General features: G+C 44.9%; 1 protein-coding gene across 2 annotated transcripts; it reads right to left on the bottom strand.

Moving 5' to 3' along the window:
* Nucleotides 1–14,476: 14,476 nt before the first annotated feature.
* On the bottom strand, nucleotides 14,477–49,367 carry RPIA (ribose 5-phosphate isomerase A). Of its 2 annotated transcripts, XM_052648872.1 has the most exons (9): nucleotides 49,093–49,367; nucleotides 40,325–40,385; nucleotides 37,985–38,040; nucleotides 25,309–25,368; nucleotides 22,815–22,879; nucleotides 21,511–21,579; nucleotides 20,701–20,842; nucleotides 18,847–18,946; nucleotides 14,477–15,404 (listed from the first exon to the last, which is right to left on the bottom strand). In XM_052648872.1, exons 1-9 carry the CDS (start codon nucleotides 49,363–49,365, stop codon nucleotides 15,310–15,312), a joined length of 921 nt encoding a protein of 306 aa, XP_052504832.1. In that variant the 5' UTR covers nucleotides 49,366–49,367; the 3' UTR covers nucleotides 14,477–15,309. The 2 variants fall into 2 exon arrangements, with proteins under 2 accessions (XP_052504832.1, XP_052504833.1); XM_052648873.1 differs by lacking the exon at nucleotides 21,511–21,579.
* Between the last annotated feature and the right edge of the window lie 22,722 nt (nucleotides 49,368–72,089).

Genomic DNA, 72,089 nt, shown 5'->3' on the forward strand with positions numbered 1-72,089 from the left:
TCTCAATAAAAAATAAGAATGCATTAAATAAAACCCAAGAAATTGTACTTGAAGGAAAGAAGCTGATTTAAGCCATCAGCCCAAAGGGCCCAGCTCTCAGCTCTGCAAAGTACCTCCAGAATTTCCCATATGGAAGGGTATTTGAGGGAGAATGGATACATGTATATGTATGGCTGAGTCCCTTCACTGTTCATGTGAAACTAACACAACATTGTTAACTGACTATACCCCAATACAAAATAAAAAGTTAAGGAAAAAAAATTCCAGATCCACACTTACAAGTGTTGGCAGCCTTGGTTCATGCTTATTCAGAGACTTAACTTTTCATGCTTAAAATAGTCTACTTTGATGAAACTATGCTTATTTTCTCCAATTAAAATTGCATCTACCTATAAGGGAAAATAATTTGAAAAATAATATATATACATATATATATATACACACTTGCTGTACATCTGAAACTAACATACTGTAAATCAACTTGAAACTTAATTTTAGTTGAACATTTAGTTTTCAATCTTTTCCTTACTTGTTTCCCAAATCAGAAAAGCATAAAGTTGTAAAGCATTCTATTATACTCAGTGAGGGAAAGAAAACCACACAAATGAAAGCACACTCTCTCAGCTGGGGAGTAAGTTGGAAAAGTAAGTAAATTGGAAAAGACCAACTACCTGGAATGATATGAAATTATGTTTCCACCTCCCTGGGCTTCCTCTGGAGTCTCCAAACCCACCCACCCACCCCTACACACACACACACACACACACACACACACACACACACACACACACACAGTCTGGGTGAGACCCAGGGCCCAGCCCTTACCCCAGAGTTTCTGCACGGGCAGCAGGTTGGCAGCACTCACTGTGGGAGGCCTGGTGGCAGCCCAGGGTGGCACCTGCAGCCCCATGTACCAGAGATCTGCTACATTTTACAGTGTCCACTATTCAGAGTTTGACTCTTTCTCCCCCAGTCAAGCTTCCCCACTCCCTAGAGCAATCTCCTGTGACCCCTAGGGACTTGTATGTAGCTGTCCAGGGAAGACGGTCTGCCTGAAGAGGTCATGGAGGAGTTTTGGTGAGGTGCAAATTCCAGCTCAGCCCAGCCTAGCCTGCACTTCCAGCCATGGGAAAGCTCTGTGCATCCAGGGGAACAGATGGAGGTAAGGGTTAGATGAACAGAGATACCTTTCTTGTCTTGACTGCAAAAAAAAAAAAAAAAAAGTCCCCTGCCACTCACTAATGCAGCTCAAACTACTTCTGACCCTTGGCTGGTTAGTTTGCCCAAGTTGGTCTACTAGCATCAGTCACTTTGGGTGAGATGGTTTGAAGAACCAGCAGAAACTGCACAATACAGAGATTTGCACACAGCAATTTGAGATAAGGATTCAAGGAAAGGCTGAGATAGATTCAAACAGCATTTACTATTACATGGCATCTAGGACCGAGAACTCTGACCACTGGCACATCCGGGAAAGTCTCTGTAGGCCCGGCATTATCAGTACAGTGGGGCTCAAGCTTCAGTGGACACACGTGTCAAACACCCCAAAGGAAAAATCAAAGACCCTCCAGTTCCAGTGGTGCATGCCTTGTCTTTCTCTTGAATCCTGGCAATAACTTGTCTAAAATAGAAGGGAGGGGCAGTTCTGAGATGGGGAACGCCAAAGACAAACCTGCTGGAGCCAGGGATAGTCAACAGGGCAAGCTCGCCCCTTGGGTCCCACTCAGCAAGGGCCACCGCGAATCCCAGTCGGCCAGCCAGCAGGCAGAGCAAGCCTGGTGTGCGTGGCTGGAGAGCCCCCTGGTGGCTGTCGTGAAGAGACAACACCCAGCTCTTGGCAACCCCATGGACTGTAGCCTCCTCTGTCCTGGGGATTTTCCAGGCAAGAATACTGGAGTGGGTTGCCATTTCCTTCTCCAGGGGCTCTACCCGACCCAGGGATGGCAGGCAGATTCTTTACCACTGAGCCACCTGGGAAGCCCCAGGGCTTGGAGGATGACTCCCTAAAGCCTGGAGATGAACGAAAGAGACTCCGTTTCTAAAACTCCATTGTCTGACTGCGTCACATCCATCCTTATATATGTATTACCTTTGTAAAATATTTGACATATCCCCTGCACATACTCACCGTTTTTTTAAGTTTAGTAATAGTGTTTGGATTCTTCAGAAAATACAGAAAAACACTGGAATTCCCTGGCGGTCCAGTGATTAGGACCACTATCAAGGGCTTGGGGTTCAATCTCTGGTTGGGGAATTAATCCTGTAAGCCACACAGCATGGCCAAAAAAAATAAATACAGAAAAACACATGAAAATAAAAGTCACATATGATCCCATCAGCAAAGTAACTGTTACTTTCAACACTATTTAATATGCATAATTTTCAATTGGTCGAGATCATGCTCCACCTACTTGCAGATGCATTTCTGCCCTTGGCGCCATTGGTTAGTCGGCTGATGGGAGGCTCTGGCTAAAGGTGAGGGTGGGAAGAAGGCTTAAACCAAAGCGTTAGTTCCCCTCTGCTTTGGGGAGGAATTTTCCAACAGTGGCTACATCTCCCTGTGGTCCTAGCTTCCACCAAGTGCCCAGTTTCTGGGTTCTGATGACGTCACCTTTTCCTGCCCTGGGAGTGCAGTGGCTAGTGGCTGTCACTCATCTCTGGGTCGATTCAACACAAGGATTGTTTCTCTGCCCTTCCACTTCCTGTGAATCATTTCCCATAATAAATTCCGTTTGCTTGAAATGCCTAGAGTGGCAAGAAAATGCCCTTGACTTTCCTGACTAGGACTGACATATGTCACTCACACCTATACTTTTTGGTTAATTTGTCACTCAATATTATTCTATAAAGGTTTTTCAGTGTCTTTTGTTCTTTGAAAATCTTTATTTGCTGCATAATGTCTCATGACATGACACCTTACTGGATTTGTGTTGTTCAAATTTGTAATGTTTGCTAGATTGTAACACTGGTATGAACATCATTATAAATAAATTTTTATCTACATTTCTTTTTTTCTCTAAACATTCAGAACTGGATTTTTGCGGGGGAAGAGCGTTGGGTTTTGGGTTTTTTGGTTGCATCACGTGACCTCTTAGTTGTGGAATGCAGGATCTTTGTTACATCACGTGGGGACCTTTTGTTGTGGTATGAGGATTCTCTAGTTATGGCAAGCGGGCTCAGTAGTCGTGGCATGCAAGTCTAGTTGCCCCTCAGCATGGGGGGTCTTAGTTCCCTGACCAGGGATCAAACTAGAGTCCCCTGCAGTCCAAGGTGGACTCTTAACCACTGGACCACCAGAGAGGTGCCCCCTATCTACATTTCTAAGTACTTGATCAGATTCGATTCCTGGATGTAACTGAAAAAGATTGATTCAATTGAAGATTCTTGGTAAGTATTGCCTCCAAATCCCCAGAAAGATTAGACCAATTTACAGTCCTACCAGAGGTCTAAATAGAGCTTGTCTCACCTTGCCCTCTACAACACTGATTAGATTATTTGCTAATTTTATAGACCAAAAAAGGCATCTGCTAGCTATTGTTTTAATTTAGATGTGTTTTGTTTTCATTGTTAGTGAAATAGAACTTTTTCTGGTGTTCATTAGCCACATGCATTTACTCTTTTGTAAATTATCTACTTTACCATTTACTGTACAGTCCGTAATGATTCTCTTATTGACTGAGGTATCAGTCAAGGTTCTTAGATGCAAACAACAGAAATTGGTTCTGGCTAAATTAGGCAGAAATGGGATTTATTTCAAGGATACAATACATCTCCAAAATGGATCGCAAGGCTGGAAAATTAGGTTTAGAAAATAGTACTTCCCCAGTGGTCCAGTGGTTAAGACTTCACCTTCCAACACTGGGGGTGCAGGTTTGATCCCTGGTCAGGGAGCAAAGATCCCACATTTCTCATGGCCAAAATACCAAAACATGTAACAGAAAAAGTATTTTAACAAAATTTAACAAAGACTAAAAAATGTCCATGTTGAAAATAGAACCAAGGATACCTGCTAACAGTGGAAATATGGCCAAGATCTAATCCTAAACTGATCTAAATAAGGTGCTGTATTGTGGTTGCTACCCTTAATGTTGTTCCTGGCCTTGCCGCCACCACCACTGAATGCTGAACGCTACCATCAGCATGAACATGGTGTGTATTTCTCCACCTCTGTGAATTTGGTCTGGCATTTTCATTTGCTTTGAGTAATATGAGTGAAAAAGATATTGTACAATGTCTGAGAAAGCCTTCTAGCTTTCACAGAAATGCCCTTCTTAGAATCCAGCCGCCTTGCTCTTAGGAAGCCCAAGATGGCCCACAGAGAGTGAGAGCCCCAGGCAAGCCCCAGACATATCAACCTCTGCCACGTTTGCCCAGTTGAATTCACACACTGTCATACGTGATGGTGACGAGTCCAGCAAGCTCTGCTCAACTTGCAGGACTGTGAGCCAATGAATGCTGGTAATGGTCTTAAATTGCTCCGTTATGAGGTGGTTTACTACACAGCAGTAGATAACTTGAGATGTTCCCTTAATGTTCACATCCTAGGCAGGAACAGCCCATTGATCAAGCCTAGGTCCATGCGCTGGGAGCCAGGGAGCAGGAAGAAAGGATGCTTCAGGTGTAGTAGAAAGACATGCCTCACAGCAAGTTCCCACAGTGAGGAATTCCCCAGAGAGAAATAGGGGGCTCAGATGCTGGAGAAGGAAAAAAAAAAATCTGTTAAACTCAATACCTGCCTTTTATCTGCCTCTGCATATCTGCCCTTTGTATATTGATCTCACTGGACAGACACTGATCATTGTGTCTCCTCCCACAAAATTCACTTTATAGCTCATCATGTGTGTGAGATTCCTAAACAATGGATTGTTCTAATGGAAACACTTTGAAAGTTAACTGGATTTAGGAAGTGCCAAAGTTCCTGCCCCCAGAGTATCTAGTGACACTCAGAAAAAGTACCCATATGAGAGAGTGTTTCCTAGCAGTAGAAGCATCTTTCACAACCCAGACTTGCTGTGTCCTGAAACTGAAAAGAAAACATTCTACTAACTTTAAAAAAAAAAAAAAAAAGGCTTCAAATAAACTGGGAAGCCTTTCTGAATCTTTTAATTTTTTTGGCAACACTGTTTGGAAGTGTTACCAACACCCTCCCCTCTTTATTTCTGAACCTTTTCTATAGACTTACAACTGATTTCTCTGGCCCACACTCTGCCTAATTCATCCCACCCTCCTCGCTGCAGCTAGTAGTGATGGATCATACCTCTCTACTGCCTAAAACACCCACTGTCAGGATTCAGACCAAAGTCCTTTGCTCTGATGAACATGGCCCTTCAGTAAGTGGTTCCTGCCTTTCCTTTTCTCAACTCCTTCTCAGAGTCACCATAACTTGTCACCCACTCGCAGCTCCTCAGGGTTACCTGTACCCACCAGTGCCTCACTAACCCTTGCCTTTGCACATTGTTTTCCCTTCATGAAACGCTTCTCTCCTCATCTCCTTCCCCACCCATCACTGCCTGCTGGTGGTCCTTTACTCCTTCAAGATTCAGCAGCTGGAGCAACCACCTTAGAAAGTCACTAAAATATAAACAGTAAAAAAGGAAACAAACAAACAAAACCCAGAAGAATTAGAACAGTATATTTTAAAATTTATTTAAATCAAAAAAAGGAAGTACAAACACACAAGCAGATAATGAAACAAAATATATCCACACAGAGACTTGTACATCAATAGCAGCATTACACATAAAACATGGAAAAAACCCAAATGTCCATCAACTGATGAATAAATAAAATATGGCATATTCATACCATAGTATGAACAAAAAAGAATAAATATTGAGAAATTTTTCCCAAAGAGAAACCCCTTGTCTGTTAGCAGTCACTCCCCATTTCCCCCTCGGTGCATCCCACCCTCAACCCCAAGTCCTAGGCAACCATGAATTCACTTTTTGTCTATAAATTCGCCTTTTCTAGAATTTCACATAAATGCAGTCATACAATAATGATAACTTGTATCTTTTATTTAGCATTATGTTTTCATTCTTATACAATGTATAAATATTGATTCTTTTTTATTAGAAAAGAATAAATAAAAATTTTTAATTAAAAAAAAACTTTTTTAAGTTACAGCTAAATGATCACCTACACTAAAGGGCTTTCCCTGACTTTCCCAGGCGGAATACACACATATACTCACATATCTCAATAATCCTGCATGGCACTTCATAGGGGTATCTAAAATTATTGTAACAATTTTCTCTTTCAGCAAATTCCAGAACAAAAGTTGGCAAGTTATTAAAAAAATTTTTTTATTATAGAAAATATCACACAAAAGCAGACAGCAGGGAATTCCCATTTACCTATGACTCAGTTCATGGTTTCCCCATCCAATGCCCACCCCTCAAATTATTTTCAGCAAGCTATTTTTGCACATTCCAACCATTCTTCATTTTTTAAGACCCAAGGAACTTATATTTTCTAGAAGTCCACAGCAGTCTAATAAAAATGTAAGATTGATTAGCATTTTATGTGCTAATAACTGCTCTAAGCACTTGGCATGAATTAGTTCATTTAACTTCAAAATTACCTGAAAAGGTAACATTTTTTGCAGCCATTTTACACTGAGGAAATCAAGGTTTATGGGTGAAATAAACTTATCCAAAAGTTAGCAACCAGAAGAATGGAATTCCAAACCAAGGTTACTAATCATACTTAATCTCTCTCAAAAAAAAGTATACCTCAGCTAAAATAGGGCTTCCCTGGTAGCTCAGAAAAGAATCTGCCTGCAATGCAGGAGACCCAGGTTCAGTCCCTGAATTGGGAAGATCCCCTGGAGAAGGGAATGACAACCCACTCCAGTATTCTTGCCTGGAGAATCCCATGGACAGAGAAGCCTGGCAGGTTACAGTCCATGGGATCGCAGAGAGTCAGACACGACTGAGTGACTAACACTTTCAACTAAAATAACCATTTAACTTAGAAGCTGAAAGAATGGTTCTCTTTCCTGCAGTTAAGGCCACTTATAAGGTCAGAGAGACCATCTGCTTGAGACACAGAAGGTCTCAGTTCAAATTAGGGCAGCTAAAGGGAACCCCCTCGGAGGCAGTCCATTTGACTCCATACTCTGTGAGTGTTAAGAAACATCTAGGGCCACAGTAGAACCCAGGCTCACTCCAGGAAATCAAAGCGGCCTTTAAAAAGCAGAACAGGGACTTCCCTGGTGATCCAGTGGTTAGGAATCCACCTTCCAACACCAGGGACATGGATTCTATCCCTGGTCTGGGAACTAAGATCCCACATGCTACAGGGCAACTAAGCCTGCACATGGCAACTAAGATCCAACACAGCCATAAATAAATATTATTTTAAAAGCCAGAACAAGGACAATACCAGAGTTCCCTTTCAATTCTAGAACTGTGTTCCCCAGTCCTGGGTCACTGATGAATGAATACGTGGAAGGTGCCTAGTCCAAAACAAGATGTACTGAAATACAATACACACTGTAATATAAAGACTTAGGGCTTCCCAGTTGGTGCTAGGGGTAAAGAACCCACCTGCCAACACAGGAGACGCAGGTTAGATCCCTAGGTTGGGAAGATCCCTTGGACGAGGGCATGGCAATCCATTCCAGTATCCTTGCCTGGAGAATCCTAAGGACCAGAGGAGCCTGGTGGGTTACAGTCCATGGGGTTGCAAAGAGTCAGACATGAATAAAGCAACTTAGCACACACATGAAGCCTTTAGTTCAGTTCAGGTTAGTTCAGTCACTCAGTTGTGTCCGACTCTTTGCAACCCCATGAATCGCAGCACGCCAGGCCTCCCTCTCCATCAACAACTCCCGGAGTTCACTCAGATTCACATCCATCGAGTCAGTGATGCCATCCAGCCATCTCATCCTCGGTTGTCCCCTTCTCCTCCTGCCCCCAATCCCTCCCAGCATCAAAGTCTTTTCTAATGGGTCAACTCTTCGCATGAGGTGGCCAAAGTACTGGAGTTTCAGCTTTAGCATCATTCCTTCCAAAGAAATCCCAGGGCTGATCTCCTTCAGAATGGACTGGTTGGATCTCCTTGCAGTCCAAGGGACTCTCAAGCCTTAGCACCCCAAAAATGTAAAATACTGATTGAATGTAGTCAGAATAGTAATATTTTAGAGTAATATTTTAGTTAACTATTAAAATTCATTTGTTCTGTTTTTTGTTTTTTAACCTTTTCAGCGCAGCTACTAGAATGTTTGAATTACGTATGTCGCTCACAGTTTTGTTGGGCGGTGCTATGCAGCCCTGGGTGCCAGCTCCCTGTGGGCTCTCACCTGTGGCTGCTCTCACAAGTTCACCAAGAAACCCAAGGCACACCACTGACACAGGAACAGAGGCCAAGTAGAGCTAAACTCAGATCAGAGTTCTGATCTGAACTGAAATCATCAGGGACTGGAGATGGGCCCAACACTCCACCAAGAACAGTTTCTGAAATAAAATGAGGATGAGTGCACCTCTGCCTGCAACTCAGGTTGGAATACCTTGAACCTGGGAACTCCCTCCAGTGTAGTTACGTAATCAGGGAGACATTTGGAGGGTCTCACGGCCGGTACGCTAAGGCAACAGAGATGCAGGCAGCCAGGGCTTCGTTTCCCAGAAGAAACTGCTTCTTCCACCTTGCTGCTAAAGAAGAGATGTTCTCAGTGAATGGAGTTCCAACACAATTTATTTTATTCATCAGCAGTCTGCCTAATGTGCATGCATGCTTAGTCACTTCAGTTGTGTCTGACTCTGTGCAACCCCAGAGACTATAGCCCGCCAGGCTTCTCTACCCATGGGATTTTCCAGGCAAAAACACTGGAGTGGGTTGCCATGCTCTCCTCCAGGGGATCCTCCCGACCCAGGGATTGAACTCGTGTCTTAGGTTTCCTGCATTGGCAGGTGGGTACTACTAGCATCACCTGCATGGTGCACAGAACACTGGGGTGGACCTTCCCTTCGCTTTGATTCCACCCCACCCCAAGACCCATATTAGTCATCACATTTCCTTCCCTCCTGGAGCTTCATTACAGATGTTTATCCACAGAGGTCCACTCAGGCACAACTGAATGCAAGGCTATATTAGGGTGTTTTGCTATCCTGTGCTAAAAACCTGGCTACTAAAAAAGCAAAGGCACTGAACCCCTCTCAAAAACATCATCTGATTACTGGGTTAGTGGAGAGTGAAGACTGATGCAATTCTACATCTGGCTGCATCAGCTGCTAAGTGAGGCAGGAAGTGAGCAAACTACACGGCACCAATGAAGCCTTTGAAGGCCGGAGTCACAGCATAGGGCATCTGTGGCCTGACCCTGCCACCCCAGTGCCCAGCATACAGAAAGCGCTCAGTGCCTGTTAACCAAGGGGAAAGAGAGAGTAGATCATAGAACACTCAGGCCTCCAGTTCCTGGGGTCAGCAGATTCCGAGAAAGAGAAATGACAGTCAGGAACTGGCCTGGCTCCATAGTACAACTTTGGTGTTGCTACGAGCTAGCCTGGCACCCACGGCGAGACTACTGAGCTCTCCTGTGGATCATAAACAATCTCACAGACCATCACCAGACAGGGGTACTCTGTGTTATTTTTGTTCAGTTGCTAAGCTGTATCCAACTCTTTGTGACCCCATGGAACTGCAGCATGCCAGGCTTCCCTGTCCTTCACTATTTTCCAGAATTTGCTCATACTCAGGTCGAGTCAATAATGCCATCCAACCACTTCATCCTCTGTTGCCCCCTTCTCCTCTTGCCCTCAGTCTTTCCCAGCATCAGGGTCTTTTCCAATGAGTTGACTCTTTGCATTAGGTGGCCAAAGTACTGGAGCTTCAGCTTCACCATCAGTCTTTCCAATGAATATTCAGGGTTCATTTGCTTCAGGAGTGACTGGCTTGATCTCCTTGAGGTCCAAGGGACTCTGAAGAGTCTTCTCCGGAACAATTTGAAAGCATCAGTTCTTCTGTACTCAGCCTTCTTTATGGTCCAGTTCTCACATCTGGTCCAGTACATGACTACTAGAAAAACCAATGGCTCAAGAGGTAAAGAATCCACCTGCAATGCAGGAAGTGCAGAAGACTCAGGTTTGATCTCTGGGTCAGGAAGATTCCCTGGTGAAGAAAATGGCAACCCACTCCAGTATTCTTGCCTGGGAAATCCCACGGACAGAGGAGCCTGGTGGGCTACAGTCCATGGGGTCACAAAGAGTCGGACACAACTGAGCATGCACATGCAACCCTAACCTTGACTGTATGAATCTCTGTAGACAAAGTGAGGTCTCTGCTGTTTAATGTGCTGTCGAGGTTTGTCACAGCCTTCCTTCCAAGGAGTGTCTTTTAATTTCATGGCTACTGGGTGACGGTGATACAAACACCAGATGACTCTGTGATCATTTTGTCTCCATAAAACGGACAAAACATGAATGTCATCCAAACCACAAATAGGACCAGACACCTCCCTTCCCTGGCTGTTGAGTGACTGCTGCTTCTTTACAATCCCAACCCTTACTTTCTCAGTGAAAATTAGGATGCTGGGTCACAGAATTCTCCTGCTTCTTGATGACATCCAACCCAGAACAAAGCCCTCCCCAAAGCCCCAGACACCTAAGTCCTCTAAAGTCCTAACAGCCTTGGGCTAAGACTCCTCATGGCATGTGACTTCCTTCATTCAACGAATCAGTAAAACCCATTTTGGGGCTTGCCAGGCAGCTCAGTGATAAAGAATCAGCTGGCCAATGCAGGAGACACAGGTTTGATCACTGGTCCAGGAAGATTCCACATGCTGCAGAACAACTAAGCCCGAGCACCACAATTACTAAGCCTATGCTTTAGAGCCCGGAGGCCGCAACTACCAAAGCCCTCTTGCCCCAGAGCTGGTGCTCCACATCAAGAGAAGTCACCGCAAAGAGAAGCCTGAGAACCACAACTGGAAAGCAATTCCGCTTCATCACAACTTGAGAAAAGCCTGAAGAGCAACAAAGACTCAGCACCACCAAAAAGAAAAATACATAAAACATAAAAAGCAAACAAAATCAACTTTGTTCAGTTGTGTTCTGAAGTCTTTGACTACAGGGAACTAACAGCCCTTAGCCATAAACATCCTTCCCAGGCTAGCAGTGCCAGTGGCTGCCACTGTGCCTATATCCTGGAAAGCGGAGAAAGGAAATAAGCACAGGAGGGGAGAAAATTGGTGGCAGCCTAAAGACTGACTCGTGCAGAGGGCCTTCCCACAGCCAACCCCAGATTGTGCAATCTTCTGTGCCTTTCTCCCACTAAAAGAAAGCTCATTAGAAAAGAGAAACTTTTTAATATTATAGGATTACCCATGAACCTACCCACATATACAATAAACCCATTCACTAACTTGAGTATTTGAAAAATTATAAATTACTTGCGATTCAAGTTACAAACAGTAGACACAGCATTAAGGAATGCAAACTCTTCAGAGTCCTACAACCAACTGGAATGATGAGCCAGAAAAGTCTGTCCTGTTTTCCAGTGTCTGAACATTGCTGAAAAAGTTACTTAAACTGAGCCTGTTTCCCACAAGCTCCACAACAGACACCACCAAACTCCTGTGAGATTACAGACAACGCCCGGCACACAACCTGTTCAAAGTAATGATTAGGGCTCGGTCACCAGTCACTTGGAAACGCTTCCCACCTCACAGCCCCTCTTCCCTACTGAACTGACAGTTCCTCTGTCACTCTGTCTCACCCAAAAGGCTGGAAGCATCTGGGGCCCAGGAGGTGTCTTACTTGTCTCTGCTCTCTACCCTCTACTGCTGCTGCTGCTGCTAAGTCACTTCAGTCGTGTCCAACTCTGTGCGACCCCACCGACAGCAGCCCACCAGGGTCCCCCGTCCCTGGGATTCTCCAGGCAAGAACTGGAGTGGGTTGCCATTTCCTTCTCCAATGCATGAAAGTGAAAAGGGAAAGTGAAGTCGCTCAGTCGTGTCCGACTCTTCGCGACCCCATGGACTGCAGCCTACCAAGCTCCTCCGTCCATGGGATTTTCCAGGCAAGAGTGCTGGAGTGGGGTGCCATTGCCTTCTCTGACCCTCTACTAGTCCCCACTAAGAAGTGGCACATGAAGGGGACTCAGCAAAGGCTTGATGACTGAAGAATATAAAACTTGAGCGCTGGGGCCTCCCTGGTGGCTCAGTGATAAGAGTTGGCCTGCCAATGCAGAGACAGAGGTTCAATCCCCAGTCAGGGAAGATCCTACATGCTGAAGAGCAACTAAGCTCATGAGTCGCAACTACTGAGCCTGTGCTCTACAGTCCAAGTTCCGCAACAAAGAGAAACCAAAGCGATGAGAAGCCCACACAGCAACAAAGACCCAAGACAACCAAAAATAAATAAAACTTAAAAAAAAAAAAAAAACTTCTCAGCTGAAATCAAAATTGAATAGGTTCAAATTCAAGTGATTTTTTTTTTCCGCTTTAATGCCTGCCAGATATGTGGCAGCTTAATTTGGATATAAACCTTTCCTGAACACCGGGTTTGCAGCTTCTCCTGTGCCCCTGGGACTGACCACAAACCTGCAAATGGGGTCCATCCAACAAGACCACATTTACTAATGACTTCACTGAAGAAACTTAAATCAAAATTTACTTCTAGAACAAACTGCTATGTGTACCTGAAACACAGCAGGTGTTTAAAGAAGGAAAACCTCACATTCAGTTAAGGGAACTGCACTTGGCTCACAGGTGTGAAGGCCTATGAAACCCACCGCGCATTTACTTGTACCGTGGAACATGCAGGTGTTTTTCAGAAATGTAGTTTAACATTGTTGTTTATCTTTATCCCTGAATTTAACTTCAGAGATTTTAAGGATCATATCAAGAAGCAGTTTTATCAAGTTTTCTCAACTAAGACCAAGTGTCCAGTTTGTGTAAAAACTATGTACCATCCAGACCAAAATAGTCTTGGAGAAAAATAAAGGACTCCTAAGATATGCAGATGACACCACCCTTATGGCAGAAAACGAAGAGGAACTAAAAAGCCTCTTGATGAAAGTGAAAGAGGAGAGTGAAAAAGTTGGCTTAAAGCTCAACATTCAGAAAACTAAGATCATGGCATCTGGTCCCATCACATCATGGTAAATAGATGGGGAAACAGTGGAAACAGTGTCAGACTTTATTTTTGGGAGCTCCAAAATCACTGCAGATGGTGACTGCAGCCATGAAATTAAAAGACGCTTATTCCTTGGAAGAAAAGTTATGACCAACCTAGACAGCATATTCAAAAGGACAGACATTACTTTGCCGACTAAGGTCCATCTAGTCAAGGCTATGGTTTTTCCAGTAGTCATGTATGGATGTGAGAGCTGGACTGTGAAGAAGGCTGAGCGCCGAAGAATTGATGCTTCTGAACTGTGGTGTTGGAGAAGACTCTTGAGAGTCCCTTGGACTGCAAGGAGATCCAACCAGTCCATTCTGAAGATCAGCCCTGGGATTTCTTTGGAAGGAATGATGCTAAAGCTGAAACTCCAGTACTTTGGCCACCTCATGCGAAGAGTTGACTCATTAGAAAAGACTCTGATGCTGGGAGGGACTGGGGGCAGGAGGAGAAGGGGACGACAGATGTTGAGATGGCTGGATGGCATCACTGACTCAATGGACGTGAGTCTGAGTGAACTCCGGGAGTTGGTGATGGACAGGGAGGCCTGGCGTGCTGCGATTCATGGGGTCCCAGAGTTGGACACGACTGAGACTGAACTGAACTGAACAGCAGGTTTCCTAACAGTGTGTGAGCCAACTATTTTTAAAGACCACCTTAAGAGCAAAAAAGAAGGAATTCAGCAAGGAAAAGAAAGCCTCTTCAAAGCTCAGTCCTGATTGTTTGAGCCTGAAACTAGATTTAGCAGGAATTCTGATGCCTCTAGGTTTGGTAGCTATAATCCAAGCTTCAAAACAGAGGGCAAGGCGAGTGACATGACCGTCTAAGGATTGTGCAAAGTCAGCACTGGGGGATTAGGGCTCTCAACACAAACACCTTTACAGCAGAATGGATTCATGAGTCCCATCTAGAATCATCACTGAGTTGATCACGGCCTTTCTGTTGCCATCTGTGAAGCTTTCTGGATGGTTCACTGCTCGTTGGGCCCACTGTGAAGATTACACACTGGGAAAACACAGGAAAGTCAGGTGACCCATTTTACTGCTTGTCAGCTTCCATGACTGAGGGTCTGACTAGCATAAAACTTGGGGATAATCTGTGACTTTTGTTCAGCTGTGTTAGTCTCCATTAATAAAGAAAATCGATGTCTTGTTTGACAAAAGTTCTATGAAATAAAGCTGTTACCAAGCTCTCTCAGAAATAAAGGAAATATTTATCTACTCTTTGGCTCAAGATTTGAGTGAATCCCACCCCTTATCAAAGATCCAATGTAAATTAAGTGAGCAAAACTGATTCCTATTTTACTGTAAATGGACACAAATTCTGGAACAAAGACAAAGAGCCAAAATGGCACCATACTGTTTTATTTCAACCTTCAAACAATATAAAGAGGTAACAACTTCTGATGCCAAACCATGCAAAATAACAATAAAGGAACGAAAAAACTATTAACAACAAAAAGACAGTCATTGAAAGGTGCTTCACAGCAGTGCTTTGGCAGTTCTGGCAAGTATTTCTGTCCAATGGCTTCAACACAAAGAGTCTGAATGAACCCATGACCTCAGCTGAAGAACTCCCACACCCTCCCCTGGTAGTTTACACATTCTGAGTCATCACACACCACACCCTATACCCGCCAGACTTATATTTTTATAGTTCACCTCTTAGAATACAGAACTACATATTGTGCGTAATTGCAACAAAAACTAAAAAACAAAACCATGTGGTAGAAAAGTAAACGAACTCCTATGTTTCCAGTAAGGCATCAGGGGGTCGCTGCTGGCTGTGCCCTTCATTTCACCAGTTTGAAGAAACGTTTGACTTATATTTCTCAGCAAACCCAATATTCAGAAGCTTAACCAGCAGTCTCAAGTTAAAAGTTTAAAAGACAGTCCTTTTTTTTTTTTGGTAAATGTTTCATATAAAACATGAAATCAAGTTCCACTTTATTAAAAAAAAAACAACTGAGCATTTTTAATAGTAAAAATATATATATGTTTATATCTCTCTTTTTAAAAAGACATTTAATAACAATACTTCAGAAGACTGGATTTAACCCTCAACCCCTCACCCTGCCAAGCTATCCACCTGGCACAGATACATTAAGGCAAAGGCTCAGAGAGGCGTGGCCACCTTGGCGGTGGGCTGGGGACGCGAGAGGAACACACTCCGCTCCTGCAGGGCCCGTTCAGAACGGCTTCTCCCTCATGTTCACCGAGCCGTCCTGCATCCCGAAGTAGACTCTCTCCGCCATGTTGATGAACAATCCCGTGTCCACCACACCTGTGGGATGAAGGGCAGAAGGAAGTGTTAAGTTTCAGCCTCTCAAGGCAAGAAGACAACCAGGATCACTGGGTGCGTAGGAGTGACCACCTTCAACAGCACTAGACAAATGATACATCTAAAGATGCTCCTATGGTTTTTCCAGTGGTCATGTGCGGATGTGAGAGTTGGACTGTGAAGAAAGCGGAGCGCCGAAGAATTGATGCTTTTGAACCGTGGTGTTGGAGAAGACTCTTGAGAGTCCCTTGGACTGCAAGGAGATCCAACCAGTCCATTCTGAAGATCAGCCCTGGGATTTCTTTGGAGGGAATGATGCTGAAGCTGAAACTCCAGTACTTTGGCCACCTCATGTGAAGAGTTGACTCATTGGAAAAGACTCTGATGCTGGGAGGGATTGAGGGCAGGAAGAGAAGGGGACGACAGAGGATGAGATGGCTGGATGGCATCACTGACTCAATGGACGTGAGTCTGAGTGAACTCCGGGAGTCGGTGATGGACAGGGAGGCCTGGCGTGCTGCGATTCATGGGGTCGCAAAGAGTCAGGCTTGACTGAGCGACTGGACTGAACTGAACTGAACTGAAAGATGCCCTGCCTCGGGGCCTTTGCTCACACTGTTGCCTTTATCTGGACCAGTCATCTTCTCAGAGAGCCCCTCCATCGTGACTCGAAGTGCTCCCATTCCCAGTGATGCTCAATCACACTATCAGCCTTAGAAGCTTTTCCCACAAAGGGCTGAAAGATAGCTTGCGATGCATATTCAAGATGAATAAACTCTCCAGACCAGTAAGACAACAGACAATCTAGTGGAAAAATGGGCAAAAGACTTAAGAGATACGTCACAAAAGAGATACTTCTCCAAACAGCCAAAAAACATAGAAAAACAGTGCTCAAACTAGTCAATAGAGAATGCAGAGACTTCCCCAGCAGCCCAATGGTTAAGACTCTGCTCCGCCAATGCAGGGGACGTGGGTTCTGTCCCTAGTCGGGGAACTAAGGTCCCAGACGCTGCAAGGTGTGGCAAAAAAATTGAAAAAAAAAAAAAAAAAAGGATAAAATAAAGGATTTTTTTAAAAAATGAGAATGCAAATCAAGATACCACTACACACTCAACAGGATGAGTATAATGAAATTTGACTGGAATGTAAAGACACTCCCACACACTGACTATAGGAGTAAATCTGAAGAAAACCATGCTGGAAACTTTCTCGGTCTATCTTCTGAAGCTGAACATATTCATACCTGATGATCCAGCAACTCTACTCCTCAGATATATATATATATGATCCTCACAAGATATGTAAGAGAATGTTCCCAACAGCTAAAAACTAGAAACACCCAAATGCCCATAAGAGTAGAATGGATATACAGACGTTTTTTCACACACAAAAATGACGGTATACTATTCAGTAATGCAAATTAACTACAACTGTTAGCAACCTTTACTGAAAATATTTCATATACACACACACTACAGTGAGATAATACTGTTCAACTACTGATGGACCCAGTGTGTAGCGAAGCACACTGGCATGCACTTCAGGCAGAAGGTAAACTAATGCCATCCATGGAAGGCAGTTCTGTGCTATCTGGCAAAATCAGATACACTTATTCTTTCAACTGGTAATCCCCTTCTGAGAAAGGATTGGAAACAAATATCTGCTCACATGGATCTGCCTAAATAAATTATGTGAGAGTCACAAGATGGAATGCATATTATTATTAAGAAACAAATGAGGAAGTTCTTTTGTGAACCATTATATAATAACCTTCAAAGTGGGGGAAAAACAGGAAAATAGGAAGACAGAGAAAAAACAGGAAGCAAAACATGTGCCAAGTATGCTGTCAATTGTGTAAACAAAGAGATCAGGGTGGGGGAGCTGACTTCTGTTTATGTAAGATCAACTCAAGAAGGACACACACAGACAAGGACACACAACTTTGGAAGCACCGGCTGTCTTCAGACGGGGAAAGTGGAGGGATGGAAGACAGAGACTTTTCACTATATACTCTTAAATTTTTGAAGTATGTAAATTCAAAAGGACAAAAAAATTTTCAAACAGAGCCCTGCACACATGAATGAAATCATCTCCCAGCACTGTGCCAACACGACAGGGGCCTCCCAAGGACGTGCCCAGTGGCCACCAAGACCCAGGCTTCTCAAAAACTCTACTGAGTCAAAAAGTTCCTTAGAGTTTTTCCATAACATTTCAAGGAAAAATCTGAACAAACTTTTGGGCCAACCCAATATAACATAAGGTGACAGCTTCCACCTGATTCAAGAGAAAGCCTGATTCAAGAGAAAACTGAGTTCAGAAGAGACTTCAACGATTTAAGAGTAGAGGTGCAGGGCAGCTGTCAAAGGTCTGATCTCAAGACCACTTCTCTTCAGGTTATCAGGATGCTGGGAGTGACTAACCCATTCCTATACCCATCCCCAGATTAGTGGAAAGGGGAGAGGTGGCTTGGTTTGAACAGGGGGAAAGAACCCCACTGGCTTTGGCCCTTCTCTGCTCCAGGTGTAGCAGTGGAACACCCAAGGGTGTGGCAGCCAGGGGACAGTTCTGCTGCCCTCTAGGTGTCCTCACACAAATAGACGTGCATGGGACACAGGCAGGGTGACAGAGATAGACAGGGAAACGTTCCCTTCCCTCCTCCCTTGACCCAGGTCCAGCATCATGTATTACAACAGACCAAAGAGGAAGAGAAAAAGAGAATGAGAGAGCAAACCACATGGATGACCCTGAGGCACTGTGCTAAATAATTCAGCATCTAGCTTCTCTGTTTACACTGTCTGTTCCTAATGAAGCTCGGAACTTCTCTAGGATGTAGCTTCTGCTGACTGAGGTGGAGACCAAAGGATGGGAGAAATCTGCTCACAAAGGACGTCTCAGTGCCTCAGTTAGCCTCGAAAGGTCTGAGCAGGTGCACCAGAGCCCCCTGGTGGGCACTGCAAGTACTCCTGCCCACAGGGCCCCCTGCGTTTGCATTATCGCTAGGGCTAATTCTTCCAGATTATCAACAGCGACCTGGAAGAACTCCCTGTAACACAGGGCACAGCACCTTCAGCACCTCGCAGGAATCTAACGAGCGTGGGCGAACTGAGTCATTCTTCTCCAGAGAACAGGCCAGAATCAAAGAGGTGACAGTCAAGCTCTTTGCAGAGAGAGTGCGTTTATTTCAAGGCAAGCCCCCTGACACACCATCGGCCCCATGCCTGCCCCAATTGAAACGGGTTGTGAAATGCCAACTAACAAAGCTGCTAAGTGAGCAGTAACTGTTTTCAGGAGGAAAAGGCAAAGGCAAAGTTAGAAATTCCAAACATGTTATAAAGCAAATTCTTCCCACACAAGTCTCAAAGCCAACGCCACTGTGCTTCCCATGGCCAGAGGCAGGGGACGGCTATGAAGAGCCTGGGTGTCTACACTCAAGAATATATGTTACCTGGGATCATTTTGATGGCTATGTTCACGTCACTCCATTTGTGGACCCGGTCAAACTTCCAGTCCAGGATAAAGTTCCCATTATCCGTCACCACAGGACCCTAGAAGATAATTGCCCACAATGACGAGATGATATAGACTCAGGCAGGCAGAGGGGGCAGGAGAGTGGAGGTGATAACCAAGGACAAGCATCTTAAGCAACCCACTCCAACCAGTACTCCCACCTCATGCTTTCTATTACTAGAAGGCAGTGCTATGAAGCAGTAATGAGCAGGAGTCCTGAAGCCACTGAGGCAGATATCTCACAGGGGCCATTTTCCTCTGTGAGCCTCAGATTCCTCTATGGCAAGAAAGGGATAATGAAACCTACCTCCTTCGGCAGCTCACGCATAAACCACATGGGTAAGCATTTACCACAGTGAGGGCACAGTGATGCTTAGCCATCATTAGAGTGAGAAACTACAGCAAGAGAACAGACAACCAATATGGCTCAATGCTCCCAGAGCTTTACACTGAGAACCATCAGTGATGCAACGTGAGACAACTTTCCCCCCAGATCAGGCAGACCCAACAAAAAGATGGAGCAGTGAGGGGTCCTGGGGTCACAGCGGCTGGGGGTACTTTCAGTTAATTAACCCAGTATCACACAGCAGCTTTGGGCACTAGAAAGCATCCAGGACCACAAATGTTGCCAGAACACAAAGACTGCTCTGCAAAATGGGGGAGTGGGAGCCCAGAAAGAACACACAAAAGCAAGATGCTGGGCTCTCATGTGGAGGAACCCCAGCTCTGAGAGAGAACCCTGACAACCTCTTCTTGAATCCTCAGCTACTCAGGGAGCCAGAGCTGGAGCTCGGTATAACAACTACAATTAAGACTGTGGTTTTTTAAAAAGTCACAAAACGCCAGGAAGAAAATACATTAAAATAAAAGTTCATCAGGGAAGAGTTACAGATAAGTTGCTTTCTCTCCTGTATGTTTCAAATTTTTATATATAGTTCTGTCTGCAACTATAGTGAATTTTTGAATTATTACTACTGCTTGTTTAAGTGTAAGAAAAAAAGTTCTGTTCAACCCACTTTAGAAGCTGAAGTGAAGTGTTTGGACTAAGTATCTGGAGTGTATTTCTGGGGAGGAGCTTACATCCCCCAAGGAACTCTACTTCATTTAACCACAGGATGAGAAAAGAGGAAAAAAGAAAATCATACCACAAAACCTGAATAACTCTCTGCCCCAGGAGGGACTCCCCAAACCCATTTTTAGCAGCTGTTAGAGAGATCCAGGTACAAAGATCAGATCACCCGAGGAGCATCAGATTCCAAGGGACAGAAAATGTGCCCATTTGTACAGGGAATATACAGTGTGTTAAGTATAGTCTTGTCTACATGAGTTTGAATATGGAAACTGATAAAGCCAGTGCTCTGAAAATAAGCCAATAGGCTGATTAAAAATAAACAGAGAGAACTTCCATGGTGGCACAGTGGATTAAGAATCTTCCTGCCAATGCAGGCGACAAGGGTTCTATCCCTGGCCTGCAAAGATTCCACATGCCGCATGGCAACCAAGCCCATGTGCCACAGCTACTGAGCCCGTGTGCTGCAACTACTGAAGCCCACACACTTAGAGCCTGTGCTTTGCAACAAGAGAAGCCACCACAATGAGAAGCCCGTGCGTCTCAGGTAGCCCTGACTCGCCAACACTAAAGAAAGCCCTTGAGCAGCAATGAAGACACAGTGCAGCCGATAAATAATCCACAGAAGCCACCTGCCCAGTCTGGGTATAGAGGACCTAACGGAAGCAGGAGGACAGGCCCTGAGAGCCTGGGACACCTCCCAGAAACCTTCCAGCCACTCACTGCCTTGTTGACGGCCATCCGAAGTTCAATCACGCCCCCAAACTTCTGGGTCACAGTTCGGCTCACTGGGACATAGGCCATAGGGATGACCTCAATGGGGATGCCCTTGTGCCACTGATCCCCGAGGTTCTTTGAATCTTTCCTGGAAAGAAAAGAGTCAGAAGTACAACAGATGTCAATAAGCTCAGCGGTACAGACATGCCAAATTCAGGCATGGAGTTACTAATGAGGTGAGAGGGCAGGGCCAAGTGTACAGGGCTTCAAACAGACTGGCTGTGCTCTACTGTTTTTAAAAAAAGTATGTGAAGTAAATATGACAAAAATGTTAAAACCTGGATATGACTGGCTTGTTAAACAGGTGTGAGGAACATAATCATTTATGCTCTTCCTACGGCTGTAATTTTTTTTTAATTAACATGCTCAGCACAAGTGCCTTCTAGTAGACTCTGAGAGCCTGGTCAAAGACTGTCCACAACACAAATCACATGTGGCACAGGGGAAGCAGGGGTGCCCAGGGGCAGGCTTGACCTGCTTCCTCTGAGACTCCTTGCACGGAGCAAATGGAGCGAATGAGTGATCAATAAGGACATGCTCTGTTAACGAGTGTGACATCTGTTTCCTCTTTCCAGCGGACACAAGAAATAGCAGTATCTTCCTTCAGCACCAAAGCAGAACATAATTGTCCAAGGCACTCTCCTGAGTCACAGGAAGGAGTGCCCCTCCCTCCAGCTCTTTTTCTCCTCCATAAAATGCGGGCTGGCATCTGAGGCACCTCCTCAGTGGACAGTTCAGAAACACTGAACATCGTACCTGAAATCGGCAATCACAATGAATCGACTAGCATTGCCAGCCACAATCTTCTCCTGGGTTAGGCAGCCTCTGGGGAATGGGGAAGAAGCAAAGGAACAAACATGGGGCTAAGTAAGACAAAATCTGAATTTGGGAACTAAAGTCAGATATAGGAAACCAAAATCCATTCAGTTTTGACACTTAGAAATTTAATTTTTAATTATTAAAGGAACAGCCCCCAAACTCTATCACATGGTGCAGATGGTGTCTCCTGCCCTCAGCCCCCCCAAAATTCATCTGGTGAAGGCCTAACCCCTAACGTGACTATATGTGAAAGATGAGGTCTCTAAGGAAGCAACTGTGGTTCAATGAGGTTACTGAAGTGGGGCTCTGCTCTGATTAGGATGGATATCCTTCTAAGATGATACCAGAAAGCTCTTACTCTCTCTCCCTCCACCATAGGAGGCTACACTGAAAAGGCAGCCATCTCCAAGCCCAGGGCTTCAGAACTGTGACTAACAAATTTTTCCCTTGAAGTCACCACGTCTAAGATTTTTGTTATGGCACCTGGGCTAAGACCTGCTGCTTCCAGTAAATGGACTGTGGAAGCAGGAGTCTGTGTCCGGGAGAAAGGGTTCCCAGTGGGGCCATAGGCATAACCCAACCAAGATGCATCTGCTAAGGAGCACAGTGCTTGGGGGAGGTCATGTGACTGTGGCATGAAGGGGAGGAGTAAGGACAAGCTTTGAACAACCTGCCCTTTCTGCCATCTGACAGCCAGTTAGGAAGCAGAGAGAGCACAGTGAGACTTTAAGCACATTTTGTGTCACTCCAGAGTCTGGTTGATTACAAGAATGAGGAGACAGGGACTTCACCTTCTTCAGCTCACCACTTCCTAACTCCCCAAAATTAACACTCAAGAAACACCCAATAAATGTTTTCCAAAGGAATGAATACACACATCACTCCCTGCTCAGAGCCCACAGACCTAGTAATCTAGTCCCAGTAATGTTTTTGCTTTAGGCTGTGCAATTTTTTTTTGTTTTGGCTGTACAATTTTTAAAGTTGGAATCAGCAGAAGGCAGCAGACAGAGAACCCATTAAGATGAATCACTTCATTGACCAGGCTCGGGTCCCTGTCCCCAGACTGCTACTAACAACCAGAAATGCCCAGCTGGCTCTACAGGCTTATGCCATCAACATCCAAGAAGAAAGACAAACTCGTGTGCATCCCAGAGGCACTGAGCTTATCCTGCATTCCACTTGGCTTTGCTAAGGATTAACTGGCAGATACTTGGCAAAAAAAAAAAGGCCCCACAACTCACCCACCACCCTTGATGAGGTTGAGGTCAGCGTCGACTTCATCAGCACCATCGATGGCAAGATCGATCTGTGTTGAAGAAAGATACAAAATCCACTGAGACCCTCCTGAGGGCAGGCTCTGTGCCAAGCATCAACCTGCAACAGCTCATCAGACCCCAGCTGCCCTATTAGTCAAGCAGTTATTATTCCTATTTAACCAGTTAGGAAACTAAGACTCTCAGTGGTTAAGTTATTCCACTAGGGTCATGAGGAAACACCCATGAGGGTCATGGGTGCAGCTCTCATCCATTACTTTATACTCTACTCTTTGATGGGATTCTCTTTGGACAAGCTGGAATTACTGAGCATGCAATCTCAGTGTGAGTAACTTCACCTCCAAGTATAGAAAGAGATATATAGTATATCTGTGGGATTAAAATTTCCTTGGAAGCAGGCAATAATGGAAAAAAGTCTGAGAAGCACTGATTTAGAAATGTCTGAACTAATATGGCAAAGACACAGGTATGGTGACACACATCTGATGTGATTTAAAATTGGAAAATTTCTGAGATCCCACCCCCATGATCCCACTAAAGCACCTGTCTGGGCTTGCCCACTGCCTTTAACGGGAAGTTCCACTGCCAGCCCAAAAGCAGTGAAGGAGGAGAATAGGTTCATTCATGTTTCAAAATCTGAAATCAAGGAAGAGAGATATATTGATACTTCTCATCACTCCTGGGACTCTGCATGGACCACATGGGAGCCTCAGGAATGGTTTTTCTAAAAACATCAGTATAAAGAAGGAAATGGCAACCACTCCAGTATTCTTGCCTGGAAAATCCCATAGACAGAGGAGCCTGGTGGGTTACAGTCCATGGGGCCACAGAGCTGGACAGGTCTGAGCGACTGAGCACACATAAAGCCTCAGGGTGCAAATTCAGTTCAAGCTGCAAGTCAGAAGTTGCCTGATACGGAGCCACCAAAACTTCAGTGGGGGAGCCTCACTTCTGCCTTTTCACAAGGATGAAGCGACAGCCCATGATGCTCCTCCTCACCCTGCACTGACCCCTGCTGCACCACAGCCAGCTCTCTGGGGACTGGAGGGAGGCAATCTTTTCTGCGTGGGTCCCATGTCCAGCTTCAGCCCAAAGTATTCTATCACTTGGTCCTAGACACCCCAGCCAGTCTGGGCGCTGTCCACATATGCCCACATGCTAGCCTGGAGCTGCTCCCAGGGTTCCCATCCTCGCTGGAATGCTCTCTCCTGCCCTTGCCACCTAGCCATCACAGCTCTGCTCAAATTTTCACCTCTTCCCACAAACTCCCTTTAAGCAGCAGCACTCTAGAGCTGGAAGCACCTGAATTCATCCTCAGGCTCTGCCACTTACAAGAAGCAAGGCCTCAGGCAAACACTTTGCCTTCTCCATGCCTTTCTCACATTTGTAAAATGGGATGGTAATGGGAGGGTAATAGTTCCCACCTTCCAGACTACAGGAGCTTAAATACAGGTGACCCTGAACAACAGGGTCAGGTTTGAACCGCGCAGGTCCACTTAGAGGCAGATTCTGTCCCCCACATATGCACTGCAGTACTATGTGATCCATGGTTGGCTAAATACACACATGCAGAACCACAAATACAGAAGGCCAACTATGGCACTCAAGCATCTGTGGATTCTGGTTTTCACAGTGGGTCCTGGAACCAAGCCCCTTGGACACTGAGGGATGACTGTGGTTTAATACAGACCAGCACTTAGTAGAATAACTGTACACAGTGAGGGCTCAAGAAATGCCAGCTGTGAGGATGCTCCACCCTCTCCTCAACATCAGCCTCTGGATTGCTCGTGCGTTCAATCGTCTTAATCAAAAAACTTCTGTTTTCAAAAGCCCGTGTTTTATCTGTTTTCAAAGGCCCATGCTTGCCTCAGACAATTGCTTCTTCTCTCCAATTAGCAGTAAACTCCAAGGGCCAGCCTGCTCATATTACATGCCTGTGTGAGGGCTGCAGGAAGTCCTGGGTCCCTGCTGCTGCCGCTGCTAAGTCACTTCAGTCGTGTCCAACTCTGTGTGACCCCAGAGACGACAGCCCACCAGGCTCCCCCATCCCTGGGATTCTCCAGGCAAGAACACTGGAGTGGGTTGCCATTTCCTTCTCCAATGCATGAAAGTGAAAAGCAAAAGGGAAGTCACTCAGTCATGTCCGACTCTTCGCAACCCGACGGACTGGAGCCTACCAGGCTCCTCCATTCACGGGATTTTCTAGGCAAGAGTACTGGAGTGGGGTGCCATCTCCTTCTCCATCTGGGCCCCTGAGCCCCCTCCATTAAACCACAGGGAACATCCTGGAAATTAACAACCTCCCCACTTGTGACCTCAGCCAGGATTAATATCTAAAGTCCCAGGAGAAGAGGTAGTATGGCTGACTGACTTTCCTCCTAGACTTGATCAGATATCCTGAGCGCATGAACAAGCAACAGTCATAAAAAAGGAGGCAGAAAAACCCGGCAGCCTCTCTTACCTCTGGGTGTCGGTCCAGGTCACTGAGAGTTAAGCCATACTGCAGGATGAGCTGACGGGCCTGTGGAGAACAGGAAAAAGTGCCTGTAATCATCATCTCTGAGCGAGCATGAGGAGCCTCAGAAGCCATTTGGATCTAAGGGTCAGACACTCAGTACCACCAAGGCCCCTCCCAAATCCAACCTGTACCACCAAGAGATAGGGATCCAGCCCCGAGAATGGCAAAAGTTGGTCCATTCCAGGAACTGGAAGAAGGCAAATAGCAACTACTGAACACTCTGCTCCAGCACTAGACAGAGTCCCTCCTCTGTGACCTGTTACTTAAGATGATTTCATGGCCTCCGAAAGCCTCTGGTAATACACTACAGTTGCTGTTTTACTCTCTGAGTTGTGTCTGACTCGGTGCAACTCCATGGACTGTAGCCCACCAGGTTCCTCTAACCATGAGATGGATTCTCCAGGCAAGAATACTGGAGTGGGTTACCATCCCCTTCTCTAGAGGATCTTCCTGACCCAGAGATCAAACCTGAGTCTCCTGCATTGGCAGGCAGTCTTTACTGCTGAGCCACCAGGGAAGCCCAGTACAGTACAGTAGGTAGCCCTCATCTGTGGTTTCAGTTACCTATGGGCAACCTCGATCCAAAAATCTTACATGTAACATTCCAGAAATCACAAGTTTTAAACTGCACACCATTCTGAGTATACCACGATGAGATCTCTGCTACCTACTCCATCTGGTCCAGGATGTGAATCATCCTTTTCTTCAGCACACCCCACCTGTTAGTCACTTAACAGCCATCTCAGCTATCAGCCTGATGTCACAGTGCTTGTGTTCAACAGACCCTTACTGCACTTCATACAGGCATTCCTCGGTTTACTGTGCTTCGCTTTATTGTGCTTTGTTACCAGCTGAAGGCCGTGGCCACCCTGCCTCCAGGGAGCCTAAGGCTGCAATTTCTCCGACAGCATTTGCTCACTTTGTGTGTCACATTTTGGAAGTTCTCACAGTATTTCAAACTTTTTCATCATCATTACATTTGTTATGGTAGCCTGTGACCAGTGAGCTCTCACGTTACTGCTGTTACTGCTTTGGCATTTTTTCAGCAATATTTTTTAACTAAGTTATGTCCATTGCTTTCTTAGACATAATGCTACTGCACACTTACTAGGATATACTGGAGTGTAGACATAACTTCTATATGCACTGGGAAATTCAAGTAGCTCACTCTGTATCATACTCTATTATGGTGGAATGGAACCAAACCTGGAATATCTCCAAGGTAAAGCTCAAAAGCACAATACTGATGCTGGCAATTCAGATACACCAAAGACAAGCCATAAAATGCTTTCTTTTTTTTTTTTTTTTCATAAAATGCTTTCTTAAGGGCAACAGTAAAAGTTGTTAACTTCGTAAGGAAAGGAAAAAAAATTATACGCTAAGGATGCTAAGATCTAAAACTGTAAGAACAAATCTGCCATCCTTGAAGCTGCAAAGAAGGAAAAAGAAATCTGTGCCAGTTTCACTGTTGCAGCCCAAACTGCAAAAGTTATGACTACAGTGCATAAATGCCTAGTTAATATGGAAAAGGAATTAAATTTTACAATAACGTATTTTGAGAGAGAAACCATGATCACATAACTTTTATCAGTGTCTTGTTACAATCGTCCTGTTTTATTATTAGTTGTTGTTCTCTTTTAGCATGCCTAATTTACCAACTGAATGTCATCACAGGTATCTACGTATATGAAAAAATATAGTATACATCACATTCAGCTGTATCCGCTGTTTCAGGCAGCCACTGGGGGTATAGGAATGTATTCTCCATGAATGAGGGGGCAGGGGAAAGGGGGGAGACTACCATGACTTTTTAAAATTTCCTAAGCTAAGAGCGTAAACATTACTTTTTAAAACTTCCTAAACTAAGATTTGGGGCTCCTAAATCACTGCAGATGGTGACTGCTGCCATGAATATAAAAAGACGCTTGTTCCTTGGAAGAAAAGCTATGACAAACCTACACAGCATATTAAAAAGCACAGACATCACTTTGCTGACAAAGGTCCATCTAGTCAAAGCTATGGTTTTTCCAGTAGTCATGTATGGATTTGAGAGTTGAACCATAAAGAAAACGGAACTCCGAAGAATTGATGCTTTTGAACTGTGGTGTTGAAGACTCTTGAGAGTACCTTGGACTGCAAGGAAATCAAACCAGTCAATCCTAAAGGAAATCAGGCCTGAATATTCATTGGAAGGACCGGTGTTGATGCTCCAATACTTTGGCCACCTGATGTGAAGAACTGACTCACTGGAAAAGAACCTGATTATGGGAAAGATTGAATTTGAATCCTGGGTTTTTATTTGATCCTATGAAAGATTACTGCTTAATTTTTTAAGTATTGTGAAGATGTTTAAAAGTCTCCCTACTTTTCACACAGACATAATGAAATAAATACAATGAAATCATACTATGTCTGGGGTTCACTTCAAAATAACACAGGCAGAGGAGGAGAAGGGGACAACAGAGGATGAGACGGTTGGATGGCATCACTGACTCGATGGACATGAGTCTGCGCAAGCTCCAGGAGTTTGTGATAGACAGGGAAGCCTGGCGTGCTGCATTCCATGGGGTCACAAAGAGTAGGACACGACTGAGCAACTGAACTGAAACTAAGAGCCAAATCTACAGAACATAAGTTTTTTTTTTAAATAATGTTGTAAAAAAAAAATGACAGAAGATGATCACTATAAATTGATACACAGTGACAATTTCCAGGCCACACTGTCGAATAAAATAAGCAAGAGAAGAGGATGTAAAGGCAGCACACCAGAATGACTGCTAGTGAGGAGCGCGGCAAACGGAGAGAACAGACCGGGAAAAAATCAGGATGTTTGTGGCCAAGTCTGGAGAAGGCAACGGCAACTCACTCCAATACTCTCGCCTGGAAAATCCCACGGATGAAGGAGCCTGGTGGGCTGCAGTCCATGGGGTTGCTAAGAGTCAGACAGGACTGAGCAACGTCACTTTCACTTTTCCTTTCATGCATTGGAGAAGGAAATGGCAACTCACTCCAGTGTTCTTGCCTGGAGAATCCCAGGGACGGGGGAGCCTGGTGGGCTGCCGTCTATGGGGTCGCACAGAGTCGGACATGACTGAAGCGACTTAGCAGCAGCAGTGGCCAAGTCAGCACCACTGACTATATGCTTACACTATATGGAGCAACCAAAGCATGGAAACTGTTTTACCAAAAGCCATGTCTAGAAAATATCTTCCGCCTAAAGTCAAAACCACCTGAGATTAAGAATGAGATGGTCTTGGTTCTAATCTTAAATAAACCAGTCACATGACCCCTAGCAAGTTTTCTCACCTATAAAAAAATGAGGATAGATAATGACCAATGTCAATCTTCAAATCCTAAGACTTAACAATAAAACACAAACACCCTGGACTTTGAAATGTATGGGACCTATCTGTATCCTGATTCAAACAAACTGTAGAAAAATATTTTTAAAGGATAAGACAATAGAGGACATTTGAATCCTAGACTTTACCTTATCCTATGAAAGATTACTGCTTAATTTTTTAAGTATTGTGGAGATGTTTCAAAGACTCCCTATTTTTCAGAGAGACATAATGAAATACATACAATGAAACCATACTATGTCTGGGATTCACTTCAAAATAACATAGGCAGAGAATAGGATACAGATGAAACAAGACTGGCCATGAATTGATCACTGTGGAAACCAGGCGATGGGTACACAGAAGTTCATTGCATTATTCAGTATCCTTTTTGAAGTTTGAAATTTTCCATAATAAAAAGGTAAAATAAAATGCTGAGTGAATCAAGTTCAAAAGAAAAAAACTCATGATTTTGAAAGAGAAATACATAATGAAGGGAGAAAACAACAAGGAAAAAGGTACTGCTGGTTCATTTCTCAGTTCCTAGGTTTCTCCCAACATGATACTGGAGAAACGATACTAATCACAGACCCTTAGGCTATAAAAACATTTGGAAGATGAGCCCCTAAAGCCCCCCACACACTGTGGTATTCATGCCTTTGGGGAATCCCTGCCCATGACGTCCCAAGACTGTCCTGTGTTATCAACTGCACACAGCAGAGGTGATGGCAAGCCCCAGCTGAGATCAGTTTATAAAAAAGAAAGGGCGTGCTCCCACAAGATTCCTCCCTCCCTTCCTCCACTCACCCTCGTGCACACACACACCAGGAAAACCTGCTGCCAAGCCCTGAAGACACTGAGAGCCCTGGGCACAAGGCCCACTTCACAGCCTGTGAAGAAGTAAGGCCACAACACCCACTTGACAGAGCATGGAAGCAGGTCCTTCAAGCAGAGCTGACGCGCCTGCAGCCCTGTCCAACATTCAGCTGCGGCCTCATCGGACTCAAGGCCAGAACACCCAGCTCAACCACTCCAGGTTCCTGACCCCTGGCAACTGTGAGCTTACAAATCTTTGTTGTTCTAAGCTGCTAAGTTTCGGGGTAATTTGTTCCAGCGACAGATATCTAATACAGATGCTGCTGGAATAACGATATGAACTGAATGTAGCTCAGTGTGATGTTCTATCACAAATAAAACTGTGTTATATATACTACTGGTGCTCAGCTCCTCAGTTGTGTCCAACTCTTGCGACCTTACAGGCTGCAGCCTGCCAGGCTCCTCTGTCCATGTCCATTTTTCAGGCAAGAATACTGGGCTGGGTTGCCATTTCCTCCTCCAGGGGATCTTCTCAACCCAGGGACCGAACCTGTGTCTCCTGCATCTCCTGCACTGGCAGGAGGATTCTTTACCACTGAGCCACCTGGGAAGCCCATTATATAGACCATGACCCCTGTTAAGTGTATACTTTGGGTTGGCCAAAAAGTTCGTTCAGGTTCCTCCGTGTGATGTAAATCTGAACAAACTTTTCGGCCAACCCACTAGTTAGAAACGATACTAAACTACATTCAAATGTATTACACGAAAACCGATGGAAGGAAACAATTCTATCATGATTCCTATGGGGGAAAGAAATCTGTATAAAGTATATCATTTTCATTTAACCCGAAGCTTAAAAACTGCCTGCACCACTTGCCAGTGTTATTGTTTCATGAGGATGTTCTATTTGTCCATCTAGATGGTAATCAGAGTATGTGAGAGCACATTTTATATACACTTTTCACCAGCAGTTACGATTAGCTGAGCCAACAGTTGAGTAACTACTGTGAGTTCATTAGAAAAGGAGTTACCTAGTACAAACTCTGGAGAAGGCAACGGCACCCCACTTCAGTACTCTTGCCTGGAGAATCCCATGGATGGAGGAGCCTGGTAGGCTGCAGTCCATGGGGTCGCTAAGAGTCAGATACGACTGAGCATCTTCACTTTCACTTTTCACTTTCATGCACTGGAGAAGGAAATGGCAACACACTCCAGTGTTCTTGCCTGGAGAATCCCAGGGACGGGGAGCCTGGTGGGCTGCCATCTATGGGGTTGCACAGAGTTGGACACAACTAAAACGACTTAGCAGTAGCAGCAGCAGTACAAACTCCTGCTTGGAAAAAAACGATGAGACTTCCCCGGTGGTTCTGTGGCTAGGACTCCATGCCCCCAACGCAGGGAAGCCGGGGTTTGACCCCTGGTTGAGGAACTAGATTCCACATGCCTCTTCACCACTGCCACCAGCTGCCTGAGTCAATGCCTGTCCAGAGTCTGCATGTGAAAGGAGCCCAGTAGGTAAGTTCTGCCTGTGTTACGTGGCTGGGAGGCCAACTGCTTTCCCTTTAAACAGTCTGAATCCCCAGTCACAATGTGAAGGGCCCTGTACAATGACCTCAAGGATCCCACTCAGGAGGGACCCTTCAGGCCTGCTTCCATCAGCAGGTCCTCCAACCCTCCCTTCTCCCCATATCTCACTGGATTCCCCAGCAAGGCCTCTGTGCACAACCCTGCACACGGACAGAAGCATCATCATGAGTGGCATAAACTCCTTCCTCCCTGGGTGTAATGCACTGTACTGTGCTCCCCCCAAAAAAATATATTGGGGCTTCCCTAGTGGCTCAGTGGTAAAGAATCCGTCTGCCAATGCAGGAGACACAGGCTCAATTCCTGGGCCAGGAAATCCCACATGCTGTGGAGCAACTAAGCCCATCCTCCACAACTATGGAGCCTGAGCTCTAGAGCCCAGGGGCTGCGGCTATTGAACCCATGCACCCTAGAGGCCATGCTCCACAACAATAAAAGCCACTGGAGTGAGAAGCCCCATGTCAGAATCAAAGAGTAGCTCCCGCTCTCCGAAACTAGAGAAGAGGCCCATGTAGCAACAAAGACTCAGCACAGCCAAAAATAAAAAAATTTTTTTAAAGGAAAGATATACTGGAGTCCTAAACCCCAGTACTTCTGGCTGTGACTTTCCTTGGTGATTGGGCTTTTACAGAGGTAATCAAGTCAGAATGAAGTCATGAGGGTGAGCCCTAATCCAACACAAGTGGTGTCCTTAGAAGAAGAATTTGAACACACAGGGAGAGGCCCACAGGTAGAATGCCACGTGAACATGAAGACTGAGAGTGAGGACACGCACCACAAAGCCAAGTAATGCCAAAGACTGCTAGGAAACCACCAGAAGTTAGGAGAAAGACAGCATAGTTTCTCCTTCACAGCCTCTAAAGGAATCAACATCTAGCCTCCAGAACCTAGAGACAATGAATTTCTGTTTTTTAAGCTGCTCCATCTGTGGTTCCTTGTCACGGCAACCCTGAGAAACCAATGCTGTGAATTCAACACCACAGCCCTACTGTGGGAATATGGACCCATGGCTGGCTCAGCCACAGGTGCTCAACTGAGATTAGTATCTGCTGACACCATATACTCCAGGCTCACATGCCGAGGGGCTCCTGAGAGTGTAATGAAACAACTTCTGGCTGTCTCTTCTAGCTCTTAAAAGTGCAGGGAGCAGGAAAGCTAATGATTAGTTTATACTTCTGGGAAAAAAGACAGGAAGCAACGCCTTCTCAATGCAGTTCCACAGCTGGTGCCTGCAATGCCTCATGTGATCAAGGACAGTGGCATGTGGCAGGCGAGCATTCCTGTTTTTCATCAGTTTACAATAAAACCTGAAAACTTTGCATCTTCCCTTCTATCACCTAAGAGGGAGACTAAAGGCCATTGTGAATAAATGCTTTTTTTGCTTAGACCAGATATAGCTTTTAAATACTATTTTTATTTTCCTCTCACCAAATCTTTTAACTTTGAAGGGAAAATCTACAAAAATCCTTTAAGTCCCTAGGGGTTTACTTGTTTAAAAGATAGAGCATAAAATATTTTGGCTTCCTTTCAGTCATTTCAGGAGACTACAGCTGGATAAACGTAACACAAAATAAGTTTGAATTTGAGGGAGAGAAAAAAACAAACCTCTGAACAAGTTTATTTTTTAAAGTCCTATGAACTGTGAATGACTCTTCCAACCAATCAACTGGAACTGGCCGTCATTTTCCAGTCTTGCTATTAATTACCATCATAACACACAGGTGCGCTGGGAGGACGTTATCTGAACAACACAGATCAAACTTCCTTCCTATTAAAGAAGTTTAATTGGAACTTCTTGAACGTGAACACCTGTATTTAGCTCAGCTCTTTCCCCAAACCTCTCTAAATTTATGATAAAGGAATTTCTCTTAACGGCATAAACCAAAAAGCAACCAGTTTTTTAAAGTTAGACCACTGATGGACAATGATTAAGTGACAGAAATGAGGGAGAGAAATCCTAAACCCGTACTGGAGAAAGCTAAGAAGCAACCTCCCAAAAGGTTCCAGGACTCAGCGACACTGAACTTCAGACACAACAGTGGGAGTGATAAGGGAAAGCTGGTTGAAAGGCTATTTGAAAACCTGTTATAACTTTTCATCTTTCTCCACTTCTTCCAAAGTAGCATGTTTATTCCCTGGAGAAGGCCAAATCAGCAGGGCTCGGGACTGGGCTGCCAGGGAGAGCTGAAGATGGGGTACTCCATCAGTGAGCTTTTGCTGTGGAGCAGCTACCCCAAGATTAAGAGGCTCAAAAGAGCAAACTGTTATTATTCTCATGATTCCATGGACAGACTGAAAAGTCTCTAGTATGGCCTCACTCACATGCCTCTTACCCTCCAGGGGAGTTAGCTGAGGCCTGTTCACAAGGCAACAAGAAAGATTCCAGAAGCAAAAAGGCCAAGCCCCCAAAGCAAAAGTACTTTTCAACCCACTGATGACATGTTCCATTGGCAAAACAAGTAATATGATCAAGCCCAGAGTCAAAGACACACTGCAAAATGTAGCAGGTACTTCTTTTCCATCTAGCACAAGAACACTGAAAATGGGAGAAATCAGAAGCAGGTTTATATCTTGAATAACGACAGATGTCTTCTCACCCTCTTCTCCTATTTGGTTCCCAAGACATGGCAGCTATGCATACCCCTCCTAAAAGGGCACTGGGCAGTCTACTCTGGGAAACCTGACCAGTCAAAGTAAAGAAAAATGATCTGACTCCAGAAGATCCCCTCAAGATAAGGGCTTGGCAGACAAGCCGAGAGCAAGGACTATCCTCACCATGAGAGCTGCTTTCCAATCAGCTTCTTAGTCTACTAGTGTTCAAAACAAGCAGACAATTAAAAAAAGAAAAGACCAAGCATTCTAACAATATCTATGTTGGTTGTGACTTGACTACATCAGTCAAAACTCAGAATTACATGCTAAAAAAGGGTAAGTTTTCTTTTTTTTTTTTTTTTTTTGACCACACCACATGGCATGTGAGATCTGAGTTCCCCAATCAGGGATCAAACTTGTGCTTCCTGAAGTAATAAGTATGGATTCTTAATCTTAACCACTGGACAATCAGGGAAGTACCAGAAAAAGAGTAAATTGTACTGTCTGTAAATTATACTTCCAACAAACTGTAAACAACAACAACAACAACAAAAAAAATTCTGAGGAAAGATAAGAGGGAGAAGAGACCTTAGAACAAAAACAAAAGCATTAATAGCCTCAGGGAGCTTAGAGAAGAAACTGGAAAATTTGAATAAAACAAACAAACAAAAACTACTCAGAGAACAACAAAAAGAGTTCTTACATGAAATTAAGCACATGAAAGCAAAGAAAGCTCAATAGAAAGGTTAGAAAAAGATAAAGCCGAAAAGACAAAAGGACAAAACAGGCCATGAGCACCAAGGACTTAACAAGGGTCCCAAAAGAAAGATCAGAGAAAACAGAAAAAAAATCAAAGGAGTAACAGGGAAAAAGAAAAGGCCCCCAAACTGAAGATGGTCAATTTGTAGATGACATGTCCCAGCAAGCGCCCAGCACAGTGGACAAAAATAAACCCACACCAAAGTGAAATTTCAAAACACTGGAGATAAAGATAATATAACAGTGTAAGAGTTCAGAGAGAATGAAAAATAGACTTCATACAAAGGATCAAGAATCAACGGCACCAAGCTCCTCAATAGCAAATTGAAAGCCAGCAGACAGACAGAACCAAGAACTAAGAAATGATTTAGCATAGATTTCTATACCCAAATACCTGAGTTCCAGAGAGGCTAGAATAAAGACATTTTCAGACATCCAAAGTGCCGACAAGTTGGCACCCCATGCACTTGGGTAGCTATCTGAAGCAGCAGTCCCCAACATTTTTGGCACCAGGATGGGTTTCATGGAAGATGGTTTTCCCACAGGGGTGGGGAGGTGGTTTGGGGATTATTCAAGCACATTACATTTACTGTGCATTTTGATTACAATGTGGGTAAACCTCGGTGGCTCAGAGGTTAAAGCATCTGCCCACAATGCGGGAGACCTGGGTTTGATCCCTGGGTCGGGAAGATCCCCTGGAGAAGGAAATGGCAACCCACTCCAGTATTCTTGCCTGGAGAATCCCATGGACAGAGGAACCTGGTGGGCTAGAGTCCACGGGGTCGCAAAGAGTCGGACACGACTAAGCGACTTAACTTTCACTTTCTAACTTTTGATTACATGATATATAATGAAATAATTATACAACTCACCATAATCCCACCACTGATCTGAGAGGAGGTGGAGCTCAGGTGTAATGAAGCAATGGGGAGCGGCTATAAATAGAGATGAAGCTTCCCCAGTTAGTCCACGGCCCAGGGGTTGGGGAACCCCTGACATGAAAGACGTGTTTCACTAAAGTTGGAGGAAACAAAACTAAAGGATATGGGGGAGTAGTGAGGAGGAACAAGACCAAGGGACTGGATGATCCAAAACGAGACAGAACAGGTAAGTTCCTGAGCAGGAAGGGAGACACCTCCAAATCCACAGCAAAGTACAGCTGCTAGCAACCAGAGACCCAGGCAAGAAGACAAAAGTCAAAGAGTAGAATATCCACCGGCCAGACAGGTGAGACTTTCCATGGAGCTAAGAGTTTGAGGCTGAATTAGTAAGAAGTACGTAGATAATCTGGCAAATGGAAAAAAAAAAAAGGCAATTTACTTAACTTTCGGAAAAACAAAACAATGGGCAGGTAAGGAAGCGTAACCATAGCACACTGTACAGCTCAGCTGTAGTTTGGACATCACCCTTCTGTAAGCACTCAGTAAGCCTCACCAGAACATGACTGTCCTGAAGACTGGGAGAAGGGTGTCTGAACTGTGGGAACAAGGAGGGAAGAGATAATCAAATGCTCATCTTCCTTTCACCCATTCAGTGTAGAATTATTACCTAAAGTTGAAAAAAAAATGTAAATAGCAAGAAATGTATGTAGTTTCCAGATTCTGGAGCAAACATCCAATGAACTAAAATAGTTTTAAAAGTATGTCGACCTATGGGACTTCCCTGGCAGTCCAGTGGCTAAGACTATGAGCTCGCAATGCAGGGAGTCTGGATTTGATCCATGGTCAGAGAACTGGATCCTGCATGCCACAAAGATCCCGCATGCCACAAAGATCCCGCATGCTGTAATGAAGATCAAGGATCCCGAATGCCACAACTAAAACCCAGAAGAACCAAATAAATAACGATTAAGAAAAAAAGTTTGTCTGTCTACAGAGCAAGAAAGTGGTGGTTGGAGTCGGGGGGCTGGGGGGACGGGGAGAGAATTAAGCGAGTGTTTTGCTTTTTAATTAAAAAAAAAACTGGAATTATTTGACTCTTCAATCTACATGTATGTATAACTGTGGGGTTCCCCGATAGTTCAGATGGTTCAGAATCTGCCTGCAATGCAGGAGACCCAGGTTCGATCCCTGGGTTGGGAAGATCCCCTGGAGAAGGAAATGGCAACCCACTCCAGTATTCTTGCCTGGAGAACCCATGGACAGAGGAGCCTGGCAGGCCACAGTCCATGGGGTCACAAAAAGTTGGACATGACTGAGCAACTAATGTCATATACAACTTAAAAATGAACACCAGTATCAAATAACTTATTAAATAAGAAAAATGCTAGGTGATCCATTCATTTGGCAAAATGACACACAAGATTTTTCAAAAGACCAAGGCAACCCCTCACAACCCTTCTGACTTAAGAGTATCTCCTCAGGACAGCCAGATTTCAAAAGCAAGATAGCCCAGGTAAAACCACTTCCTTCCCAACCCAACATAATAATTATGGTACTGTCTTTAGTACCCTTGGTGCCCACCCAGCTGGTCAGAGTCTCCAAGAGATATAACTTCAAGGAACCTCTGGCAGGACACACTATCCTAACTTCCTATCCTGTCTCCTCCTCCATTCCCCACTGACAGGCAGGGGCACACACCTGACTTAGAAGGAAACTTTCTTTAGGAAGGAAGGAAACTAAACTTTTGTTTAGTCGCTCAGTCATGTCCAACTTCACAACTCTGTGGACTGTAACCCACCAGGCTGCTTTGTCCATGGGACTCTCCAGGCAAGAATACCAGAGTTGGTAGCCATTCCCTTCTCCAGGGGATCTTCCTGACCCAGGGATCAAACCAAGTCTCCCCGGTTGGCAAATGGGTTCTTTACCACTAAGCCACAATGGAAGCCCAAAAGGATACCGTCCTCTCCCTTCAGCTCTGTCCCTTCACCAGAGCTACCTGCAGTGCTGAGCCTCCAGGACTGAGGGTTTCTTTAACCAAGTCCACAATGTCACAGGAGCACCAATCGCCAGCAATGCCAGCCTTTAACCCCAGCTCACAGTACCTCCTCCATGAATTCAATGAGAGATGATAGACACAACCTCCCCACAACGGCCAGGTGAGGGAAAGGGCTCTATCTGGACACCTCCTTCCCCTCCCTTCCTGAAGTCTATTCTTCCCATATCTTTCCCTACATTTAATTGGCTCTGTTGCTTTCCTTCACCAGCCCTACTATTTTATGGTCAAACAGCATTAGACATGAACTCAAAATACTATCCCTGTATTACTAACACATCAGTTAATGCCCTGTAGCCCGTTTTTTCATCTATAAATGCAGATAATACTTCTTGAGGATGCAGACCATGTGCTTATCTCTATATACTCCATAATATACTAAAGATATGCTAAAATATTCAGAGTAAATAAAGGAGCACCTCTAAAACCATGCTTCTGAGGAGCAATCTCCCATCAATCGACTAGCCTCATGCTCCTGGCTCTCTCACCCAGAACCACCCTGGTGCACAACCCAGAGCCAGACCCCCTCGTCCTCAGCGACCTGGAAGATTCAGTGACAACTGCCAAGATGGAGAAGGGAAAGCAGGACATACCTGGAAGGAGGTGGGAATGCAGACGAGGTTCAGATTCTCTTGTTTCACTCTTTCAGCTGTGAAGACAAAAGCCATGCGGGTGGTTTTTCGCTCTCCTCACTTTATCTTCTTTGTCATTCGCACATTTGCTCAAAGCCAACAGAAAAGGTCTAATCCCCACCACTGACAGGTCCCTTTCACTCCACGTCCCCACCTTTGGTGAAAAGTTGGTAAACAGATTCCACATGTCACCAGACAAGGACAAAAAAATGCCTAAAGAGGTTAAGTACTATTCACGGAAAGAGAAACATCAGTGTTTGCTAGTATGTGTTTGGCATTATTCAAAGAACTTTGTACAGATGAACTCTTTTAATCCAGGAACCCAAAGGTAACTTACAATTATTATTTCCACTTTACAGATGAGGAAACAGGTGCAGAGAGACAAAAATAACTGGTAAGCAACTAACAACCAACAGAACTAAGATCTGATCCCAGGCAGTCTAGTGCCACAGTCTTAACTACTTCCCTATATTGCCTTTTACAGAGAAAAGCTAGAACTTGACTTCTGCATTTAGTAAAAAATATAATCATTTATAGACCCCAGAGGGCAGTTAAAAGAGGGTTTATTTATTCACTTAAAATTTGCACCTTTCCAGAAAGTTTGATTTAAACAAAAAGAAAAGTCTTAGGAATTCCCTGATGGTCCAGTGGTTAAGACTTGGAGCTTTCACTGATGGGGCCCAGGATTCAGTCCCTAGTTGGGGAACTAAGATCCCACAAGCCATGTGGTATGGCCAAAAACCAAAAAATCTCAAGGGATGCAGACAAAGAATGCCTCCTCTCATTTCAGTAAACAAAGGATGTCATCAAGTCATGAGTCACTGTACCCACCCTAGGCAGTGAACTCTGAGAGGATTCAGGATGGAGAAAAACAGGACACTGGCCCCAGATTAAGGTGCACATAAAAGGAGTAATTTCATTAAGCCCAGACTCTTGCTTCTTCCCATACACAGGAAAGCACTGAATTTATTAACTTGTGATGTCTGGTTTTTCCTCAATTAGCAGCAATCTTTTGATGTTCGACTACTGGAGTTTTGTGTTGTTGTTTTTGCAAAAATTCCTACATGCCCTGGCTTCTCAACAATCCCTCAGAGCTATCTGAAAAGCTGTATCCCAGACTGAAGTCCTCAGTAATGCCCCAAATAAAACATAATTCTTGGGCAATTCCCTGGCAGTGCATCCAGAGGTTAGTACTCTGCAATATCATTGCAGGGAAAAGCGTTCGGTCCTCTTCAGGGAACTAAGATCCTGCAAGTCATGTGATGCGACCAAAAAAAAAAAATCATAATGCTCAATTTTTAGGTTGGGCTTCTTTTTTCCAGTCAACAGGGGAAAACTGTCTTATTAAAAATATCAAATCTCCACTGAATGTGCACCTAGGGAGGTTTAGATGGCACTATTACAAAATCTACAGCAATCCCAGTGCCCTAAAAGCCCTCCACACACACACAGTGCTGAGGCACAAGGGTGTACCACACTGAGGCCCCGTTAGGCTAATGAGAAGGCTTCCAGAAGCCAGCATGCCTGCACCACAATCATTCCTTCAAGACAGAGCGTTCCTGGGCTTTGTCCCCTGAGCGCAGCCCCTTGGCACTGGACAGAGGAGAGCAGCATTCAGGAAAGCCGCTCCTCTGGGCTCTGTTCTCACAAACAAGAGCAGGGCCGTCAAACCTGTTGAGCAGCCACGGAGGTTGACAGTTCCTGAGCCTTTCCTGAGCCCAGAGACACCCAAATCTAAATGAAGTCAGCACCTGCAGAGCCAGCCACCAACCGCAAGGTCACAGCCACGCCACGGTCACAAAGAGGACACGCATGGGCCGGCCTCGACTTGCGTGCCTGAGGGACCTCCAGCTTCAAAGGGCTTGCCTGCCTCAGGATCCATGAGGCCAGACCCAGACACACACACACACACACACACACACACAACAACCCCCACCACCACCACCACCACCACCACCACCACCACCACCACCACCACCACCACACCAATGATGATGATGAAGGTTCCATGGAGAACACACACAACAAAGACACAGAGAAACACACCTCACCTTGAGTCAGTTCCTCAGCTCCTCACCTGCAGCTCAGCAGAGCAAAGAAAGCCAGGGTAACCCCCAGAGTTGGGTGACGGGGCCCAAGAATAGCACTTGGAGGAGGACAGAAACACTCACCTGACTGCAGACTCCACATGGCTGGCACCAAGCTGGGCACATGCCCAGCCAGTGCCCACTTCCTACTTCTCCTCTATATCCCCTCCCCCACTGTCCTGCGCAAAACATCAAGTTGGCCCCAAGAACATACCTATTCGCTGCACAGCGTGGACAATTGTAGAACCACTCCCGATTCCCAGCACTTGGTTATTCTGCAAAGATAAAAAAAGAAGAGGGAAACTTTATTAATACTGTATTTCACTCCCTCTCCAGCGCCCTTCTAGAGCTATAAAATTATAAGGAATAGCAATTCACTGACATGGGCACAAAGCAGGTACTGTACCCACAGAAATATAATCACTGAACCTCAAAGCTGGACTTTGTTCTGGTGCCCAGTGGCAACTTATCAGCAGAGCCCTCCTCCTTCCATCCTTCACAATGCCACTACCAATTCCTCCTCTTCAAAGATAAACTGAGGCAGATTAAAACTTTAAGATTTTGTTTCAGCAAAAATCAACTCAAATTGGGCAGGATTCAACCTAGCAAACAGAAAGGATGTCTAAGAAGCTGTATAAAATAAAAGACTTTTATAGCAGGAAGGGAGCAGGAAATAAAGAAGCTACTTTGGGCTCAAAGGGAGTTAGTTACTGTAAGGTGAAGTCCCTGTAGGATGGCAGGGGTCTCCCAGGCAGATGGCCTCACTAGTGCTGATCAGGTGATCCTTGATTGGCTGGGCTAAGATTCCATTTCTGGGGGAGCCAAAAGCGTAATTAAGTATCAGTTTGGTGATGCAGGGCTTGGCATAAGCAACTCCCTTTGGGGCCTGTTGTCTTATTTTTAACATTCCTCATATTCTACCACACAGAAACGGCCTGCAGATGAACACTGGAGGATTTTTGGCCAACTCCAAAGAGAGGAATCGGAAAGACCCTAGGAAAAAACAGCCTAGCTGTACTAATAGCAAAAAACAGAGGTTTCTGACTTTAGTGACTTTTCATATATGTTCCCACATTGTAGATGTCAAGTTTTAACATCCACAGGCAGGGGGCTGACCACAGTCTCCTTCAAGTTGGTGGCATCACAGCAAACCTCAGAGACACACCAAGTCTACCATCAGAGCTCCAACCAAAGCCAACAGAAGAGAGCAGAGTCTGAAGCAACCTTGAATATCAAATCACATCAAGGGATCCTCATTTTGCACAAGTCTGCTTCAGAGAATATGGGGAGAGGGGGAAAGCTGAGCTGGGAACATGAGAAACAGTCTTCATCTGGTGGCCATATAGGAAACCATTCCATGAGTACAAAGGAGGAGAACCAGGCATCACACTACTGAGCCTGTCATTGCAAGAAAGGGGGAAGGGACCTGAGGGCAGAGCAGGGGCCCAGCCAAGGTCAGCTAGACCACAGACGGCAAAAGGCGGCCAGGGCACTAACAGGAACTGATGTGGAGCTTGGTTCCTAAGCAACTTCCTGGGTGTAATCTCTTCCCTGTTTAAGGCAGAACAGCTACAGGCCAAAGCAGCAGCTATCATCTACTAAGCACCTGTGAAGATTTACAAATGTTGATAAAGGTTGAATCTCACAACAATCCCTTGTGACCTCAAAGCCCTTCAGAAGTAATTCAACACCCCAAGGGAAAATAGATGGGGAAAGAGTGGAAACAGTGGCAGACTTTATTTTGGGGGGCTCCAAAATCACTGCAGATGGTGACCACAGCCATGAAATTAAAAGACACTTGCTCCTTGGAAGAAAAGCTATGATCAACCTAGACAGCATATTAAAAAGCAGAGACATTACTTTGCCAACAAAGGTCTGTCTAGTCAAGGCTATGGCTTTTCCAGTAGTCATGTATGGATTTGAGAGTTGGACTATAAAGAAAGCTGAGCGCTGAAGAATTGATGCTTTTGAACTGTGGTATTGGAGAAAACTCTTGAGAGTCCCTTGGACTGCAAGGAGATCCAACCAGTCCATCCTAAAGGAAATCAGTCCTGAATATTCATTGGAAGCACTGATGTTGAAGCTGAAACTCCAATACTTGGCCACCTGATGTGAAGAACTAACTCATTTGAAAAGACCCTGATGCTGGAAAAGATTGAAGGTGGGAAGAGAAGGGGACGACAGAGGATGAGGCGGTTGGATGACATCATAACTCAGTGGACATGAGTTTGAGGGAACTCCAAGAGATGGTGATGGACAGGGAGGCCTGGCGTGCTGCAGTCCATGGAGTCGCAAAGACTGACATGCAAAGACTGTCGCTTGGACATGACTGAGCGACTGGACTGAACTGAACTGACTGAAGCGAAAATTTAAGACTTAGAAATGAGCAAGAGACTATTAGACTCTTACAACAAAATGCTGGAATCTGCAGGCATTATCTGATTCTACAGGGGAGTGCGCCCCTGCAAATTCTTGCCCGTTGAAAAGTAAATTGTTTTGTGAAATCCAACTAATTATCCTACAGCTCTTGTTCGGTAGATGACAAGTCCGACTCTTTGTGACCTCATGAACTACAGCATGTCAGGCTTCCCTGTCCTTCACTATTTCCCAGAGTTTGCTCAAACTCCCGTCCATTAAGTCAGTGATGCCATCCAACCAGCTCATCCTCTGTTGCCCCCTTCTCCTGCCCTCAATCTTTTCTAGCATCGGGGTCTTTTCCAATGAGTCAGCTCTTTGAATCAGGTGGCCAAAGGATTGGAGCTTCAGCATCAGTCCTTCCAATGACTATTCAGGGTTGATTTCCTTTAGGATTGACTGGTTTGATCTCCTGCTATCCAAGGGACTCTCAAGAGTCTTCTCCAGATTTAGCAGAGTTCTTGTAAATTTATTTAAACATTCCCTGACTGTATATAATTGTGTGGTTCTTTGGGTTTTCCTGTGAACAGTTTGGGTTTCCCAGGTGGTGCTAGTGATAAAGAACCCACTTGCCAATGCAGGAGATGTAAAAGACATGGGTTCAATCCCTGGATCGGAAAGATCCTCTGGAGAAGGCCACAGCAACCCACTCCAGTATCCTTGCCTGGAGAATCCCACTGACAGAAGAGCCTGGTGGGCTACAGTCCAGAGGGTCGCACAGCGTCAGACATGACTGAAGCGACTTAGCACATGAACAGGTTACAGCATCTTTTCCAGTTCCCTCAATTCAATGAGTCAAATTGGGAAAAAAAAAAAAAAACGCTCTGATAATGTTATTTTATATCTGTATTAAGTATCATGATTTTACCTTTAAAAAGAAAATCATTTTTTGACAATGTTAATTACTCCCCTACACACCCTCACCTTGAATAAGCAACTACAGGAAGTTCAATTTGCTGAAACATATTAATTAAAATTTTTTAAGAGTTCCAGCAACTGATTAATAATGAACTCATTTGGCAAGGGGCAAGGGGGCCCTTTGTAGGAGGAAGAAAGGTCCTGAAGGCCTCTCGGGACAAACTCCCCATGGGACAAATGCCACAGGAACCTCCAGGGCAAACCCGTGGACCCCACTGCTGATACAGTCCTTCTCAAAGTGAGAGGACAACTCTAGCAAGAAGAGACTGGAAAGCATAAGAGGTGGAGGGATTTACAAAGAAAAGAATAAATCAAACGCTAATGTCCCTGCTTCTAACTGAGCCTCTCCTACCTACACAGGGCTCTGCCCATCAACCAGTGTTCCTGATGATGGAAGTCACTTTTACTGGCTCAAAGGTTACCAAATAACATCAAGAGGCCTTGAATGGAGCTCGTGTTAGGTCAGGAATCCACCCATGGTGGTGCCCTACGAAGGTAATGCGTCCACCAGCTGCTTAGCTACCTGGGCAAACCTCAACAGCAAGGTCTTCTAGACCAGAAAACGCTACACTACCACACAAAATAGATGAACATCAGAAAAACGTAAAAATCTTCAAGTAACGAGGGTGCTTCCTTAACCAGGGTGCTTCCCTGATGGTACAGCGGCTAAAGAATCTGCCTGCAAATGCAGGAGACACAGGACACGCTGGTTCAGTCCCTGGGTTGGGAAGATCCCCTGGAGGAGGAAATGGTAACCCCTCCAGTATTCTTGCCTGAAAAATCCCGAGGACAGAGGAGCCTGGGGGGCTACAGTTCGTGGAGTCGCAAAGAGTCGGACATGACTGAGTGACTAGGCATTCGTGCATACTCCCAGCAAACTAAGCAAACAAGGAAATACCTTGACTGACTAGGCAGGCTACACATGACCATCACACCTGACATGAAGCTGAGAGCTCCAGCTACACAGTAATTCAACTGCCAGATTCCTCATTCCCCCAGTCTCCTGTCATCCAGCAGGCAGGGAGCACACAGATGAACTTGGGTGAGTCACACAAGCTCTGTGCAAGGCTCCTCCCTTGGCTCCTTTTTGGTAAAGGCCAAGAATTGCGCAGACCTGCCAGGCCCAAAGCTTTTCAGCCCTGTGGTCTTGCTGCCCTGGAATCCAATGACTGGCCAGGAATCAGTGTTAACAGCCAAAGCTACACAGAGGTGGCCCAACAGTAGCCAGGCAGGCTCCACCAGAGGAGCAGGCCCCTCCTAATGGCAACACTAAATCACAGGTCATATGTGCAATATCACAACTTGGCTCACCATGTCCAGTGGGGTAACCTCCTCTGTTGACCTACTGGAACCACTGTCCACCAACTTCTTCAAGCTCAGCCAGCCAAAAAGCAAAAGCCAGGCTCCAAAGAGAACAAAGGAGGTTATAGACCTGCAGGAGCACGTGGCCCTGCGTGGTGACTCCTGTGTGCTGCACCAGCAGACCTGAGTCAAGGGTGGCTACCTAAGCCCTTCAGTAGAGAACTCTCCAAAATTTCCATTCGCCCAGGAATGGAAGTAGTCACTACACTGGAGCACCGAGGGCCTCGGGAAGGGAAACCCTAACACTCCAGTGGTTCACCCGACAACCTCCATATGTGTATCCACACTCCACACAACTCATCAGACATTTCGCAGGCAGGTCCCACTGCGACCAATGCCAAACGAAAATCAAGTTTACTACCTTCCAAAAGTTTACCCTTCACGGGATTGGGATACACACATAACTAGACCATAAAACGTAAAGCACCTAAGAGGTATGGAGGACTACAGAATTTAAGGGAAGAATTCCTCCCCCTACAAGGCTAGGGAAAAACTGAAAGAAGAATGGCCTTTGAACCAAACCCTGGAGGACAGGGTGTTAACAGGCAAGAGCAGAAGATGAGAAAGAGCATTCTAGGTAGAGGGTAGTGACATGAAAACACAGCCATGCCAGCCGTCTGTCCCTTCCAATGTTCTGGTCCCTGGGAGAGAGAACAGCAGAGAAGGAAACAAGTCTGTGGGCTTAAGGACAAGAATCAGAGCCTCCTATCCTTGTATCCCCTCCACCTGGCTCACTACTGGCTTGTAACAGATGTCATACAGAGGTTAGGATGAGGCTAAGAGCTTCAAGCTCAACATTCAGATAACGAAGATCATGGCATCCGGTCCCATAACTTCATGGGAAATAGATGGGGAAACAGTGGAAACAGTTGCTGACTTTACTTTGGGGGGCTCCAAAATCACTGCAGATGGTGACTGCAGCCATGAAATTAAAAGATGCTTACTCCTTGGAAGAAAAATTATGACCAACCTAGAGAGTATATTCAAAAGCAGAGACGTTACTTTGCCGACTAAGGTCTGTCTAGTCAAAGCTATGGTTTTTCTAGTAGTCATGTATGGATGTGAGCGTTGGACTGTGAAGAAGGCTGAACACCAAAGAATTGATGCTTTTGAACTGTGGTGTTGGAGAAGACTCCTGAGAGTCCCTTGGACTGCAAGGAGATCCAACCAGTCCATTCTGAAGGAGATCAACCCTGGGATTTCTTTGGAAGGAATGATGCTGAAGCTGAAACTCCAGTACTTTGGCCACCTCATGCGAAGAGTTGACTCATTGGAAAAGACTCTGATGCTGGGAGGGATTGGGGGCAGGAGGAGAAGGGGACGACAGAGGATGAGATGGCTGGATGGCATCACTGACTCGATGAACTTGAGTCTGAGTGAACTCCGGGAGATGGTGATGGACAGGGAGGCCTGGCGTGCTGCGATTCATGGGGTCGCAAAGAGTCGGACACGACTGAGCGACTGAACTGAACTGAACTGAAGAGCAGAAGGGCACTTCAGCAGATGACAATGCATCACTTGGCTGGTCAGAAGAGACAGGGAAAACCTAAACAGGCAAAGCTGGTCCACAGGAAGGGTCAGTTCTAAGAACATTCCAAAGGTGCAACCAATAGGACCTGGCACAGAAGCTACCTTGATAAACTTACACAAACTGAGTATAAAACTGAGCAGGCCCTTGTGCCCTGTTTGTTGTTTGTAGGAAACAGGCTTCATACAGCCTCCTTGACCTTCCCTGAGTTCCAAAGGACAGATACAAGCAATCACCATTCAGGTAAGGTAAGGAATGCAGAAGCAAGGGAGGAGCAGTCAAGAAACAAAGCCGTGAAGCAAGGGCCTGGTTCCTCCTCAAGGAATATACATGACAACAGTCTCTGAGTTCTTGCACAGGAACTAAGGCCCCAATCAAGTAGAAAGCTGCTAACCACCACACAGTTACCTCACCATCAGCCAATCAGAAGGCCTACACACAGTGGAAGATAAGACTCTGACCCCCTTCCTAAATGATTAACTGCAATTAACATCCCCTTTCACCTTAGTAAAGTAGGTTCTAGAAGTTGGCCTTCTCTCCAGGTTGCCAGCCTCCAGAACAAAGCAATTTTTTCTTTCCCAAGTTTTCTTTTGAAAGCAAACTTGTCTGTCAAGGGGTGAGCAGTCAAATCTGAGTTGGGTAGCAAGGAAACAATTTCAAGACACAAAGTGCTAAAGGAAAATTTGGCCTTAGACGGAGAAAAAGGATAACCCTGGAGAGGGCTGCTAAACCTTGACAATCAGGTACAGGACTGTGATCAATAACCTTGTCTTGGAATTCAGTGATCTTGTTTGCAAAATATCCAGGATCAGCATCTTCTCCTCCCTTTAGCCACATCTCTGGCCTCCACACCAACTACCTGACACATAGCAGGCACTCAACAAGTTCCCGCACAGGAATGAAATGAATGAATCAGTGGTAAAAAGTACAAAATACAGGACTTCGCTGGCGGCTCACTAATAAAGAATCCACCTGCCAATGCAGGGGACACAGGCTCCATCTCTGGTCCAGGAAGATCCCAGGAGAGCAACTAAACCTGTCCGCCCCAGCTATTGAGCCTGTGCTCTAAAGCCTAGGAACTGCAGCTACTGAAAACTGTGTGCCCTAGAGCCCATGCTCCGCAACAAAAGAACCCACTGCAATGAGAAGTCTGCACACCAACTAGAGAGTAGGCCCGGCTCACCACCAACTAGAAAAGCAGCTGGAGCAGTGACCCTGCACAGCCAAAAATAAATAATAAATAAATAAAATTATTTTAAAAAAAAACACATTCAAATAGTGTTGACATCTCAGGAAAGAAGTCTGCAAAGGCAAATAGTGTTAACTGAGACTGGGGTGAATGCCAAAAGGTCAGTGGAGATCTCCCCAGGATGGTCTGGCAACTTCAGGCAACAGGTGGCTGGGGGCTCTGGCCTGAGGTGGGGGCTTGCAAATTTTTATTTAACCAAATACATAATTTAAAAAAACACAATGGTCAGGAAGACATAATAATAATAGGATAATAGGAAATCTAACATACAGGTCTTTTCTATTTGTATAGATTTCATTTGCCCATTACCATTCACTTTCTCGAGGCATTTAAAATTTCAGCCGATTGTCCCAATGTTGCAGCTGAGACACTAAATCCCAAAAGGACAGCCAGATGACACATTCCACATTATCTCTGTGAATTCCCATAGAAATTCCTATTGCTAACCAGACTATTACACCAGAACAGGGCAGCTATGTAACTGGGGGAAGGGCACTGGAACAGGAGTCACTGGGTTTGGGTCTGGGAGGATACTCGGTCATTCCTCCTACAGAACACGCTGAGCCACAGGTTACCACGCGGGCCCCTCCCACTTGGCCAGGCTGTAGGAGGATCTAACATCTATCCAGCAAAATAACTTCGTACACGAAAGCATTACCAAATGTAAAGAATAAAGAACCATTATTTGAGAAAAGAGAATCTGATACCACTTTCCAGAAAGCAGAAAACACTAAAAGCCAATGAAACCCAGGAAACTCCACCTAAGGGCAGAGATACCCCACTTGGCTCCCGGCTCCCAAAATTCTTACAATTAACATAATTGATTGTTGACAGCAAATCCAAAAGACTCCACCAAGAGGACCACACCCGCCACTTAGCCAACAAGTGGGGTCACGACCTCACTGACATTACATTACGACCTCACAATAACAGCTAAACATCTCCACATCCCGACCTTAAAGAGGATCTCCAGACTTCAAGTGTCCACCCGAGCCCTGCCAAAAGGAGGAGGTTTAAAGTGTTTGGCTCCTTCTCCGCTTTCCTCCGGCAAGTACATTCAGGAGCCGGTGCGCGCCCAGCTAAGCACTTCCCTGGAGTTAAATTTCAAAACACTTTTCAAATCAGCTCCCCACCGACTTCCCTGGGCAGTGAAGCGAGGTGAACACTTCTCGGCAGTCCCAGTCTTTTATCTGTTGATAAGGAAGCCAGGCGCTAAGTCCCTCCTAACCCCACTCCGAACATCAGACACACCACCACGCTCCACTTGGCAAACTGTTATCTGGCCTGACAAGCAGTCGCTAGACAGCTGAACTTTAGGGTACTCGGCCCCAACCAATTCCATATTTCAAAGGCCTTGAAGGAGCAGGTCTCAAGGCAGGTAAAGTGCGTACTCTCTCCCCTCTCACGCAGCCCCCGCTCTGCCAGGAACTTGGCGCACCTGGCAGCGCTCAGAACCCGCAGCAAGAGCCCATACCGCCGTGCACGGGCGCCCAAGCCCTGAACTGCTCACCTTCACGTGGTTCTCCACGGCCGCGCGGCCAGCCAGCTTCTTGGCCTCCTCGGCCTTTGACATCGCGGACGGGCCCGGACAGACGGTGTTAGTCTCCCTGCCGCCGGTACTGGTGCTGCCAGCGCCGAATTGCGAGCGTCCCGACAACTGCACGTGGGAACCCGGAACGCTCCAGCTGTTCCCGCCTCCGCCAGAGGCCGCGCCCCCGGCCCGCCCGGGCAGCGGGGCCAGGACCCGCCCGTAGAGGGTGCTGAAGGGCCCGGGGCGCTGCATCCCTCCGCCTCGCTCCAGCCTCCGCCACGGTCCCGCCCCCCGGCTCCGCCGGAAGTCTTGAAGCCCACGTACAAGGTCGGCTTCCGCTGCGGCGCGGTGCTTTCTGGGAAATGTAGTTCTAGGTTTTCAGTGACCGGAAGCCGCGCCCCAGCCTGGACTACCAGCCCCACAATGCTCCGCGACCGGGTGCGCAAATCAAAGACGAACTTTGTTGTGACGGCTCGTACAGAGCAAGCATCCCCGGATGGATCAAGGCTAGAGTGTTTTTTGTTTGCCCCCGTGTCTGAGATGGGCGTGTTGGATCTAATCCTGTTGGATTTTCTAGCCGTAAGAACGTGGCGGCGTACGAGGCCTCAGGGCAGTCGCTCTTATGGAAATGTCCTTTTGGGAGTGACTTCTCTAGACGGACTCCACGGGGAAGCGCACCTGCGGACAGCGGCTCACGCTTTAGTCCACATTTAGACCTCCTTCCACAGGAGCAGGGCTACAGATTTAGAACCTCCAGCCTTAGGTTTTGTTCTGCCCTGCGCAGCATTGGATGGCGCGGTTCCCTCCAGATGGAGCTTGGCTCGACGCCTATGTGTGACCTATAGAAATTATTGACTCAAAAAGGACTGTCGTTGAACTAACAACTCTCTCTTTTCTTCCCTACCCTATAAAGTGTCTTGCTGTGCTTGTCAACTGAAAACAAGTACAATGTAAGAAAAGTGAGTTTCAGTTTTATTCTGGCAGCTTACTAGGGACTATAGCTGGGGAAATAACATTTCACCTCTGTGGAACTATTCCAAAAAGATAAGGGAGGAGCCAGTACATACATGTCTTTTTGGTCTTGGAAATGTAGTCAAGCGTTGGTGTTCAAGTAGCTCAACCACGTCGGGCTCTGCGACCCCATGAACTGCAGCCTGCCAGGATTTGCTATTCTTCACCATCTCCCAGAGTTTGCTCAAACTCATGTCCGTCCAGTCAGTGATGCCATCCAGTCATCTCCTCCTCTGTCCCCCTCCTCCTCCTGCCCTCAATCTTTCCCAGCATCAGGGTCATTTCCAATGAGTTGGCTCTTAACATTCAGGTGTCCAAAGTACTGGAGCTTCAGCTTCAGCATCGGTCCTGCCAATGAATATTCAGGGTTGATTTCCTTTGGGACGGACTGGTTTGATCTCCTTGCTGTCCAAGGGACTCTCAAGAGTCTTCTCTAGCACCATAGTTCAAAAGCATCAATTCTTCCACACTCAGCCTTCTTTATGGTCCAACTCTAACATGTATATCTGACTACTGGAAAAACCATAGCTTTGACTATACAGATCTTTGTCGGCAAAGTGATGTCTCTGCTTTTTAATATGCTGTCTAGGTTTGTCATAGCTTTTCTTCGAAGGAGCAGGCATGGCTTGCTGCAGTCACCATCTGCAACGATTCTGGAGCCCAAGAAAAGATCTGTCACTGTTTTCACTGCTTCTCCATCTGTTTGCCATGAAGTGATAGGACTGGATGTCATGATCTTAGTTTACTGAATGTTCAGTTTTAGAGGAAATCCAGTTTATTTAGATAATTCTTCTTTTAAAAATGTAGATTTTTAAATGCTAACTGAATATCCAGATAAAATTTTTCTTTTTTTTAGAATAAAGTCCATGAAATAAAGATATCACAAAGATAATGTTAATTGAACTTAAACGTTGTTCAAAGAAAGAGTCCTTAAATAGAATATGTAACTTCTGGTTTACAGAATAGAAATATTTTTAATATTAACCTTCAGAACATCTTTCCATAACCAAGCACAAATCAAATGGCTAAGGCAAAGTCATTTTTTGAACAACAATTACTCTTGCTGCTTTAACACCTGTTCAAGAGTTCTGGTTTTGACAAATAATTTTCAAGTAAAACAGTTCTATGGACCAAAAGATACGCTGTTTTCCTATTTCTTTAACTCTGCAGTCTTTCCACCTTCCTTCTTCCCTTCCTCTACCTGATGTTCCCTTTATAGAGATATGTTGCTTAGAAAAGACCCCTACATGTCCAGAATCCCACCCTCCTTGGTTAACATGACTCAAGACGCTTATTCTGAGGGTTGTTGGGGTTCTTCTAAATTCTCTCCCACAGTACTCACTTTTCATCATTTGCAAACTGAATTCCACTGCTTGTGATGGGATCAAGGAAGAACCAGTCAAACCCAGGGAAGTATCAATAGATCTGGAGGTAACATGTAGACAACAAGGAGAGAATCAATCACTATAGCCCCATGGCGGGGGCGGGGGAGGGGGGGGGGCGGTCACCCCTGCTTCCAATCAGGCTGACTGGTGGGTCCAGAGTTGGGGGGGATGGGTGGTAGCCAGGGTCACCCCTGCTTCCAATCAGGTGGCCCCAGAGCTGGGGGGTGGGGGGATGGGCAGTAATATACCCCTATAGGGGCCAGACTTCCCTGGTGGCTTAGATGGTAAAGTGTCTGTCTACAATGTGGGAGACCTGGGTTCGATCCCTGGGTCAGGAAGATCCCCTGGAGAAGGAAATGGCAATCCACTCCAGTACTGTTGCCTGGAAAATCCCGTGGACAGAAGAGCCTAGTAGGCTACAGTCCATGGGGTCGCAAAGAGTCAGACACGACTGAGCGACTACACTTCACTTCACTTCACTTCATACATCTTGGTAAAATAAGACTGCTAATCACACACACGAAGATTCTCAAGTTAATGGTTTTAGTTCTTTCCCAAGTATGGAAAGATGCAAGAATCTAGAGTCATTAAAATTCTTCCTTAGATACACATCTTAACTATCTAGGGGCCTTGTATCCATTACACTAAATGCTTCATCCTTTTTACTCCATCCTGAATCACCCATAGAGAGCACTGTTGGGGCAAGGTTGAGTATAGCTGGATGATGAGTGAGACTCTTGGTCCTTTTTTACAGAGGGAATAGTAAGTGTGGGAGGATGCTTGTGTGCGTGTGTGCTCAGTCCCTTCAGTATTGTTCCACTCTTCTGTAACACCATGGACTGTAGCCCTACAGGCTCCTCTGTCCATGGGATATCCCAGGCAAGAAAACTGGAATGGTTGCCATTTCCTCCTTCAGGGGATCTTTCCCTGGGCATCCTCCTCCCTCATAAGCACCAATCATAGCCAGCAACAGTTTCCCAGTGCACCTTGTTTTGTCATGTCTTCATGCCCAGTGTCCTCCACGCATCCTTCCGCAGCCCTGGCCCCCAACTTCATCTTCGTCTGGCTAACGCCTCTTCATTTTCTAAGACCTGACTAGGGCCTTACTTCCTGAATAAACTTATCTCAGTACTTTTCATACTGATATACATCTGTTTGCCCACTAGAGGGCAAGCTCCTTGATTCGGAGCCTCGAGCCTGCATCTTACCTTTTCTGTCTGTGTCCACAGGGCTTTACACTAGCAAAGGTAGGTGCTCAGTATGTGGTTGGAGAAGGCAATGGCACCCCACTCCAGTACTCTTGCCTGGAGAATCCCATGGATGGAGGAGCCTGTTGGGCTGCAGTCTATGGGGTCGCACAGAGTCAGACACGACTGAGCGACTTCACTTTCACTTTTCACTTTTATGCATTGGAGAAGGAAATGGCAACCCACTCCAGTATTCTTGCCTGGAGAATCCCAGGGATGGGGGAGCCTGGCGGGCTGCCGTCTATGGGGTCGCACAGAGTCGGACACGACTGAAGCGACTTAGCAGCAGCAGCAGCAGCAGCAGCAGTATGTGGTTGTTAGCTGGCTGAACAGATAGATGCATTGGGTGATGCATGGACAAAATGAGCATGTCAAGATTTTGGTACAAACAAGAAATTGTTTAATAGCTTACAGTTATCAAAATATGATTTAACATATATAACATATCTGAATCCATATCATATAGAATAAGTATGATGGAATGGAAAGAATAAAGAATTAGATTAAAACACACTACTATATATAAAGTAGATAAACAATAAGGACCTACTAATGAGCAGCCATGTTTAAAAACAACTGGACTATATGATAATCTTTTACTTTTATCTAGTTTGTTTCACTTTTTATACTTCATATTCAGTGTTCCCATTTCATTTAGTTTATGTTTTCCAATTGCTCCATCTCTTTTTTTTTATGTTCTTTCTCAAGCCTTTATCAAGAGTAGTAGAAAAGCTTTTGTATGCATATATATAAATAATTCAGTTCAGTTCAGTCGCTCAGTCCTGTTCGACTCTTTGCAACCCCATGAACTGCAGCATGCCAGGCCTCCCTGTCCATCACCAACTCCCAGAGTTCACCCAAACTCATGTCCATTGAGTCGGTGATGCCATCCAACCATCTCATCCTCTGTCATCCCATTCTCCTACTCTCAATCTTTCCCATAATCAGGGTCTTTTCCAATGAGTCACGTCTTTGCATCAGGTGGCCAAAGTATTGGAGTTTCAGCTTCAACATCAGTCCTTCCAATGAACACACAGGACTGATTTCCTTTAGAATGGACTAGAATCTCCTGGCAGTCCAAGGGACTCTCAAGAGTCTTCTCCAACACCACAATTCAAAAGCATCAATTCATTGGTGCCAAGCTTTCTTTATAGTCCAACTCTCACATCCATACATGACCACTGGAAAAACCAAAGCCTTGACTAGATGGACCTTTGTTGGCAAAGTGATGTCTCTGCTTCTTAATAGGCTGTCTAGGTTGATCATAACTTTCCTTCCAAGAAGTAAGCATCTTTTAATTTCATGGCTGCAATCACCATCTGTAGTGATTTTGGAGCCCCAAAAAATAAAGTCAGCAACTGTTTCCACTGTTTCCCCATCTATTTCCCATGAAGTGATGGGACCAGATACCATGATCTTCGTTTTCTGAACGTTGAGCTTTAATCCAACTTTTTCACTCTTCCCTTTCACTTTCATCAAGAGGCTCTTTAGTTCTTCTTCACTTTCTGCCATAAGGGTGGTGTCATCTGCATATCTGAGGTTGTTGAGATTTCTCCCGGCAATCTTGATTCCAGCTTGTGCTTCATTCAGCCCAGCATTTCTCATGATGTACTCTGCATATAAATTAAATAAGCAGGGTGACAATATACAGCCTTGATGTACTCCTTTCCCTATTTGGAACCAGTCTGTTGTTCCATGTCCAATTCTAACTGTTGCTTCCTGACCTGCATACAGGTTTCTCAAGATGCAGGTCAAGTGTTCTGGTATTCCCATCTCTTGAAGAATTTTCCACAGTTTATTGTGATCCACACAGTCAAAGGCTTTGGCATAGTCAATAAAGCAGAAACAGATGTTTTTCTGGAACTCTCTTGCTTTTTTAATGATCCAGCAGATGCTGGCAATTTGATCTCTGGTTCCTCTGCCTTTTCTAAAACCAACTTGAACATCTGGAAGTCCATGGTTCACGTATTGCTGAAGCCTGGCTTGGAGAATTTTGAGCATTACTTTACTAACATGTGAGATGAGTGCAATTGTGCAGTAGTTTGAGCATTCCTTGGCATTGCCTTTGTTTGGGATTGGAATGAAAACTAACCTTTTCCAGTCCTGTCGCCACTGCTGAGTTTTCCAAATTTGCTGATATATTGAGTGCAGCACTTTCACAGCATCATCTTTTAGGATTTTAAAGAGCTCAACTGGAATTCCATCATCTCCACTAGCTTTGTTCATAGTCGTGCTTCTTAAGGCCTACTTGACTTCACATTCCGGGATGTCTGGCTCTAGGTGAGTGATCACACCATCGTGATTATCTGGGTCATGAAGATCTTTATTTGTACAGTTCTTCTGTGTATTCTTGCCACCCCTTCTTAATATCTTCTGCTTCTGTTAGGTCCATACCAATTCTGTCCTTTGTTGAGCCCGTCTTTGCATGAAATGTTCCCTCGGTATCTCAAATTTTCTTGAAGAGATCTCTAGTCTTTCCCATTCTATTGTTTTCCTCTATTTCTTTGCATTGATTGCTGAGGAAGGCTTTCTTATTTCTCCTTGCTATTCTTTGGAACTCTGCATTCAAATGGGTATATCTTTCCTTTTCTCCTTTGCTTTTCACTTCTCTTCTTTTCACAGCTATTTGTAATTCCTCCTCAGACAGCCATTTTGCTTTTCTGCATTTCTTTTTCTTGGGAATGGTCTTGATCCCTGTCTCCGGTACAATGTCACGAACCTCCGTCCATAGTTCATCAGGCACTCTGTCTATCAGACTAGTCCCTTAAATCTATTTCTCACTTCCACTGTATAATAATATGTATAGTATATATATTTTAGAAAACTTATGAATTTGCCTAACTAAAAAATTTATGACATTTTGATTCTACTTGTTTGACTACATATGAATAGAATGCTAGATTTCTAATTAAAAAATAGATATGCAACAAGCAACAAAGGTTTACTGTATATCACAGGAAGCTATAGTCAATATATTGTAATAACCTAAACGCAAAATAATTTCAAAGACAATATATGTGTATATGCATAACTGAATCAGCTTGCTGTATACCTGAAGCATTGTAAGTCTGTTATACTTCAATAAATAAATATTAAGAAAAATAACAAGGACCTACTGTATACCTCAGGGAACCATATTCAGTATATTTTAAGAACCTAAAATGGAAAAGAATCTATCTGTCTGTCTGCTGCTGCTGCTAAGTCGCTTCAGTCGTGTCCGACTCTGTGCGTACCCATAGACAGCAGCCCACCAGGCTCCGCCATCCCTGGGATTCTCCAGGCCAGAACACTGGAGTGGGTTGCCATTTCCTTCACCAATACATGAAAGTGAAAAGTGAAAGTGAAGCCACTGAGTCGTGTTCAACTCTCAGCAACCCCATGGACTGCAGCCTACCAGGCTCCTCCGTCCATGGGATTTTCCAGGCAAGAGTACTGGAGTGGGGTGCCATTGCCTTCTCCATCTGTCTGTCTATCTATCTAAAATAGCATCACTTTGCTGTACACCTGAAATGTAAATCAACTATGTGCCTGTGTGCGTGCATGCTAAGTTGCTTCAGTCGTGTCCAACTCTTTGCAACCCCATGGACTGTAGCCACCAGGCTTCTCTGTCCATAGGACCCTTCAGACAAGAATACTGGAGTGGGTTGCCATTTTCTCCTTCAGAGGATCTTCCCAACCCAGGGACTGAACCTGAGTCTCTTATGTCTCCTGCACTGGCAAGCAGGTTCTTTACCTGGGAAACCCCAAGTCAACCTTACTTCAATTAAAAAAGAAGATGAGATAGAAGAATCAACTTTTAGTCCCATCTTTGTTACTAGCAGGTAGAGGCTGCCTGCATTCTTGGCTTATGGCTTCTTCCTACGTCACTTGGTTTAGTGGTCACATTTCCTATACTCACTCTGATCTACTCCCTGTTATTAGGAGCGTTGTGATTATATCTGACCCACATAGATAACCGAGAATGATCTCCTCCTCTCAAGAACCTTAATTTAATCGCACCCAAAAATCCCTCTTATCATACTTGGATGTGTAGTGGTAGTTGCTCAGTCATGTCTTACTCTTTGGGACCCCAGGGACTGTAGCCTGCCAGGCTCCTCTGTCCATGGGATACAAGGTAACATTCACAGGCTCCAGATATTAGGATTTGGACACCTTTGAGGGACCATTATTCAGCCTACCACAGATAACAATAAGAAATGGCAGGTGTCAACCTAAACCTCTTAGAAGATTACTGAGAGAAAAAAAAATCCTTTTCTTCCCTGCTCTACTATGACTATTAGGGAAAGTATTGACTGAAACAGCTTGCCCAGCAGTAAGGCAAGACTGTAGCTGCTTGCATGAGCTATCTTAACAACAAGAGGTCCTGGTAAGGAATGCAGAACCAAAAAGCTACCAGCAACCGGAAGAATTCAGGAAAGGTCAAAAGGAGAGAGGAGGATTCACCATTCCATATGTCCTACCAACCTCCCAGAATCCTTCTCACTGGAATCCATCTTGGCTGAGTGATGCACACACCACTAGGAAAGACCCTAAATTAGGGAAATTTTAAGCTAAGAGTATATGTATATTCATGAAGGGGCTTGAACAGCAGAGAACTCAGCACAGAATTGGGGTAAAGATTCAGAGTCTAAGCTTTAGTTGATTTAGTCACCAGGGTCAAAAAAGGTCAGCATCATTATTGTATCCTCCACCTGAGTTCCCGCAGAACTGAAAGGTAAGTATCAGTTTGTGATATATATCCCTTGAAGAGGAACTAAGGCTTCCTTTCATCGCTGCACTATTGTTTCTTAACTGCTTTTCCTTTGTTCCTGAATTCCTTCATTTCCATTTGTTGTTCAGTCATTAAGTCATGTCAGACTCGGCGACCTCATGGTTTGCAGCATGCCTGTCCCTGTCCTTCACTATCTCCTGGTGTTTGCTCAAATTCATATCCATTGAGTTGCTGATGCTATCCAATCATCTTCTCCACTATTGCCCCCTTCTCCTCCTGCCCTCCATCTTTCCCAGCATCAGGCTCTTTTCCAGTGGGTCAGCTATTTGCATCAGGTAGCTAAAGGACTGAAGCTTCAGCTCCAGCAGCAGTCTTTCCAATGAATATTCAGAGTGGATTTCCCTTAGGATTGACTGGTTTGATATTTTTGCAGTCTAAGGGATTCTCAAGAGACTTCTTCAACACCACAGTTCAAAAGCATCAATTTTTTAGTGCTCAGCCTTCTTTATGGCTCAGCTCTCACATCTGTACATGACTACTGCAAAAACCATAGCTTTGACTATATGGACCTTTGTCGGCAAAGTGATATCTCTGCTTTTTAATATGCTGTCTAGGTTTGTCATAGCTTTTCTTCCAAGGAGCAAGCGTCTTTTAATTTCATGGCCTGTACAAAGGCAAGCATTGTGGCCAGACTTAGGTCACAAAATGCCTAAGACCAAAATGAAAGAAAGCCTTGCTTGCTTCTCTTTCTCCAGGACCGTTACCCTATCCGCTTCCACCAGCACCTCCACGAGTGCAATCTGGAAGCTTTCCAAACTCCTTACTTTAAGAGTTTTTATGAAGGCTTCATAATTTTGGTAGGAAGGGGAACCCCTTCCAGGGCTTGAGAGTGGCTCTTGTCTAATAGTTGGAAATGAATTATGCGAGGAGACTCTCATGCTGACAAAGCAAGAGGCTCTATTGGGAAGGGGCACCTGGGTGGAGAGCAGCGGGGTAAGGGAAACCAGAACTGCTCTGCCATGTGCGTGACTCGTGGTCTTGGGTTTTATGGTGATGGGATTAGTTTCCAGGTTGTCTCTGGCCAGTCCTTCTGACTCAGGGTCCCTCCTAGTGGTGCACACATCACTCAGCCAAGATCGACTCCAGGGAGAAAGAGTCTGAGAGGCTGGTACATATGGCCTGGAGTCTCCTCTATGGTTTTGACCTTTCCTGAATTCTTCCAGTTCATGGTGGCTCATTAGTTTCATGTTCCTTATCCGGACCTCCTGTCATAAAATAATTCATGCAGATGGTTACAGTGGTACCTGGCCAGGGTGGACGGTTTCAGTCAATGTTTCCCTTAACAATAACACAGGCATGAATGATTAAATCATTGGCCATTGGTGAAGAGATTCAATCTCCAGCCCCTCTCCTCTTCCTTGAGGTGTGGTTGGGGCTGAAAGTTCCAGCTCTCTAATCACAGTGGTTGGTTCCCCTGGAAGCTAGCAACCCCTACCACATCCATAGGGTTCTTCCAAAAGTCATCTCATTAACATAAACTCAGGCTGTGGTTGAGTTGCAGGAAAGAGTGGTGCAAGAGGACGTCGCAATGAAAAAGAGAAAAAAGTTTTCCTTTTACTCTTGCCCTTTCCTGAGTTTGTCTTTTTCTTTAACTGTTCTAATCTATAGTCTGTAATGAAGTTTACTTTTCTAAAAACTAACCTGATAATATGTACGTTACAGCCTGTACCTATCTCCCTCTAACCCTGGATGAGCTACATTTTGCGCGTGTCATCCTTTGCGTGTGCATTAGTCGCTCACTCACTCGCTGACTCTTTGTGGCCCCGCGGACTGTAGCCCTCTGCCTATGGAATTCTCCAGACAAGAATACTGGAGTGGGTTGCCATTACCCTTCCAGGGGATCTTCCCAACCTAGGGAATCGAACCTGGGTCTTCCACATTGCAGGCAGATTCCTTACTGTCTGAGCCACCGAGGAAGCCCTGTTATCCTTTAACTCTATGCTAATCCCACCCTATATCTGGTGCTTACCTTTGCAGCACTCTCTTTTCAGACCACCCCTTGTAGTTCTCTTTTTGCACTATTGAAAGAAGGCTGCAGGAACTTCTCTGGTGGTCCAGTGGCTAAGACTCTGAGCTCCCAATGCAGGGGGCCTGAGTTCAATCCCTGGTCAGGAAACTAGATCCCATGTGCTCCAACTAAGACCTGGAGCAGCCAAATGAATAAATTAATTTTTTAAAAAAGAAAAGAAGGCTGCAGTATAATAAACCAAACCAAGACAATAGACCTAAGTGGCTACAAGACCTAATCATAGGGCTACCTGTCGCCAGCCTATGACTGCTTTTGAAACAATGCAAGAGGAAGAAGAATGTTAGATCCTTTCACCTTGGGAGCCCCTATCTATATGATCCTCCAGATTTCTGATTAGGGGGGCACAGTTCTTGAGGCTCCAGCCTGCTGTGTCTCCCCTTTAGCCAGTAAGGGTTAAAACCGTCTTTCTATTTACTCCAAATTCTGTCTCTATAATTTCTTGTCTTAGGTGGGCGTGTGTGCAAGGTAAGTTATTCAGTAATATCTGACTCTTTGCAACCCTATGGACAATAGCCCATCAGATTCCTCTGTCTATGGGATTCTCCAAGCAAGAATACTGGAATGGGTTCCCATGTCCCCCTCCGAGGGATCTTCCTGCCCCAGGATTGAACCCAATCTCTTACATCTACCTGTATTGGCAGGTAGGTTCTTTACTACTAGGGCCACCTGGGAAGCCCCTTGGTGGGCAGAGAAAGCCAAGATTTTGGCAATAACAAGGATGGTGATATCCCAGGTCTCAAGTGAGTCCCTGGGATAGGCCATCAAATGTGGATCCTTGGCTTCGCACGGGAAAGCATTCAAGAGCAAGTCATACAAGAGTGAAAACAGATTTATTTCGAGTGATACACATCCCATAGACAGAATGTGGTCCATTTCAGACAGTGAGAGCAACTCTGGGAGAAACACTCCATAGGTAGGGTGTAGTCCATCTCAGAAGGTGAGAGGCCCTCAACTAAGGGGTGGTTAGCCTTTATGGGCTGGCTAATTTCATAGGCTAGTGCTGCTGCTGCTGCTGCTAAGTCGCTTCAGTCGTGTCCGACTCTGTGCGACCCCAGAGACGACAGCCCGCCATGGTCCCCCGTCCCTGGGATTCTCCAGGCCAGAACACTGGAGTGGGTTGCCATTTCCTTCTCCAATACATGAAAGTGAAAAGTGAAAGTGAAGTCGCTCAGTCATATCCGACTCCTAGCGACGCCATGGACTGCAGCCCACCAGGCTCCTCCGTCCATGGGATTTTTCAGGCAAGAGTACTGGAGTGGGGTGCCATTGCCTTCTCCGTCAAAGGCTAATGAGTGGCAGGATTATTCCAGCTATTTGGGGGGAGGGGTAGAGATTTCCAGGAACTGGGTCACTACTAATTTTGGGCCTTCTATGATTAATCTAGGAACTAACTGTCAGTGTGCCTATTGGTGTGTCATTTAGATGCTAAGGTATTAAAATGAGATTATAATGTTCGTCACTCAGTCCTGTCCAACTCTGTGCGACCCCATGGACTCTAGCCCACCAGGCTCCTCTGTCTGTGGGATTCTCCAGGCAAGAATACTGGAGTGGATTGCCATTCCCTTCTCCAGCGGACCTTCACAACCCAGGGATCGAACCCCGGTCTCCTGCATTGTAGGCAGATTCTTTACCGTTCAAGCCACCTGGGAAGCTAATGAGGCTCAAAGTCTACTGGAAGTTGAATCTTTCACTATCTTGAACCCACCTGGTTCTAATCAGTTTATGTCGTGTCCTCAACAGCCATGACATTCTTTTAAAGGTTATACCTTCCCAACTTCCTGTCTCATTTGAAAGGGACTTGTAAAAATAACTCAATATACTCCTGTCACTTTTATGCTCTGCAACTATTTCAGGAGCTGGGAACAAAAACTAAATATCATAACAAAAGATGTTCCTACACCTCTTATCACTTAGGAAATCACAAGGGCTTTAAGAGGAATCACGGATGAAAGAGAAGTGTATTTCTTATTCTTCTATATTGTTCTCTGATGGACCCTGTCAATGATGAAAAGGAAGAAAAGACAAGCTAAAAACTAGAAGGAAATATTTGCAAGCCACAAAGCTGAAGAAGGACCTATATCTAGAATGTGAAAGGAAAATCAGAATGAAGTCGGTTTTGCTAAGAGAGCTCTAAACTTGAGCCAGGAGACCACTGAGGAAGTGTGACTTATGCAGGGCTCAGCCAGATGGAATATGAACTTTGAACACATTGTCTTAAAGTAGGCTTCCAGAACATCTGCACAATGTTCCAGAAACTCAAGATAACTTATCAGACTATTACTCTAAATAACTCATAACTGCCTATAAGGACAAATATTTCCTTTTTCACTTCAGAGCAAATCCTAGTCTTGAGAGACGACTTTAACAATCTTGTTCTTTTGCCTTTATAAGCCCCTGACTCTTTTTCTAACCTGGAACATTCTTCTATTTTACCTGAATCTCTGTCTCCTGCACTGTGGTTCCTAAGTCCCCCAATAAAACTCTTTTGTTCTTTTCAGCCTCAATGTGATTATTGTTGGACAAGAATATATTTTAAAATGCTGAAAACTTAGCAGTAAAAAACAAAAACCAAAAGGATGCAATCAGGAAATGAAGGGGTGGGGTGGAATAAGCACATAGATATATAATACCACTAGTTCCTAGGGAAATGAAAATTAAGACTATCAGCAGATAGGGTAGGGGTCCCCAGAGGAAGAGAACGAGGCATGGTTTTCTTGTCAGAAGAGAAGCAATTTTGTGATCTAAGCCTAGCCACAAGACTTGCCCTTGAACAGGCCTCAATGGTTAATGACCTTAAGGGAACAAAAGAATCCAGGAACAAAGGAAAAGCAGTCAAAAATCAATAGTTCAGCCATAAAGCAAAGTTCTAGTTCCTCCTCAAGGGAAGAAATACAATCTAATGCTTATCTTTGAGTTCTGCAGGAACTCAGCCCCTCATCCGGGTGAAAGACAGTAACTACATGCTGAGCCCCCAGAGTGGTCAGAACCTAAGGAATGATTGCTACTGCTAAGTCGCTTCAGTCATGTTCAACTCTGTGCGACCCCATAGACAGCCTCCTACCAGGCTCCCCCATCCCTGGGATTCTCCAGGCAAGAACACTCACTGGAGTGGGTTGTCATTTCCTTCTCCAGTGCATGAAAGTGAAAAGTGAAAGTGAAGTTGCTCAGTCGTGTCCGACTCTTAGCAACCTCATGGACTGCAGCCTACCAGGCTCCTCCGTCCATGGGATTTGCCAGGCAAGAACACCGCAGTGGGGTGCCGTTGCCTTCTCCGAAGGAATGATTATGCCAGCCTTTTCTAACTCTCATGATTTCAGTCAACTAACGCCTGCACTCTGTCAACCTCTGCCCTAATTCTGTGCTGAATGCTCAGCTGCTCAAACCCCTTCATGAATATGCATGTATCCTTAGGTTAAAACTTCCATAATTTTGCTGTGTTGAGTAGACACTGACACTGAGCAGGACTCTGTGGGACTCCTGGGTGCAGGAAAACTTTCTGTTCAGGCTCCCTGACCTTCCCTGAGTTCTAAAAGCCAGGTTCAAACCGTTGCTAATTAGGGAAGGGAGAGGATACAGAGACCAAGGAGGGAAAACAATAGTGTGGCCTTGAGGCAGGATCCTGATTCCCGCTTAAGGGATATACATAGCAACATCTTTGAGCTCTTTGTAGAACCAAGTTCAGTTCAGTTCAGTCGCTCAGTCCGACTCTTAGCGACCCATGAATCGCAGCACGCCAGGCCTCCCTGTCCATCATCAACTCCTGGAGTTCACCCAGACTCACGTCCATCGAGTCAGTGATGCCATCCAGCCATCTCATCCTCTGTCATCCCCTTCTCCTCCTGCCCCCAATCGCTCCCAGCATCAGAGTCTTTTCCAGTGAGTCAACTCTTCTCATAAGGTGGCCAAAGTACTGGAGTTTCAGCTTTAGCATCATTCCTTCCAAAGAACGCCCAGGGCTGATCTCCTTCAGAATGGACTGATTGGATCCCCTTGCAGTCCCAGGGACTCTCAAGAGTCTTCTCCAACACCACAGTTCAAAAGCATCAATTCTCCGGCACTCAGCTTTCTTCACAGTCCAACTCTTGCATCCACACATGACCACTGGAAAAACCATAGCCTTGACTAGACGGACCTTTGTTGGCAAAGTAATATCTCTGCTTTTGAATATGCTATCTAGGTTGGTCATAAAGCTATTCTCTTCTACTTCACTTAAAACTCTTGTCTCAGATTTGATTTGGCACTTGTGCACAAAGTCTGAGCTTTCAGCATCAGTGCTGCTTTGGGCAAGATCTCTGTTGTTCTCCTTACTTGACACAAGTAATAAATTCTCTCTTCCCCAGGTTTTTTTCTTTTTTCTTTTTGGCTGTGCTGGGTCTTCGTTGCTATGCATGGCTTCTCTTTAGCTGCCAAGAGCAGGGGCTACTCTCTAGTTGTGGTGCACAGGCTTCTCATTGAAGTGGTTTCTCTTGTTGCAGAGCATGTGTTTTAAGGTGCACAGGCTTCAGTAGTTGCAGCTCCCAGGCTCTAGAGCACAGGCTTAGTTGCTCCACAGTATGTGGGATCCTCCTAAACCAGGGATTGAACCTGCGTCTCCTGCATCAGCACGCTACCAGGAAAGCCCCCACTTTTCTCACTTTTTATCTTGATCATGTCTTATGGCTGGGCACAGGTAACAAGACCATACTGAGATATCACTTCATGCCTATGAAAACAGCTAAAATAAAAATGGGTGGGTTTCCCTGGTGTGTGCATCCATGTAAGTTGATTCATCATCTCCAATTATTTGCAACGCCATGGACTATAGCCTACCAGGCTCCTCTGTCCATGGGATTCTTCAGGCAAGAATACTGGAGTGGGTTGCCATGCCCTCCTCCAGGGGATTTTCCCAACCCAGGGATCAAATCTAGGTCTCTTACAACTCCTGCGTTAGCAGGCAGGTTCTTCACCACTAGCACCACCTGGAAAGCCATGACTCAGTGGTAAAGAATCTACCTGCCTATGCAGGAGATGCAGGTTCCATCCCTGGTCCAGGAAGATCCCATATGCTGTGGAGCAACCAAGCCCATGCCCCACAACTACTGAGCCCACATGCTGCAACCACTGAAGCTTGCACGCCCTAGAGCTTGTGATCCACAACCAGAGAAACCACTGCAGCGAGAAGCCCCCACTTGCCATAACTAGAGAAAAGTCCATGTGGCACCAGAGACTCAGTACAGCCAAAAGTAAATAAAATAAAAAATAGATGACAATAACAAATGATGGAGAAGATGTGAAGAAAAGGAATTTCTCTTATATTTCTGGTGGAAATGTAAAATGGTATACCCTCTGGAAAGAGCTTGGCAAACTTCATTTAGTTTAAAAAAAACATGCACCTAGAATATGACCCAGCAACTGCACTCCTAGATGTTTGGTCCAGAGAAATGGAAACCCACATCCACACAAAAGGCTATATGTGACTGTTCATCAAAACTTTATTTGTAATGCTAAAAACTGGAAACAGCTATTAACAAAATATCTTTCAATGGGTGAAAGGTTAAAAAACTGTGGCACATACTTTCCATGGAACTTGACTCATCAGTTGAAAAGAATGAGCTACTGATACACACAGCAGTATGCATGGCCCTCAGAGCATTACACTGAGTGAAAAAAAAATGCCAATCTGAAAAGATCACATACTGTATGATTCCAATTAACTAACATTGTCAAATGACATTCTAGACATGGAGAGCTGATTAAGGGCCACCAAGGGTTAGGAATGGTGGAAGGGAGAGTTGGGGTGTGTATATTGCAAGTAACTGACTATTAGCTCTTTTTATTGTAGAACATAAGTGTCTGACATTAAGCTTTTGAGGGTTGGGGCCTCTACTTCAAAGGTGCTCATCTTAAACACACAGGCTACTTGTAACACAACCAGATAAAGAGCCAGCCTGCCCCACACAAGAAGTCCCCCTTTAGGAAAGCCCTGACCGACCTCAATAACTCATTTGAGTGAGCAACCCTGCTTCTTTCTTCCCACGTTTTAATTCCCAAAAGGATAAACCTGAGAAGCCCTAGGCATCCCATCCTCGACCCCTATGAAGACTGCACCCTAGGTCCATATTCTCTTCCACTCTCTCCCGTGACCTTGCTGTGTGGCCCAAGATATGCTGTGTGCCCTCCAGTGTCATAAACTTTGTTTTTTCAAAGTTCCCAGATGGCTTTTGACGATATGTATATGTAATCATAATAAGAACCATAAGGGCCAGTCCAGTTGCAACTCTGGCTCCAAAAGGGGGAATGATAAAGATGGGGCTTATCAAGCACAGTATAGCTCAGGCATTTCTAGCCCACAGTATCCCTACAGAAGGCTAAGATAGACACAGAATGGGGTGACTTTATGGGGCATTTGTGGTGAAGGAATAATACTGTCTCTTGATTGCAGCTGGGTTGCATGAATTTATACATGACCAAATAAAAAGTACTCACACATATTACAGCAATATTAATTTCCTGGCTTTGATAGTGTTACTGTAGTTACAGAAGGTGTAAAATGTTTGCAACTTCCTATGAGTATACAATTACTTCAACATAAAACACAGACATAGAGAACCGACAAGTGGACATAGGGCTGGAAGGAGAGGGTGGGATGAATTGGGGGTTTGAGTTTGATATTTTCCAGGCAAGAGTACTGGAGTGGGTTGCCATTGCCTTCTCACTATATATACACTACCAAGTGTAAAATAGATGGCTAGTGGGAAGCTGCTATAAAGCACAGGAAGCTCAGCTCTGTGCTCTGTGATGACCTAGAGGGGTGTGGTGGTAGATGTGGGAGGGAGGAACAAGACGGAGGGGATATGTGTATACTTATGGCTGATTCATGTTGTTGTACAGCAGAAACTAACACAACATTGTAAAGCAATTATACTCCAATAAAAAAAATAAAATGTTAAACACATACAATCATGTGTATGTAAGCTATAATACAATAAAGGTAATTTTTAAGTGATCTTTTAAATGTTTGGGAAAATGTAGTGTAACAACAGCCTGAGTTCATGCTTTGGAGCCAGGAATAATTGTGCCATACCCATAATCTTCTTCTTTAATCTCAGAGAAATGTCTTAACCTCTCTGAGGATCCATTTTGTCATCTGTAAAATACACACAATCTACCCACATGACCTGGTTGTTGTGAGGTAAAGAAATCTATATAGAATGTTTACTTCACAAAAGCATTCCACAGATTTTAGTTTTCTTTGTCCTTTCCCCTATCCTCTTATGGGTTTTCTTATATAAAAGAATTCAAAAATCATTAAACTATATTCTTTATCATGTGTCTTTACTTTAGTGGTTAGACATAGCATTGGGACTCACCCAGTCCTTACCCACTATAATTCTGTGTTCAGTAAATTCACCCAACCAACACAGGAATTGTGGTTTACCAGGGAGCAATGTTAACACTTACCACTAGGTGGCAGACCCCACTGTCTATTGAAGATCGATTTGGTCACCAAAGGTGATGGTAACCAGCTATGTTTAGGTTATGAAGTCTTGCTGTTTCCTGCTCTGCAGGATATCTGGAAGAGATATCTCCAGTTCCTCCAGATTTTTCTAAACCCTGAGATTTTTTAATGTGATCCAATCCTGTACTCAGTTAAACTTGATTCAACAGTGTATCGAATATTTATCAAGCTCCTGTGACAAATACTCTGCAAAGGGCTGGGGACCAGAGCCATGCACGTGGACAGTAGCTTTTAGACTGTTTGTGTGTGTGTGTGTGTGCGTGCGTGTGTGTGTGCGCCCGCGTGTGTGTGAGTGTGTGTGTGTTTATTGCAAAGTGTTTCCCTATCAAATCCTCCTATATAAATCATATAAGGAATTGTAAAATGTATCTGTTCTACTTCACACTCAAAATGCTTTGACCTGGGCAAAGCTAGAAAGAATATGACCAAGTGAACAAAAATGATTCAGATGGATTTCAAATCAACTATGGTACCTTCTCAAGACATCTGGGGTCATAGGATAACCAATCTGTCCCAGTTTTGCTGGGACTTTCCCACTATTAGGTCTAAAAATCCCACATTCCATGAAACCCTTCCTGCATGAGTGCTAAATTGCTCTAGTATTGTCCAGTTCTTTGTGACCCCATGGACTGTAGCCTGACAGTCTCCTCTGTTCATTGGATTCTCCAGGCAAGAATACTGGAGTGGGTTGCCATGCCATCCTCCAGGGGATCTTCCCGACACAGGGATCGATCCTGCGTCTCCTGCATTGGCTGCATTAGCAGGTAGATTCTTTGCCACTGAGACACCTGGGAAGTCCAGCCTTTGGACTGGGCATAGGCAAATAGACGCCGATTTAGGCATGAAATTTGGGTGAAGCTGAGGTAATGAATTGGTCAGCTGGTGTTAGTAAAAACACTCAACCACACAGTCTTCAGCAACACCACCCTCTGCAACACACACACACAACACCCCTCAAAGTGTGTGGATTACACAGCTCTGCACTCTGCTACCAAGAGCATCTGGTTGAGCATGGTAAAAGCAGACTCCAGTTACATGCTTAAAATAAGTTAGGAGAGGGACTTCCCTTGTGGTCCACTAGCAAGGACTCCATGCTCCCAGTGCAGAGGGCTTGGGTTTGATCCCTAGTCAGGGAACTAGATTCCACAGGCCACACAGAAGATGGAGGATCCAGCCTGTCTCAACTAAGACCCAGCACGGCCAAATAAATACATATATATAAAATGGCTCAGAGGTAAAGACTCTGCCTGCAATGCAGGAGTCCTGGGTTCAATCCCTGGGTCAGGAAGATCCCCTGAAGAATGGCAACCTACTCCAGTATTCTTGCCTGGAGAATTCCATGGACGGAGGAGCCTGGTGGGCTACAGTCCCTGGGGTTGCAAAGAGTCAGACATGACTGAGTGACTAATACTTTCATTTTAAAAAAGAAGAAGAAAAAGAATATCCTTCCTTTTAAAAAAGAATGTTAGGAGGATTGCACAAAGGTGGATCACCCGGCACTGTCAGACGCTGCTCAGTGCTGGGAACAAAGAGGGACAGTGGGGTAGATGAGTAGGAAAGTGGGACCCAGCCTGCTGCCCATGCTGCCCATGTATAGCCTGCACATCGATAATGCATGGAGTTCAGGGGCTGAGCCAAGTTTTCAAGGTAAACAAGGCTCAGGGTGCTGTAGCCTGTGTGTTTGATTTGGCACGGGGCCGGGGCGGGAGCAGAGGCAGGCATCTCATGATAATGACTCACAGTGCCTGGGAATGGCTGCACCTGAGGAGGGTGTATGAGGGACCATCCAGCCACCCTAGGGAGAGCCGACGTCTAGTTCGGGTGAGTCATGAGGCACGGTCACCAGCAATCATCCCCTCCTCCAGCCTCAGTGGCTTGCAATCATTTCCTGTGTCATCCTTAGGCTCTGAGGGAACAGATAGAGATGTTGAGAAAAATAAGGCTTCCTGTGTCTATTCTTTGGCTAACCTGAAGTCAAGTTTGATGTGAAATGGAAGATAAATGACTGAATCTTTCTCTTGTTTAACAGGTCACTGTCACTTTCGATCTGGTCCTGAAAATGTTCCATGCTGATACTTTTACCCTTGTGTTTAGTCACTAATACATTTACATGTAGGGCTACTCTGGTGGCTCAGTGGTAAAGAATCCACCTGCCAATGCAGGAGACACGGGTTCAGGCCCTGAATAGGGACGATCCCCTGGAGAAGGAATTGGCAACCCACTCCAGTATTCTTGCCTGGAGAATCCCATGAACAGAGGAGCCTGGTGGGCTACAGTCCATGGGGTTACAAAGAGTTGGGCACGACTGAGCAACTATTACTTATAATTGATAGTCAAGACTGTTGAATGAGTGAATGACTATTCTGGTCCAGGATTTTGTCTGTGTGTTTACCTTTATGTTGCTACCAGAGACTGCTTCCAAGGAGAATTCTCTCAAATATCTCTGACCTTGAATCAGAGTCAGGATGGAAGCCTTTTATTTGGCCATTCGGCATTTAGGATCTTAGTTCCCCATCAGGGATCAAAACTGTGCCCCCTGCAGTGGATGCTCAGAGCCTTAATCGCTGAACCACCAGGGAGCCCCAGAATGGAGCCTTCCAGAAAAAGAAAACCCAGAGCTTCCAAACAAGACCAAGAATCTCCATATGAAGTGCAGGCCGCTGGACCCTGAGATTGCACCCTTGTTTAGACCCACTGGTCTTTTTCCTCTGCTTACCCATCTGTGAGCAAATTCTTCCTATTAGATCTTCTATTACAGCTGAATCAGCTATAAACAATGTCTACCTCAAGAAGGAGTGGGCAATAATAAGTATGAGTAACATCTAAAATTGATGCTTTTGAACTGTGGTGTTGGAGAAGACTCTTGAGAGTCCCTTGGACTGCAAGGAGATCCAACCAGTCCATTCTGAAGGAGATCAACCCTGGGATTTCTTCGGAAAGAATGATGCTAAAGCTGAAGCTCCAGTACTTTGGCCACCTCATGAGAAGAGTTGACTCATTGGAAAAGACTCTGATGCTGGGAGGGATTGGGGGCAGGAGGAGAAGGGGACGGCCGAGGATGAGACGGCTGGATGGCATCACCGACTCGATGGACGTGAGTCTGAGTGAACTCCGGGAGATGGTGATGGACAGGGAGGCCTGGCGTGCTGCGATTCATGGGGTCGCAAAGAGTCGGACACGACTGAGTGACTGAACTGAACCGAACTGAACATATAAAAAAGAAATCTTGCAGATTTCTGCTGTTTTTTTTAAATTGCTTTTTCTATTATTGTTTTTTTCTGTTATTTGTAAACCAAATAAAGCTCATAGTGAAAAATCTAGCATAAATTCTTCAGTGGATTTAAATATCTTTGTATTTTTTTAAAGATGCCATTTCTACAGATATTGGATTGTCATATATCTGTGTGTGATACATTGTTTAGTCAGCCTTCAGTCAAAGACTTTTCAGAAGTCTGGTAATAATTCCTTGGTCTCTGAGGTTGGGATCAACATGCTAAGGAAAAGAACGTCACCTGAATCCAAGATACAACTTGATCCCAAACTCAGCAGATGCTCATTTGAATAGGATCCAAGGAAAATAAGGGAGTTTCCTCTTCTTCATCTCTTAATTTTTCCTTCTTCAATATTGGTTATGAGTCTCTCCACCCTTCTAGAAAGATATTCCTTCAAAATCCCCCAAAGAAATATTTGAAACTTCCAGGAGTTCTTAGGGACTAGATTCCAGTTCAAAGGTCTTTGACTTTGAAAAATGAAAAACAAAAGGTAGGGGACTTTCATATGTAAGAGAATTCCATGTCCTTACAAAAATCCCAGGTGGCTCAGCAGCAAAGAATTCACCTGCCAAAGCAGGAGATGCAGGTTCAATCCCCGGGTCAGGAAGATCCCCTGGAAGAGGAAATGGCAATCCAGTCGAGTATTCTTACCTGGAAAACCCCATGGACAGAGGAGCCTGGCAGGCTACAGTCCGTGCAGTGGCAGAGTCAAACACAACTCAGCAACTGAACAACGACAACAACAACAACCTACTGTATAGCCTGGGAACCATAGCCAACATCCTGTGATAAAACATAATGGAAAAGAATATTTTTAGAATGTATTTATATGTAAAGAATCTATATCTATCTATCTATATATATGTATGACTGAATCACTTTGCTGTACAGCAGAAATTAGCACAGCATTGTAAATCAACTATACTTCAGTAGAATAAATTTTAAAAAACTGCCAATGCCTGCTTCCCTCCAGATATTCTAATTTTGTGGATCTGAGATACAGTCGAGCAATAGGATTTCAAAAATCTAATAGGTAGCAAAATTAGACAACTACTCACCTGGACAAAAAAGTAAAAAGCCCATTTGGTCTGTGCACTGGCCACAGTGCTAAGCATTTGCACTGATCCCACTAAGACTAGATGCTAGTACCCTCTCTCTTAGTCTGCTAAGGGTCTCAAGCAATCAGGTTATTACACAAAGTTCTCGCTAGTGGTAGTTGGAGAGACTAGGAAAATTAGAAAGGGGATGAATATTAAAATTCCCAGATTACCATGAGAAATAACATCCAAGACAAGGGAGTTGCAGATGGACTGCATCCTTTTCTTAGAGTCTGCTGCTTAGGTATTCAGCACTACATGTGTCCATTAAATGGCCACAGAAGAAGATTGGACACTGATGATGTACCATTCCCTAATGGGTACAAATGCTTTCAGACTGCTCAGATTCATAAGACTATGCACTGCACAAGCGATTAAGGCTTGGAACACATTTTCAGTATGATGATACTCTTGGGTTCTGTGTCATGTGGCCTAATGAAGGTGTGGTCCGTTGTGTTCTAAAGTCAAAGGCTTGGCTTAGTTCCAATATGGATCCATATTATAACATTTTTTTTTAACATAATGGGATTTTTTTAAAAGTTACAAATGAGGGTAGGGTGTATAGAGAGAGTAACATGGAAACATACACTACCATACATGAAATAGATAGCTAATGGGAATTTGCTGTATGACCCAGGGAACTCAAGCTGGGGGCTCAGTAACAAC

Source organism: Budorcas taxicolor, chromosome 11 (genome assembly GCF_023091745.1).
Source record: "Budorcas taxicolor isolate Tak-1 chromosome 11, Takin1.1, whole genome shotgun sequence".
Classification (NCBI taxonomy): domain Eukaryota; kingdom Metazoa; phylum Chordata; class Mammalia; order Artiodactyla; family Bovidae; genus Budorcas; species Budorcas taxicolor.

Coding starts and splice junctions, on each gene's coding strand:
- RPIA (XM_052648872.1), bottom strand. CDS start 49,365: ATGCAGCGCCCCGGGCCCTTCAGCACCCTCTACGGGCGGGTCCTGGCC. Junction 40,386..49,092: donor CCGTGGAGAACCACGTGAAG/GTGAGCAGTTCA, acceptor TTATCTTTGCAG/AATAACCAAGTGCTGGGAAT. Junction 21,580..22,814: donor AACCTCATCAAGGGTGGTGG/GTGAGTTGTGGG, acceptor CCCATTCCCCAG/AGGCTGCCTAACCCAGGAGA.